General features: G+C 39.5%; 2 protein-coding genes and 1 non-coding gene across 3 annotated transcripts; 2 read left to right on the forward strand and 1 right to left on the reverse strand.

Moving 5' to 3' along the window:
- Positions 1-2,267: 2,267 nt before the first annotated feature.
- Positions 2,268-2,340, forward strand: Trnak-cuu (transfer RNA lysine (anticodon CUU)). The gene has a single exon. It is a non-coding gene; the product is annotated as a tRNA-Lys (tRNA).
- A 4,380-nt stretch (positions 2,341-6,720) lies between these two features.
- Positions 6,721-8,382, forward strand: LOC134220007 (uncharacterized). Its single transcript, XM_062698926.1, has one exon. It carries the CDS (start codon positions 6,854-6,856, stop codon positions 8,300-8,302), a length of 1,449 nt encoding a protein of 482 aa, XP_062554910.1. The 5' UTR covers positions 6,721-6,853; the 3' UTR covers positions 8,303-8,382.
- A 16,506-nt stretch (positions 8,383-24,888) lies between these two features.
- Positions 24,889-37,040, reverse strand: LOC134220199 (uncharacterized). Its single transcript, XM_062699181.1, has 2 exons — positions 36,776-37,040; positions 24,889-25,772 (listed from the first exon to the last, which is right to left on the reverse strand). The coding sequence occupies exons 1-2, from the start codon at positions 36,918-36,920 to the stop codon at positions 25,348-25,350; spliced, it is 570 nt and encodes a 189-aa protein (XP_062555165.1). The 5' UTR covers positions 36,921-37,040; the 3' UTR covers positions 24,889-25,347.
- Positions 37,041-59,300: the final 22,260 nt, after the last annotated feature.

A 59,300-nucleotide genomic window follows, 5' to 3' on the forward strand; every position in this document is an offset into this window, starting at 1 on the left:
AACTCCAATCCTAAAACGCAAAATCTCAAAAAATATCTCTCATCTTTATCTAAATTTACAAAAACAGTTTCAATTTGTTGAAAATGACCAACATAATCAGTGAATTCATCATTGTCACATTTCTCTTCGGTACAATCTGTATTGGTTTCAAATTCTGAAATTATTTGTTGGAATGTATCACAACTCAAATTTGGAGGAATTTCAGAACTTGGGAAAACCACCTCCTTCAATTTTCCCTTCTTTGGTTTTTTGCCTCACAAAATGGACATTCCTCGTAATGGAATTCCGGAAGTCCACATATGCAGCAAAATACATTGCGCCTCGAGAAACATTTCGTGAAATGATGACCAAATTTTCTGCAATTAAAACAAATTCGTCGATCTGGAATTTTGTAGTATCGCAAAATGTCTTCTAAGTTCAATTCCCTCCAGCCACGCTCTGGGCGAAATTCCTGTTGAATGTTTTGATTACTGTTGTAATTTGTGTCATTTCTTTGCCTGTCACTATGTGAATAAGGATTTCGATTCAAAATATGTGGGTTGTTTCGGTCGTTGTTTGAATTATTTCTAGTATTATTTTGATTAGATTGTTGCAATCTCTGTTGGTTTGTGCTTCTGCTGCTGTTCGGTGTAGGTCTGATATTGCAATTAGCGTTTGACCTTGGATTGTCATTAGCATTATTAATCTCATTAATCTTGAGATTATCGAAAGAAAGAGCGAATCTATTCATCATTGCCTCATTATTGTTATCAATTCTAGCACATAGTCGTTCCAATGAGTGCAAATCTGTGACGTCTACTAAGGCCAGTCGGTCTCGGTAGATGGGCCTCATTGTGTGCCACATTATATCGAATTTGTCTTGCTCAGACATTGGGTGGTTCGGCATAAAAAGAACTGCTCCATGCGCACCAAAAGTTGGAAAAAGTTCACTTTTCCCTGGAACATCGAGAACGATCGTACCTTTACGTAGTGATCGATGTTACTTGGCAAAAATTGGTGCCTCAATGCTTGAATAAAATAATCCCAATTCTTTTCACGCAAAATTGGCCATTTTGCAACGAACCAATCTTGAGCAGGCCCTACTAAAAGAAAGTGGGCTGATTCAAATAACTCTTCTTTCGACATCTTCTCAGAGTGAGCAAAAAATTCAACTCTTCGAAGGAAAAGATTCAGTCCAATCCCATTGTCATTGCCAGCGTACTTGATCGGCCACTGTGCAACTGGTAGTGACTTTCTCCTGCGCTCATGATCACCATTATAATCGAAGAACAAAGGGTTATTTGCAAATGCAGGATTTCGATCCCACGATTTAATATTGAAACCCGGAGCAAGCAACTGATTTGTATTTTTCTTCTCTCCTACAAGCACTACCTCAGGATTAAAATTCAAATCCAAATCAGGAGCACCCTTTTGCTCCTGAAACTCCGGCGTTCTATTCGACGGAATTTTGTGCTTAGCGCCCGTGTATTTCTCGAACGGTCTACCCTGTTCGCGGTCACTGTTCAAAGTCTCACCGATAGATTGCATGGGGTGTTCACGGAACATCACCGGCGGGGGAGGAATCATTTGCATCTCCTTATTACCGACCTTTCCGCGCGCTCTCGAATCACTTTCTTTCTCTACCGCCGTATTCGTTTCTTTCGCTTTCTTCTCATAAACATCATTCAATCTATCCCTGAAAGTGGGAGAGATTGTGAGTCTACGTATTTCACGCTGACTCATTTTCTTAACGCTCATTACCGGACTATCTTCACTATCTAAATCAATAAACTTCTTCGCGATATCTTCACCTTCTTTACCATACGCCATGAGTGTCCTTTCACTTTGATTATTCACTTTTCAATATCACAATTGCTTTTGAGATCGGCCAATCATTTCACTACCCTAAACTAATGAATGTAATAAAAAATGTGAGAAAATTCAATGAAAAGTTCAAATAATTTCAATTCAAATTCACGCGATTGCCTAAACTAAAAAAATAAGAGAAATAAAAAATCTATTTACAAATTTACAGGTTCTTGCTAAAATTCAGATAACGCAAGATTAATTCAAATTCACTATCACTAAAAAAAACAATTCAAAATAAAATTCAATACTAAAACTATTATGTACAGATTTACAATTACCATCCACCATTGCATATGAAAATTCAGAAACTGTTTTGTTCTTAGCGAATGACTCCGTAATAGAAAAACTTCGTCAAGATGGTTTTCCACTATACATAACATTTACGCTGGGCGCCATGACCCTGAGATTAAGAGTCTCATGCCCGGCTAGCTCAGTCGGTAGAGCATGAGACTCTTAATCTCAGGGTCGTGGGTTCGGGCCCCACGTTGGGCGCCATTTGTCACCTCCCCCTTGAGGGGGGGGGGCCGCATGAGACGGAGACAAAAGTTCGAAAGAGGCGAAGATGGCACTGGTCCCCATTGCCCACGTACCCAGAACCGCCAACAATAGGTTCAAACTGTATAGTGGACCCATTAACAAAAAAATAACACTATTCGGAATCACCGTATCGAAGTAAAAACATAAATTTTACATGCAATAAAAATGTATTTTAGTACTTACGCTTAATTTCCTTAACCTAAAGTTTAGTATGTGTGTGTGTGTCAGTGTAAAAATGTATCCCTCGGCGACTGCAAACCGTCATGTCTGTCCGGACAGACCCAAGATGATTGCTGGCCTCTGCCAGCGATCCAAGCCAGCCACTTCAATTCGCCGTCGTCTTGGGATGTTGCTCTCACAAGCCGCTACATAATTTTTGCAGCGAATGAAAGGTTGGCTTGGATCGCTGGCAGAGGCCAGCAATCATCTTGGGTCTGTCCGGACAGACATGACGGTTTGCAGTCGCCGAGGGATACATTTTTACACTGACACACACACACACATACTAAACTTTAAGTTAAGGAAATTAAGCGTAAGTACTAAAATACATTTTTATTGCATGTAAAATTTATGTTTTTACTTCGATACGGTGATTCCGAATAGTGTTATTTTTTTGTTAATGGGTCCACTATACAGTTTGAACCTATTGTTGGCGGTTCTGGGTACGTGGGCAATGGGGACCAGTGCCATCTTCGCCTCTTTCGAACTTTTGTCTCCGTCTCATGCGGCCCCCCCCTCAAGGGGGAGGTGACAAGTTTACGGGAAAAGATTGCGAAGAATAATAGAATCGATGGATGCGGAACACTGTGTTACATTTCTGAAGCAGGATTTGAGGGAGTTTAACCGAGACAAGCTGAGACAGCGTGTTATCCATGCTCAAATGATTCTATGAGATGAAGGGACTTACTCAAAAATGACTGATCGATTTGAAGCTTTAATCCAAATTCAAATTAAGTGAGGATGATTTTTTAGCGGTAGGTGAAATAATTCAAGTCTTTGAACAAAAGATATTTTAGTTTCTAGATAAAGATTGTCGCTTCGGTTCCCTTTGTTCTGCTGTCCGAAACATGTGTGGTACATACCTGTCAAATCGTATGGATTTTCCTTCTTTGACATTTAGCTCCCCTATCTTTGCCAGCAAAAGATGTTCCGGACAGCGACGACAGCGACAATCTTTATCTAGTAACTAAAATATCTTTTCTTTGAACCTTTTCAGTGGGACTACTCTGACGTGAGTTGTCCACTCTATATGCAGTTGACGTGGCGCTCCAATTTATTTGTAGCAATTATCAAATCAAGCCACAGAAATTGCTGCTAACTTATTCGATGCTCTCAAAGAACGAATCCAAGAGAAACTTTTTTGAATAATTCTGCTGAAAAGCAATCGATCAGAAACGTTTTTGGCACTTTCTTCAAGACATCCAGAGCCACTTTGATTAAGCAAACGGAGGATCTTGAAGCGTTGATTTCTTTGCTGATGCTACCGCCGAAACTGGGAAAACGACCACACCTGACGAACGGTACGAAATAGTTGTCTCGATGGATGATTTTTCATCCGTTAATATACAACTCGTGAAGAGACTGCTGCAGAGCAAAACACTTGCGTTGCCGGTGAAAACTACGTTGACGCCAGGATGCAAGCCAAGCACTTGACACTGATTTTCAACGCTGTTGAACCAATTTGTCCAGCTTCAGTTGAGCCAGAGAGGGCATTCTTATCAGCTACCAATATTGCCAACATAATCCGATGCGGAGTGGAAGATGAAACGCTCAGTACGACTCTTCCACAGTTATTACTTGCGAGGTTTCTAAGTCTAGTTACCATTATTGCATTAGTATATCATGAGGCTATCACGATGATACTTCTATGCTCAGAACAGCCGAGACCCAAAATATGTCATAGACCGGACCGGGATTCGAACCCAGCTACATTCAACATAGTATTATTTTGTAGCCGCGCATCTCACCGCACGACTAAGGAATACACATTGGCGTAACTACAAGGGGGCTAGGGGGGCTATAGCCCCACCTAGGACCAAATTAGCCCCCCCCTAGAATTGTGGTCACTTTGCATTTATATTGCTCTCTGGTCATATGAAGGCGTAACTGTAAGCAATGGATTTTCTCCATCATCTCTCTACGAGCTAGTTGAATCTATTTTATCAAGTGTTTAAACTTTGAACAATTGCTATGCTTTGCGCTAAAAATGCTGAAAACGAAAGATATTAGGCTCCCATGATTCTCCAGCACCAGAAATTATTACTTAAGGAAATATAAATAGGAACAGTTATTTGATGATAGAAATTTAAGGGAAATACTTAATCTTAATATTTATTTAGACTGCGTAATTTTTTTGGCAAATTGTCTTAGATTCAAAGAGACATAGGATGCTTAGATTACCGGAAATTTATTAGCAAACTCTGATTTTCAATGATTTTTTGCAGCAAATGATCAATCCTTTAATATTTTTAAGTTATTTTCAGAATTAATGCTTGGCGACTGTGGATACATAACGGAGCGTGTAGTTTTCGGCTGTTGCAGTCTTCTAACGCAGCAAAAATAAGTTTTTAAGGTTTTGGTAATTTATTTTACCTTTTTCAAAGATTAGATGCACAAAACATATCTTCCAATTCCGTCGGATTCTGAGTTTGCCGCGTTACAAAACTGCAACAGCCAAAAACTACACGTTTTTCAGAGTTTTGGGAGTATTTTTTACTAACCCGAACGTGTGATCTTTAGCTTTGTGACACGGTCCCAAAAAATGCATGGCCTTTCTAAAAAGATTATCAAGACATCCCAGAGATTTCAGGGAGAGGCAACTAAAATTTAAATGTGAAAGAACTTGTAATTCTTTCAGATGGATTTATTGCGTACTAAAGTTTTCGAGAGTCCTAAGACATCTCTAGATTTTTTTTAAGTCAGCGCTGAGCCTCGATGAACATTATTTGTAATGTTCAAGTAGTCAATGGATCTGTTAAAATAACTGTAAGCCAGTTTGCGAACAGTATACATGAGTTGGGTCGAGTGTGCGAGAACGATAACTTTTTTTTGTGTTTTGACTATAAAAATAGAAAAAAAAGTTACCCCCCCCTAGAATTTTTCGTTAGTTACGCCAATAGGAATACATTGATTAGTTTTAAATACAACCTATGATACTACTAATACTTTGATAATAGACTAATTTTATTAATGTCCGTAAAAATTTTCTCTTCGTCTAATAAGTGAACAAATAATCAAAATGAGCCCAAAAATTTTGCCGAGTCAGCAATGCAAATTTCAATAATGAAATGAATCCTGAATAAGTCTGTAGGTTTTATAACAGAAATGGGTCATTGCAGACACACCACTAGACAGCTCTTCTTTCAGTCGCCACAGATGTTATATAACTCGTCAAGGTCTAAGATTAATCCCTGTGAGTCCTCCTAATTAAAAAAAGTCCCTTCTCTTTTTGCAAACTCCAAAATGATGGGAAACTCCAACCGCAGAATATCAGGAACAAGCTTTGCAAAACTGCATATAGTCATTCACTCCAACAGCTGAAGGACATGCAACTTTTACTCTCGCATTGTTTCTGATTATGTGGCTACCTGAAAACAAGGGAACGCATCGGACAGGAGAAGTAACCTTCACTGGTGAATACTGTTGCAAATGTTGCTCTCACTCAAGAGCACTGGATCAGTGGACCACTGTGTAAGTGGGCTGCTGCGTTCGTGCGGCGATCCTCGACGTCATACAACATACCTCAAACCGGTCCTCCAAAGACTCCAAAAAACGATCATTGATTGATTAGCCGATCTTTCTCTCTTTCGTAATAAGCTCTTCGACGCGACGGTGTCGCGGTGAGAGATTACCTGCCGCGTTAGTAACTGTTCCATTCCAACATACTTCTGATCCCAACTCGGGTGATAATCAAAAGAGAATGAAAGTAGCCGAAAATTAGCGCATGCTTTTGGTCCCTGCAAGCGGCGAAATTGAGAGTTGTTGCACCGGTTTGGTGCTCTTGGGGGCTACAGCCTACCGCAGACCTCCAATCGGGCGTCAGAAACGGGGAAACACTGTGGTGTCATTGTCATCTACCCCATGGTTGTATGATTGTATGTACATTCGGACCACTACTGGCTGACTAAGGCAGAATCTGCGGAGAAGTGGTCCAAACATGTGTATCAGTTTAAAACTTATTCGAACCCTGCCCAACAACGAGGCTCTCTGTGTGACGATGAATTTTTTGGGTTTTGGTCACAGATTATGTAACCGTCGCCCGATTGTGTTTGTAGTGCCAGCAGCCCCGAAGAGTGGATTTACTCTACTCAATCAGAAACGTCGTTGACGGTAATGTCCTTCCTAATTCAAGTCTATAAAACTGGAGCACTTGGGCTATTCCTTGTTACTCGTGTTTTAAATTCGATTACGATACGTTCGCGATTGCGAAAAAGCGTGCAAGAATCAGAGTATTAAATAAAGGATAGATATGATACTAGTGATAGTGCTGAGTGCGGTAGTGGCAGTAATTGCTGCACCGGAAGGATACCATTATGATCCGCCATCCATTAGTAGTACTTTGTATTTCCCTTCGGTGCCCAGCTACACACCTGAAGTTGATGATTGTGAACCTGAAGCTCATGGACAAGTGCTGTTGAAACAAGAACTTCCAACTTATTCACAAGTGACACAAACTTCAAACGTGTTCCAAGTTCCTGTGAAGAGTACCATTGTACAACCGTTGAGAACACAAGTTACATACGAGAAGCAGCAGGCATCTTCCGGATTATGGAATTCCAAAGAACAGCAATCCTGGGGATGGGCTGGACAGGGATCTCTAAGCAATTCATATTCTTCAGGATCTGCTGTATTTGGTAGTGGAAGTCAGGCTCAAAACACCGTTTATGTGCAGCCCCAACCAGCGGTGGAAGAAGTTTACAAGCATGTTTACGTTCACGTCCCTCCAGAAGATAAGGAAGAATACGTCGCACCACGTGTCATCCAGCCTGTTTCACACAAGCAGAAGCACTATAAGATCATTTTCATCAAGGCACCAACCCCACCGGCCCCCAAGTCCGTTGTTGTCCCGCCGCAACCTTCATCTGAAGAGAAGACCATCGTCTACGTGCTGCACCAGAAACCAGAACAACAACAAGAAGTCATCGTTCAGAAGCCAGAACCTGCCAAGCAAAACAAACCTGAAGTCTATTTCATTAAATATAAGAACCGCAAGGAAGAGCTGAAGCAAGTAAAATATGTTGCTCCGATTGTTGCTCAAACTTCTAGTGCCAAATCAGTAAAAATTGTCGATAGTGGATTCTCTGGATATAGTTCAGGAAATTCTGAGTCCGGCTATTCGTATGTGAGCAGCACATCGGCTCCAATTTCTTACAACACCGCCAGTGCTAAGGACACTGGCGCCAGCTACTCCTACGTCAGCAGTACCCCCGCTCCAGCTGTTGAATATGTCGAATCATCTGGTTCCAGCGGTGGCAATGAATATCAATACACCAGCGCAGGAAACACCGGCTCCAGTTACAGCTCATTCACCAATGGTGCTGGTGCAGGATACGAAAGTTACGTCGATCTCGGAAACAGTGGATACTCCAGCTTTTCAAGTGGATCAAGCCTTGGAGTCATCAACGTTGGTTCCAACCAAGACTACCAATTTGTGCCAAGTACTACCGTAGCCCCATTAGTGAAAATTACTAACCCGGTTGCATCATATGTAAGCACTACTCCACAAAGCATCATTAGCAGCACCTTAGGTTCTGTCGGTGAAGTCTCAGTGAAAAATTCCGGCCTCAGTGGTTACTCTAACCTCGGCCAAGTCAGTACAACAACTGTTGCACCAGTGAAGAAGGTCTGTCGCCGATGCTCCAGCACTACCAGCTCTTCGCTCAAAGTACAAGATGCGTACGTTTCCAACGTTTATTAAGGAAGCATTTAGTAATCATTTTTCTAGTAAGTTGATTCGATAAATCGTCTAGGTAATAAAGAAGCCACGTAGTTACATAATTCTGAAGAGGTAATCAAATTTCATACGCGCGCAAACAGAATCCGAAATGCCTTGTCTAAACGGGCCTTCCATATGGTAAGATGAGCACCCATGATTAGTGGAAACTCGATAGCAATCCGGGAGAAGCAAAAGTGAACGTGACCAATGATCAGCAAACTCTTACCCGTACCATTTCGAACTTTTGTAACGAGACATGACACATGGGTAACCCGCGGATCCGTGTTCACTCAGCCTCCCTTCGCCCTTGCGGCAGATCCCATCAGCAATAAAAATCCATTAGCGAAGTGATTATGCGCTTCGCAATAATTTTGTTACCCCTCCTGTCTGCGTAGACTTTGGCGCCCATCGAACAAACGCATAACGAATCTACGCTCCAATGCGCATGTTTCTGCTTGTTTGTTTTCACCACATGGCTTAGTGGGACCTCCTCCCCTTCATCAACCGGCAGCACAGCTGTCGTTCATCGAGACCTACCTGCTTAGATCCGAGCGATGAATTTATGATTGCTATATTGGACAGTGACAGGTTCGTAAAGTGATAGTTTGGTAGGGTTCGACCAGAGAGCGTTGCAATTTTTCACTGTTTCGCAAGGTCGTTTGCCCTAGGGGTCAACCGTTGGACTACATTTGAGGCTGTTACAAGAGCAGGATTAATTTACTCTCTATTATGATATTTATATCATTGGGAATCGCACTGGCTGCGGCGGCGTGAATCGGCGTCGCTATATTTCATTATATTTGATTGCCTGATTTAATTTTTTTTCTAGATTTGATGATTTTATTTTCTGGTTTACCAAAGTTTTTCATGGAAATTCATCGTAATTTCTTGGACGAATTTTTCAAGAATTCCTCAAAAAATTCTTCGAAATCCTCTAGAGAAATTCTTTAAGAATTCCCTAGTAAAATATTGTCTCGATTTTTTTTTGATCTTTCACGGCAAATTCTTCGTTATTTCTTCGGAAACTTTTTCGCAATTCTCTCGGAAATTTATTGGTAGATCCTCAGCAAATTCTTAGAAATTTTCACGCGACATTCGGAAGTTTTTTTTTGCAAATTCTTTGGCAAATGTTTTGGGACTTTCTAGGAAAATTCTTCGGAACATCCTTGGTAAACTCTTCAGGACTTTATACACCCAACCGGTGTTTGTTAGATTTTCTACCAGGTATGTATTAGAACCAAAACTTTTATCAGAACTGGGCATATGCGGAAATGCTAGATTCTTATACAAACATTGTATGAGACTGTGTGGGTAAGGCAAAAGGGTCACTTTCCTTCAGCCTGTAATGTGTACTTTGACGAACTAACGTTCATTCCGTGTCGGTGTAATCTGGTGTAATGACATTTCGGGTTGATCTGTCGATGCATCATCATGGCTCTGCCTTTTTCGGCTATAGACCACTACACCAACAGGACGTAGGCATCGAACAGCTGCCGCTAGCTATCTCGTAAATTGGCGGGTGGCCATTTCCGGATCCCACATTTGGCTATCCGTGCCAGGATTTATTGTCACCCAGAAAATAAAGCAAGAAGGTGAAAGTTATATCAGCCATTGTAAAATAAATGCTCGAACACAGACCCGTTTTTTTCTGGGATGAGAAAAACGGCTTACTAGAAATCGCTCACAGAAAAAAATTAAGAAAAATAAACAGCGCGTAAAACTTGACATGCGGAAATTTACGCTGTTCTAAACTGAAATGGTTCACATTCTAACAAGATTGCTTACAACTTACATGCAATATGTGGGCTTCGTGGAGGTGCGGTTAGCGAGGTCAATCGTCTAGACTCATGTGCTGTGAAGTGTGTGTTCGATTCCCGCCCCGGTAAAGAGAAAACTTTTCGTAAAGCGAAAAGTTCTCCACTGGTCCACTGGGTATTGTGTGAATGTCCTGTCCTTTGTTTCATGCTAGATGTTAAGTGTTCAGTCTGTGCGACCACACTGGTTGAAGATGGTGATTCCGTCTTTTTTTAATAGTGGCCTTCCATTTATTGCATGATTTTTAGCGTAAACTTCAGTGGATTTTTCTATCTGTGCAGAAGTTAACGCGAAAGATTAAAAAAGTGTTCTTTTTTCAAGAGTGGTGCGTGCATCGGTGAATCACGCGGTCAAAAACGATATTTTGAAGTGATTTAGATTTTTAGATTTAGAGTTAGATCCTGAATGCCTATAGACAAGATTGAGTGAGGAGATTTTATGATCCTGAATGCCACTAGACGGGAGGTTGTATCAGACAGGACATCTGACGGAATATTAAAAGACGCAGATTGGTCAAATCTTCGAAATTTCCTAGGCAAAATCTTTGGAACTTCTTCAAGAAATTCTTCATAATTTTCTCGAAAAATTCTTCGGAACTTTCGCGGATTTTTTTTTCGTAATTGCATTTGAAAATTATTCAGGATTACCTCGGCAATTTACTCGGGATTACCTCGGGAAACCCTTCGAAATTTCCCAAAGAATTTTTTTTGGAATGACCTCGGGAAAATCTTTGTGATTTTCTCCGGGGCATCTTCAGAAAACTCTACAGCGTTTCCTTTGGAAATGCATAATTTCTTCAAAAAATTCTTCGGGTTTCTGTTTTCGGAAAATTCTATGAAATCGAAATTTCTACGGCAAAATTTTCCGATTTCATAGAATTTCTACCGTTTTTTTTTCTTTTTTCGCAGAAAACTCCATATTCAGCGTTGTTATATCCTGCGTGTTAACCGGTGTGCGAAAATATAAATCAGTGGCGTGACAATACATGAACAACGACGCGCCGATGTAAAAATGTCGTCAGCGGCGTTGCGTTGCCTTGGGTTGTAACGGAGTATTTCGTACACACTAAGTTTTTGTTTTTCAAGCTCGGCAAAATCGGGCACCGCTGTAGCTCAGTAAATTTAAAAACTGGATCTCGGCAGAAAATTTCGTGTATTACTGATTTTCAGCAAAATATTTACCATATCTCAGCAACCGAAACGTCACTTTTACTGAGATTTAGGCAAAAATCTTGTTTGCTGAAATTCGGCGGTGCCCACCTCGGGAAAATAAACAAAAAATGCTGAGATCTCGGCGGAAAAAATTAAGTGTGTAGATTGCAACTGCTTAAGGATTACTATTTGGGATATAATAGCAATCCAATTGGGGGTCCAAAACGATAAAGCATGGAAGCTACCATTGCTGGCCACACCCATCTTCTCCGTTACTAGGGAAAGGAAGGAAATGATGATATGACATCTACTTAAAGAGAGGCCAGCGACTCACCGACGCCCTCATAGATGTCAAAGAGTGGGATGGTGGGTATGGAATATTATTTAGGAATATCATCATGCTGAGAAATTTATGTCACTCCATTGTTGATTTTTCTGGGATGAGGCAAAGCTACTAAACTTTCCCTGGCAATTGCCTAGGCTTAAGCGCCATTGTTTGCTCTCTGAAACGAGAAAAAAAGAAGATTATATTACATGCCGCTACCCCCTATCTGTTTCCAAATGAAATTATTATTTTTAAGTTACGGAATCCTTCCAATAGTTTACCAATTACAAAATACCAGTATCATTTGTTCTGATCACAATCACAATCACAAATTGCAAAATTGATTCCGATATAATCCTCCTACATGTACTCCTGTTATATCAACAATTCTCGCTTAACTTTTCAAAAGGACCTAAGTAACATTTTTTTATTGATTTAATTTGAGTACTGCAATCGAAAGCTTTCATGTTTTTCTGTTGATTGCGCTATTCAAATTAATTCACGAAAAAAATGTTACTTAGGTCCTTTTGAAAAGTTAAGCGAGAATTCTTCCATCGTATCATCAGTTCCATTATTTTCTTTCCCTTACAAATACTTTTTCTTTCCTTTTTGTTCACATACACCTTCCAATTCCCAACTCTTTCCACAATCTTAATACTTCTCACTCCTTCTCTCCTTGATAACGCCAGCCCGCAATCCCTTTTACTACCGATCGTCTATCTAGCCGCTAAGCATATGCAGTATTTCGAACAATTTCGTTTCAGGTGGTTCGAAACGAAATTCCGCGATTTCTTCTGATTTGTTGATTTCGTTTCGTTTCGTAAAATTACAAAAAAAAAATCGTTAGAAAAAACTAGCTTTTAACGAAATTGAACGAAATTGCACGGAATTTCGAAACAAATTTATACTTACCATACTGTCTTGTACGGTAGTTTAAAATTTTTTTCGCCGCTGAACAAAATCATAAAGTTGTTTTCAAAACTTTATGCTACACAATTGTTTCTTTTAACTTAATCCCATTTTGAGTCGACAGATACGTATTTAGTATTTAGAAATGTCTTGCAGAAATCGAAAAGAATCTTTAACTATTCCATCTTTTTTTTCAAAAGTGATCCGACTCAATATTAAAGACGTCAGGCTCAGAGTATAAATGCAATCAGATATGAATCAGATCAGTATAACTTTGTCAAAGAGGCAAAGCTGTGGCGTGGATTCATAGAGCCCTTGTGAAGTCCTTTAGAGCGCTAGTTAAAGACTGATTTCTTCACCTTCGCTTAGGCCTCAAACCAGGTTTAAGCGCATGGGTAATCACCGCTAATAGCTAAGCAGGCCCTAAGAAAATTTTTTTTTCAGCTGCATTTTATGTTCAAAGAACAAATTGAATCTTACCTAAAAGTAAGAATAAAAATTCAGAGGTTTGAAGTCAATATTCGGCAGATCATCGAAATATACATACAGCCCCTAAGATTAAAATTAAAATTTTGCGATATTCTGTGATTGTGCAGTTACAATATCGATTGTGTTGCTGTTGGGAGGGGCAGCAGAGACTACAGGGGATGGACAAAATAATTAGGATAGGCAAATTTTGGGTAAAATCTTAGTTATCATCCGATTTTGACAATTCAGGCATGCTCGAACTAGAAAATTAATGCTGTTTGATGGTATGTCCATGGAACCGACTATGGCCACCGGATTCCGGAGATATTCCGGGTTTTTCAAAGGTAGGTTCAAAACCGTAAATTTGAGGTGGATATTAGGAGAAGTTGTGATTAAAAATTGAATAATATTAGTAACCACAAATGAAGTAGGGCTCTTGCTGATTGGAACCATATATTGAGATTTGGAATCGGACCAGAATCAAGTGAGATATGGCCATTTCTTTATAATCGGTTCCGATCGATACTTTTCCAAGGGGTCAGGCCACAACTTCATTTGAATCTCGCTTTTTGATAGATCGTCCACCATGATTTTATTCTAGAAAGCCTCTAATGTGTCAAGAATTAAAAACCAATTGAATAAACGGATCCTGGAGTCGCTGGGATGTCCCCGGGGAACCTGTGAATGGGGACACTTAAGTTTTATCACCAAAACCAGTCGTTCGACGGCTCTTTTTTCATGGTTTTCGATCAGGAAGCGAAGCATGAATAGAAAATGATCAATTTACGGTTCTGACCGCTTTCAGGACCTACGGATTGGCCCCGGGGAACCTGTGGAAGGGGACATTTTAGTTTTACCACCAAAACCAGTCGTTCGACGAAGCGAAGTACGAATATAAAATGGATCATTGACGGCTCTGACCGCTTCCAAGACCCAAGGATTGCTCCCGAAGAACCTGTGGAAGGGAACATATAAGTTTTAACACTAAAATCAGTTATTCGACGGTTCTTTTTATAGGTTTTCGATTAGGAAGCAAAGTATAAATATAAAAGGACCATTGACAGCTTTGACCGCTTCCAGGATCTACTGGTTGCCCCCGAGGAACCTGTGGAAGGGGACAATCATTCGACAGCTCTTCTTTAATACAAGCAAAGTATGAATATAAAATTGACCATTGATGACTCTGACCGCTCTCAGGACCTACAGATTCCCCCCGGAAAACCAGTGATAAGGAACGTTCCAGCACCAAAACCAATAACTCGACGGCTTTTTTTTCGTGATTTTTTATCAGAAAGCGAAGTATGAGTATAAATTGGACCATGAATGGATCTGGCCGCTTCCAGAACTTACGGATTGCCCCCGGGGAACTGTGGAAGGGGACATTTTAGTTTAAGCACAAAAGGATTTCAATCAGAATGTGAAGTATGAACAAGAAATGGACCATTGACGGCTCTGACCTTTTTCTGGACCTACGGATAGCTCACGGGGAAAGAGCCGTTGTATGACTAGTTTTGGTGCTAAAACTAAAATGTCCCCTTACACAGGTTTCCTGGGCCAATGGTCCCTTTTATATTTATTTCTCGATTCCTAATTGAAACCACTAGAAAAGAGCCTCAATGGTCATTTTTAATTCATATTTCGCTTCCTGGTCGAAATTCATGAAAAAGGTTTGGGTTTGATGCTAAAACTAAAATGTCCCCTTCCACAGGTTCGTCGGAGCCAATCCGTAGATCCCTGAAGCGGTCAGAGCCGTCAATGGACCATTTTATATTCATACTTCGCTTCCTGATGGAAAACCATGAAAAAAGAGCCATCGAATGACTGGTTTTGGTGGTAAAACTAAAATGTCCCCTTCCACAGGTTCCCCGGGGCCAATCCATAGGTCTTGAAAGCGGTCAGAGCCATCAATGGATTATTTTATATTCATGCTTCGCTTCCTGATCGAAAACTATGAAAAAGAGCCTTCGAATGACTGGTTTTGGTGCTAAAACTAAAATGTCCTCTTCCACAGGTTCCCCGGGGCCAATCCGTAGATCCTGGAAGCGGTCAGAACAGACAATGGACCATTTTATATTCATACTTCGCTTCCTGATCGAAAACCATGAAAAAAGAGCCGTCGAACGACTGTTTTTTTGGTTAAACTAAAATGTCCCCTTCCACAGGTTCCCCGGGGCCAATCCGTAGATCCTAGAAGCGGTCAGAGCCGTCAATGGACCATTTTATATTCATGCTCCGCTTCCTGATCGAAAACCACGAAAAAAGAGCCGTCGAATGACTGATTTTGGTGCTAAAACTTAAATGTCCCAATTCACAGGTTCCCCGGGGACATCCCAGTGACTCCAGGATCCGTTTATTTAATTGGTTTTTCATTCACACATTAGAGGCATTCTAGAATAAAATCATAGTGTACCATCTATCGAAAAGCGAGATTCAAATGAAGTTGTGGCCTGACCCCTTTGAAAAGTATCGATCGGAACCGATTTTAAAGAAATGGCCATATCTCACTTGATTCTGGTCCGATTCCAAATCTCAATATATGCTTCCAATCAGCAAGAGCCCTACTTCATTTGTGTTTACTAATATTATTCAATTTTTAATTACAACTTCTCCTAATATCCACCTCAAATTTACGGTTTTGAACCTACCTCCGAAAAACCCGGAATATCTCCGGAATCCGGTGGCCATAGTCGGTTCCATGGACATACCGTCAAACTGCATTAATTTTCTAGTTCAGGCATGCCTGAATTGTCAAAATCGGATGATAACTAAGGTAGTTTCAACACATCTAATTTTACCCAAAATTTGCCTATCCTAATTATTTTGTCCATCCCCTGTATGTCCCAGGGCTTGACGACCCCTCTCCATGGTCCCATGGTCACTTTGAGCGATTGATTGTTTATTCTCGCGAAGGATGAACAATTGAACAAATTCAGGTAATGCTAATATCGTTGTGTAAAAATTGCATAGGTCAAGAGTATTATTTACAATTCAGTTTTGCCCTACCCAAATGTTCCAGGCGCTCCAAATTGTTTTGGAGTTTATATCGTTGTTAGTCAACTACATCTGGTTAAACCGTTAGCATCTCATCATGCCGATGTGTTTTAAAGATATGATTTACGTTACAAATATGCCCAAAAATGTTCTAGATCAGTTGTCCCCAGCAGGTATACCATCAAGGGCCGCACAGCAGTTTTAAACTGTTGAAGCGAGATTACTTGTCATAAGATGAGTTAATTGGGATAGTAATTAATTCCATCACATGATTGTAACTTTACAGATCCGTATATTAACCGCAAAAGAGGCCGACTTAAATGCCACGTACATGCTTCTACTTGGCTTATTAGGGACCCCAAACTTTGATTAATTTGCATCTTGAAGCACAAGTTAGTGAAGTAATTAATTAGAAATGTTCGATACCGATCAACATCTTCTAGACCGACCATTTCCAGAACTACATACAAACTTTGATTTTGGATTAAAAAGCTGCATTGGAACAGAGTTTGTATGGTGTCCTAGTAGATGTTTGTTCCAGAAGAAATTGGTCAGTTAAGAAAAATCTTCATTTTACTTTCATGGCTCGCGCATCAAGATGCAACCAAAAATTCACTGTAGTTCGGGATCCCTTATGATCGATAGTGAAGAAATTTTTGAAAAAATTGGAACGCGGCTTTGAAATCCAAAACGAAAGTTTGTTTGGAGTCCTGTAGATTAATTGCATTTTATTCGGCAACTCGGCCGTACGAAAACCATTTTTTGTTAAATATCTTGGCTGTACATATGTTTGTACAGCACATGTTTCGAAATGGACAAATTGATATGAAATTCGCGAAAAAGAATCCACGTGTCTTGGAGGGACTCGATACTCGAACCCTCAACCTCCTACTCTCTAGATAGGCGTGATAACCCCTACACAACAAGACCACTTAAAGGTCACGTTTGCGGAAAAGCCATCAGAATCCGAGTACCAACCTACACCGCGGTTGGCTCATTTTTGCAAATTCAGGGTGGCCACTGAAATTCGATTTTCAAATTCCCGGTTTTTTCCCGCTTTTCCCGATAAATTTTGTCAAATTTTCCCGGTTTTTATTTTACTTGAAAAAAAAGTTTTTGAACTTTAATTAGGTGTTTTATTTTCTGACCAAACCGGGGGTCAGTTTTATATCGAAGCAACTGATAAGATTTGTAACGAACCTTTGAAATAAATTCATTAAATTATCAACAATGTGTTATGCGAAATGCTTTGATCAACAGTCACACTGAATTGTGTGCTTGGTTTATATGTAATGTAGTTAGTGTCAACTGGCCCTTAATCAATGTACTAATACCACATTAGCACCTAATTACAATTTATTTTTTTCTCAGTTACAAAACATTCGTACTTTTTTTTCTTGATTGAAATTCTGACAGATCCAATGGACATTTCAAGGTAGTCTAGTGTGGTTCTGTTTTCTTTGAGCATAATGTTCACAAAAAGCATTGAAATTTGAATTCATGATACCTATTTAGATGGCAACTTTTCGTTTCAATTTTTTTTTTTATTATTTTTCTTTAGAAAATCAAAAATCCAAAGTAGCCCGGAGTCAAAACAAACGACGGTATCTTAAAGTATAGTCGAAATATTTTTAATGTTCAGCTCTCGGTTTGATCTTATTCAGACTATTTAAAAACATATATTTCTGGATAACTGATGTGGCTTTTCAAATTATCGCACAATTATGTGAGCAAATACGGTTGCGCATAATCATGCGCGTCAATTTGAACATTATTTAAAAGATAAAATCATTTGTAACTTGAGCAATCCTAAGTATACTACGATACTGCTTTATGATAGCGTGCATTAACTAGACAGAACAAGAAATGAATTGCGATAATGAGGAGGTGCATGCATTGCAGAAAATGTATATTTATTACATTCTGTCACCTAATTAGTGAGTAGTATTGTATTTATTTTATTTGTTTGTATAATACCTAAATCTTTATTTTAAAGCTTTGTAGCTGACCCTCAGGCAAATATGTGTCTCATTGTGTCTGGTGTAAGAATCGGGTCTATCGGCACCTTCCGCAATCGCAACAAAGACATAATTCTTTCTTATAAAATAAATAAAATTAAATCGATGTTTTTAACTTAGAGAACTTAGAAATGAAAAAGTAAAGCAGTGTATAACTTCATCGAAGTTAGTAAATCACACAATTATGAAACAACTTATTTGAACACAGGTTTCACTCGAAGACTTGTTTGTGATCTACATACCTAATTATTTTGTTTTCTAAACAAAAATTAAGCACATTTCGAGCAATCAGAACATACGATTAGTAATTGATTCAATTTTACATGTTAGATTTCTAGGATATTATTTTCTTTTTTTCAGTGTTCTATCCATTAAAATAAAATATTGAATTTATTATTGAAAAGTTTGAAAGTTTCCCCATTTTCAAAGTATTGGATCATATGTAACAAGTCAAAATGAATCTTAAAGTATATCTTTCACCATCATAAACTTTTATTACATTAGGTTGGTTGTGGAAAACAACTAAAATAAAGATATTTTACTCTTCGAAGTATTACAAGCGAAACCACGAAGTATAAAAAAAATAATTTGTAGAATAATATAATTTTAAACAACTTTTGATATATGTCACTCTAAATTGATATCAAAATGATCTAGTGACAACACAAACTGGATTTGGGAAAAGATCTACTTAATTTTCTGTACCTTTCACACGCCATGTGCTTAAATCATATAATTCAGATGGAGTGCGACTGAGTAATTATTATTGAATAGTTAATCTTTTTGTTATCCCAACTTCATTAAAAACTTTGAAGAGTTTTGAATGTAACTTAACGAAAATTTATTTTTTCCCGGTACATGTCCTGAATTCCCGGTTTTTCCCGCTTTTTTTCCCGGTGACTTCAATTTCCCGTCTTTTTCCCGCTTTTCCCGTTTTTCCCGGTTCGGTGGCCACCCTGCAAATTGAATATCTTTCGGATGCTTGATTTGTCCAATCTCACATGTGCTTTACTGTTGTATATTATTGTCCCCTTTCCCAAAAATACAGCACCAATTTCGTTGCTTCTCTTTGCTAACATGCGTGCTTACTGCTGAAATAAATCATAACAAAAAGAAACAAGATAAGAAGCAGTAATAGAGGAAATAGAGGATGTAATGCTAATGCGTCAACGATAAATTATTCAATGTTTTGGCTCTAAACTCCGAATCTAAGTCAAGTTTAATAATATAATTTCTCAGAAATCGAAAACCAAAGTATAAAATATTGTTTATTTAAATATTCTTCTGGAACCTAATTATTTTTGCGGACTTTTTTAAAACATTTATATGTAATACGGCGATATTGAAAGTGAATGAAAGTAATTATTTTTAATCAAATTTTTATTTTCATCACCGCAGTTGATTTTTTTTTACTGGGGAATGAAAACTGCTATAGTGTAATTATGTTTTTGTACGTGTTGTTTAGTACCAAGCACAACTTAACATATAGTCAGTCATATGCCATGACTCGTACCCAATAGACTTATGCAGGAGTTCATCGAATTCACTCACCCGACGAATTTTGACATTTGAGCGGGTCGTTTTCTCGAACAAAAGTTCATTTGCGTTCATTATGCGACCCGCTCAAACGTCATAATTTCTTGGGGGAGTTCATTTTGCGTTAGTCTATGAGGGTAGATGGAAGATAAGGAAGAAGACCAAATGCAACTGTATTAGTGGATGTTGGAAAACGTAAACAAAAAATGGTGACGTACATATTTGCACGGCTTCTTATGCAACGTACACACCAGTCAAGCAGTTTGACGAACATTGACTCCGCCCCCAAGAAAACGCTTCGGTTGCTGCTTTGTTTGAACGTGTGTGAAGTTGTTCGAACAACAATTTGACAGTTGGCGGCTTGGTTGGAAAAATTAAAACGGTTTGATTTTGGTTTGAGTTGTCGGGGGTGGAGTCAAGGTTCGCCGAACATGTTTGAGCATTTGTAGTGAAGTTGCACAAACCCCCATATATTTTCTGATGGTTGGTGCTCAAGTTGGCGCTTCGGTCGTTCGTGTGTGATATTGTTGGTCGAATAAATTGATTGTTCGTGACGGTGTTGGTAAAACTTGATGGATGTTTGAATAAACGAGAGGTGGAGTCAATGTTGGTCAAACTGCTTGACCGTGTGTACGTTCCATTATTGGAGCTCCTTCGAATGTAGTAGTGAAAGCTTCTTCGTCGTACACGAAAGGCGCGCACACAAAATATAGATTTCCATACCTTAGTATCTTTTTTCATTGACTTGTACCCATCCCGGTATCATGTGGATTATGAAACCAATCACTTTTCGTAGATGAGCAGACCAAATCTCTTTGGGCTTATTTTATTCTTCTTCATCCACCACCGCTGCCACCACCACCATCATCGGCCTCTAGCCGTGAACTCCGAGTAATGCGATGGGCAATTGCATCCATCGCAACCGATACCACTGCATCCGACCATCATCAAGCACAAAACGACAAAAGAATGCGTCCTCTTCTTTCATACATATTTGCAGACTCACTGGCAGCTCTCCCGCTGGCGACAGCATGCTGAGTAGGTAAATACAGCGAAGGAACAAATGAAACGAAAAATGCGCGAGCAAAAATCACGTCAGCACGCGCTGCTGTCCCAAATTGTAATGACTCGCACACGGCAGACACTGCTTATTTTATACACAAAGAAAATCTTGTGGTGGACTAGAAGGCCCGTTAGCCACAGCATTCTGATGTCCGTGTTAGGAATCCACGGGAATGATTACATATGATTTTTTTGCTGTCTTTGACAAAAATTGAAATTTTCAATAGCTTATCGTTAATAATCTTAAGTTTCAATGTAATTGACAAATTGCTGGCGAGTGTCCGAGTCGATTGATATATAAATCATTGAAATCCATCGTCATAAAAAAGCGCTAGTAACGTTTGAAATCTTCCCTTTCAGCGTAACGCTGGAATCTAAATGACACCCAGTATAGTAAAGAAAGACGTAAGTCCTACGTCAAAAAGTGGAGGGTTGTATCAAATATACGACCGCAAATTGAACGTAGAATTACGTATAGTGCGATAGTGGATGCAAAATTTGATCATCAACATTTTATGCATGTTCATGCCGGATGGCTAATAGCCGAAATGTAGGCACTGTTAAAGTGCAATTTCAACATTGGCTGGCGAAATTGAATTTTTCAATAGTTAAATGTATTGATCAATTGCCTACAATAGTTGTAAAGAATCTTAGAGAGTTTACTCATACCAAACCAAAATCTACAGAATCCATTATGTAACGGCTGTGTTATTGGCTCGTACTTCCTGACCTCTTTTCATGACGGTCCCAAATCTGAAACTTGGAATGACCCCCCTATTTTACCGAAGGACGTAATTCTACGTCAAAAAAATGTGCGTCAACAGCAATTAGCTGTTCGAATTCCGAATTTCAAAATTTTATTTTTTAAAGTTTTTCAGAAAAAAGGAACGAAAAACCAAACAGGGAATGACTGTTGAATGTTATGAAACTATATTTGACGAAAAAACGACAATATTTTCGAAACCTTGAAAAACATCCAATAAGGATCGAAACGTTGGAACAAGAAAACATATATAGTTGTTTTTTTTTCATTCAAAAACCAGACTGAAACGCCAAATAAATCACCGAAAAGTACATCGAAAACAGTCGACATCATCAGAACATGAATCTTTCAAAGAAAATTGCTTCATGATGGCTGAACCCAGAACACCTCATTCCAGTAATCAAGACGTCGATTTTATCAGCTGCAACTCATCAAAGGTACCTAACCGCGGAGTATCCTGTATATTCAATGAAATGACTTACTTTCACATATTTCATTATGTATCTGTTCCTTGCATTGCTCATGATCTTTTCGAAAGTTGGATCAACAGTGATTTGTTTTTGATCCTCAAAAAGCTGGTTAAAGCGAAAACTGTACCCGCCAACTACCTGCAGGCCAAAATCAATGCTATTTTCCGTCAACTTAAGCCCTAGAACGATTATCGTTTTACTCTGCCCGACGATAATCGTTTAATGGTTTTAAAGACTGAGATAGCCAAAATTTCTACATAAAAACTATTTCCAGTCGTTTCCAATACCATACTTAAGCCCTAGATTTTTCTTGAAAGAGTAAAACAATCAAAGCCAAAGCTTGCGACATTTGGCACATCGTTCAAATAATTCCATTTATATTTACCAAAACTACAGTAGATTACAATAGCCCAGAACTATCGATACTATTTTTCATTAAACAGATAGCTGACAATGTAACGTCTTCTATTATTTCAAAAGAACAAATACAACTACTTGCATTCCTTATGAGAGAATATTTACAGATTAGAACAGAAGAGTATGAAGTACCATTGAAGCCAAAGCATCATTTCACATTACATTATCCTCGCCTGATTTTATGGCTAGGTCCATTGATCAACTACGGCACATTGTTCTGCGAACGAAAACATTTCTTCTTTAAAAGACTACACTAAACTTCAAGAATGTGTGAAGTTTTGCAGTGAGAAACATCAGTTATACCAGAGTTTACATAACACGAAAAAATAAAGATTTGGCAAAAAAGTATCTCGATTAGTAACTGTCCTTTTTTTTTGCCCAACTCAATAACAGATCGGTTGAAAGAAGCCTAGGCCTATTGAGTGTTCGGAATCTATTTGGATTTGCTGAAGAAGCTCGATTAAATCATTTGGTTTTGCCTTAGTGTGATACACATTATAAATAATTGCCTACATAACGGCTTTTGCAAACGCTGTATAGCGAATAAACCAACCAAGCTAATATGGTTCAAACAACAATTTTCTTCATAACTTTTGAACACAATGACCGATCGTGATTATATTCAATAGTGATGCACTAAGGCTTGCCCCCCGTCGAATGCAACTTGTTGCGTGAAAATCGGTTAAGAATTACTCCATGAAAAAGGTGGCTAAAGTTGTTCGGTTTTTGTACACATACACACACACACATTGCTCAGTTCGACGAGCTGAGTTTATTAGTACAGAGGTTCCCAAACTGTGGGTCGCGACCCCCAGGGGGATTATTAAAGAACAACAAACCTGACGAGGTCAACGGCCTTTTTTTGTTATACGATATTTGGGCAAGTAGAAAGAAGTCCTATACAATCCAAATGTAAGCCCCGAACCCTATCCAAAACCAATCCTAATCCAATTCGAATCCAAATCTATTTAAAATCCAATCCAATCCAAATCTAATTCAAATCCAATCCAAATTCAATCCTAATCAAATCGAAATCCAATTCAAATCTAATCTGAATAAATTTTAAATCCAATCCAAATCCAACCCAAATTCAATTCAAATTCCATTCAAATCCAATCCACATTCAATCCAAAAAATTGATGAAGTTTACAGTGATCAATTTATTATAATTTGTCCAATCTAATGCGAGTTCAACTCAATGGACGCAGTGGTTCTACGCCCCAACAAAAAAAAAACTCGAACTCATTTTTATCTAATTTCACAAAATCAATGCATTTGGTACCTGGTGAGTAATATGGGATTCTGCTAGGTGGGTCGCATATCCGAATGTTTGGGAACCTCTGTATTATTATATAATATCATGGATCTCCGAGCATTCTATAAAAAGATTTTAGAGTGAAATGATAGCCTTTCGGCACAACTTGTACGAGAAAGGCAAACATTACAATTTATATTCCTAAGTCATGACGAATAGGCGAAAAGTTTTTTGCCACCATTTATGCATTTGTATGTCATGTGGCTATACCAGATATTTATTAGATATTTAAGTGTAATATTTGCTAACACGATAATATTAATCTGATATTGAGAAAATTTTCAAGGCCGGACAGCATTTTGTATCCAGTCACATCCAGCAAGTTCTTGCTTTAGACCTCGCATCCCGCCGCAAGATTAATGATGGCCTTGTATCTACATTAAACGTAACATTTAGTGGAGAACTAGTATAAAATTGAAATTAACGACAAAGATCTAAGAAATATTATAACATTCAAATACAATTGATATGAGTGCTACAATATTCTTAATCATAGTTTTATGATATGGTTGAATGAGACCCCTTATCCTTCTAACACAAACTGTAAAAGTAGGTATTATGATTAGGCAATGGAAAACAACAACTTAAGAATCTCCAATGCAACATCCTTTCACAAAATAGAAATTAAATTATTCCATCGCCTTTTCCAGCATCTTTTAAAATAACTCTCACCTCGAAGTGTGCTGAAATTTGATTTTAATGATAGACCTTTATGAACATTAATCACTTTCTACATACACCACGTGCAGAAGTTCTTGCCAAAAGCACTCGTACCAACAATCGTACATTCATATTGCCTCGCATGGGTCTGCGAAAGGTATGTATTTATGAACAGCAAAACGATGATAGCTCAGCATTTTAATAACCAACAATCGTGGTGAAAATTATTCAATCATCATTTGAGCAACCAACCTGAATTCAACCAAACCATCAGATCAATCGATCACCCGGTCGGATCGGGGCGGCGTGTCCGATTGATAAACTGGACAACAACGCCACAATTATTTGAAGCTTTGTGAGGGTAATTTCAATTGGCAACCATGCCAATCACAATTTACTAACAATGGTTACTAATTGATTTTCCATTAAAGGAAATCAGAATGAGGTCTCGCGAGCCAAAAAAAATCTGATGTTACATTAGGCGCCGAGATGTTTCAACTGGAGCAGTTGAAATAATGTGAATGTTCGGACTCCGGCCGAATAGACGACTCTCGGCAAGGCCAAGGCTACTGATGCGGTTAGTCATTAGAGTAATTGCGAGTACATGAGGTGGCTAATGGATCGGATCAAGGATTTCGGCAATGTTGACTCTTGACGGAGAGTAGTAATGACAAAGCATTTTTTTTCTTAAATTTGTCACCGTTTGTTTTTTTACTTCAACTAGATATGCTTGTTTGTATGCAATAACGTAATAAATAACATAATAATGATTGATTCGACTATGGCTCGCTAATAACAGATGTTTGCATAGGAATTACTACGATCCTATATACACGTAAAAAGCGCAAAACTGCGACACGGTTTTGTTGAAACCAAAACGTCCGCAGTTTGGAATAATCATAATCTTAAATGCTAGGAACAAAAATGTTAAAATGGGATTTACGTTCGCTCTCTCGCTCGCACATTCGCACCAGTTGGTCAGCATGTTTTGCGTTGGTAGTTCAGCAGCATCAGTATCATTAGAATCGATAACAGTATCCGTTGTCGAGGGCGGCCGCTTCCGTTGTGGTTGTTGTCCAGGTCCGCGTTTCGGTCCGGGTCCAGCTGTTTCTCTCGTTGGAGAGCATTTAGTACGGGCCACCGGCTCCTCCCGATGGGGCTCCGTATTCCTGCTTGGGTGGGCCGTATTCGGGCTTCTTCTCCTTCTGGGTCTTGTACTTGATGAAGTAGACTTCCGGTTTGCTTGGCTTGGTTGGTGGTGGCGTTGGCAGGATGATCTCCTCCGGTTCCTCGGGCTTCTTGTGCAGAACGTAGACCAGGGTCTTTTCCTCGTTCTGGATTGGTGGTGGGATGACTGGGGGCTTTGGGTTGGGTGGGGTCGGGGCCTTGATGAAGATGATTTTGTAGTGCTTCTGGGGAGTGCCGGACTGAATCACCCGGGGATAGCTGACTTCTTCCTTCTCCGGGGGTGGCACGTGAACGTAGATGTGCTTCTGGACGACCTGGGTGGCTGGTTGGTAGTTGTAACCACCGCCGCCGCCGCCACCGCCACCTATAAATAAAAAATGGTTGATGGGTGAGAAAATGCTTTTTATAGAGTAACATTTTTACACTGGCAATGCCCATTTATAAATAAAGTCTTGGTCGATCGCACTGTAATCATGTCATGAATAGTGTTTAGATTGGGTTTCGACCTGTGACGCTGACGGCAAAGACAATATTTCTTTGTAGTCTATAACCTCTTGTAATGAACTATAAATATGCTGTTTTACCAAACGTCCATTACGCCTAACGTATCTGAGGTTGCGAAACCGGATAAATACTACGAGAGCTTTATCTAACAATGGAGAAAAATCAATTTTAATCTGAAAAATAGTCAAAATGTATGACAGTTTTAGCACAAATTCAATCGGTACAGCGAACAATATGATAGCTGAAGCACAGACAAACAGACATAACACATTGAACATTCACCCATCAAATTCATCGTCATTTAAACACTAACGACATCTGTTGATTTCAGTTAGTTGGGCAAATCACGAACCAGATGGCGGTAGTGAGCAACTGTCAAACTCGAGCAAATCCGATGCGCACGCCACAAGTGACCGATCGACCAACTAATGATTATTTGAATTGATCAGTAAATCAGTGAACGATGGAAATTTGACGAGTGTTATGTCTGTTTGTCTGTGGCTGAAGTTTGCCAATTTCCCAAAATGTCAAACTGCATGGCCCAGCGTAATCGACTATAGAGCTGTAGTTGAAGTTGCTTTTGGAGAATTTAAACCCAAAACACTTAAAACATGTACCGTTTTGACTCAAACTCCGAACATACGCTTTTATATGGTCATTTTGGCTTTATTCGTGTAATTCTTTCCATAGGATCTTGAATTCATTTGTAATCTTGACCCTCAGAACTAAAAACCGATGGAAATTTTAGTCTAAGGGAGCTAAAATGCCTGTGTTTGGAATATGAGTCATGTTCGGGATTTGAGTCAAAACGGTATGTCATGAAAAACCCTGAATCTTTCGTTAAAAAATAGCAGACCGGAAAGCGAAAGTTCCTACGTACAATATTCGGTGGGAAATTAGGGGCCGTACACATATTACGTAAGCACTTATGGGGGGAGGGGGGTTCAGTATTTTCTTACGCACCATATAAATAAAAAATAATTTGTATGAAAAAAATCTTACATGGGGGGAGGGGGGTCGAAAAACTCAGAAAAAATGCTTACGTAATATGTGTACAACCCCTTAGAGAACAGTGACGAAGACGCATGAATCACGAGATGTATCAAACGTACAAAACAGAAAATATTGTGAATTGTATAAAATACAGCGTACTTATTAATGCAAATGTCGGAAGACAAAGTTATAAATATCTGAAGACATAATTTTGAACGTTTGAAGACAGAATTTAGAAAAAAATATTCAACCGAGAACCGGATTAGTCCGGTGACTTCGTGAAAGGCCACGAACACGATGCGATGGCAGGTCACGGTGGAATCAGATCTGAACCGGGGATCATAAATGTTCGGGAAAGATTGCGGAATTCTACAATATGCCAGGCATGGCTAAAAAAAGTATGAGCTAGGGATGTGGAGAAATCCAATAAACCTCTAAATACCATCTCTTTAGTAATCCTCCGTCAATGTTTCTTACAATTTGTTGAAAGCTATTTGTGTATATAAACAAATTTGATTTTTTTGTGTTATCATGAGCATTTTAAATATTGATCAACATATTTTTGAAGCCGGGAATTTTCTAAACAATACTAAATATATTGTTGAATACAATACACTGCATTTTTCCGTAATTATTGCGTTAAGAAAGTTCTCGCCCTGTTTGTGGCATAATAAAATTTGGTGTGCCTGCTAAACTCTTTCGGGACGGATGGGTTATATATACCCAACGCTTAGGATTGGCTGGGAATAGAGAACACAGAAGACAGCTAGACCTCTCCCAATTTCTTCAACAAAATTGTTCATCAGGATGTCGGCTTCACAGGAAAAATATCGGAGGCCAAGTTTGACAATACCCTGAACACCCGGATATCCGAAATCAGTCCGCATCATCGACATATACCCAAACCAGTACAGTATGCATATGCGTCTCATATAAATCCAATTTTCTTGACTACAAGATGTTCAAAGTAAACATTCTCGTGTTTAGTTCAAAGTGTCCATTGATAAAGTAAAAAAAAGCTGAAGACATTTTGTTTATGGACATATTTTCTGGTACATTCTAGGGTATGTACTCTAGATTACTTTGGACGTTCTGTGACATGAAAAAAAAAACAGTTGAACGCCTTTTTAGTTCTTCTTATACTAGTTTTTTTGGGGCCCTCCTTAGCCGTGCGGTAAGACGCGCGGCTACAAAGCAAGACCATGCTGAGGGTGGCTGGGTTCGATTCCCGGTGCCGGTGCCAATTTTCGGATTTGAAATTATCTCGACTTCCCTGGGCATAGAAGTATCATCGTGTTAGCCTCATGATATACGAGTGCAAAAATGGTAACTTGGCTTAGAAACCTCGCAGTTAATAACTGTGGAAGTGCTTAATGAACACTAAGCTGCGGGGCGGCTCTGTCCCAGTGTCGGGATGTAATGCCAATAAGAAGAAGAAGAAGAAGAAGAAGAAGATACTTGTTTTGGCAGGATCCAAAAAAAACTCAAATGTGTACGTTAAATCTGCGAAAAAAAGTCGTCATGAAAAGGTTAAAATCGGTAAATACTGGAATTGGTTCTAAAATGGAGCAAAATGTGTTCGGAATCTTCCCGAATAGCGACAAACAATCAAAAGACGCAGCCTTAGGACCAAATTTGACGAAATTGGTTGCGTATAGCACCAATATGCAGCACACGAATACCTATTTAATTTTGTGGTTTTATGCGATTTCTTCAACATAAATATTTAACATAAATATTGGATAAATGGAGACACTGGGACACTGAGACACTGTGGGCTTCGTGGCCGTGCGGTTAGCGAGGTCAACCGTCTAAACAAACGCATGTGCTATGGAGTGTGGGTTCGATTCCCGCCCTGGTAAGGAGGAAACTTTTCGTGATCGAAAAATTCTCCGCTGGTCCACTGGGTGTTATGTGTCCTGTCCGTTGTCTCATACTAGGTGTTAAGTGTTCAGTCTGTACGAACTCTGGTCGAAGACGGTGTTCCTGTCTTTTTATAATAGATGGAGACACGTCACTTTTCCACATTACAGCAGTAAGCAATAGTGTCGGATTATGACGACGTCTAAAATGAATCGCATATACAGGGTGTCGGCAAATTATCTGCAAAGAAAACAGTTTCACAATAATAGTTTTGAACAAATTAAAAATTTATTATAATGAGACTCCATGAACCAAGCTTCATTTGTTCATTTCATCATCAAATTGAATAGTCTTTAACCCATTATTTGAACGTGGTTTTGAAGTGGAGTGATTTGTTGACGTATCATTAGTACAACTAATACACTTTTATGGAACGTATATTCATATCACTCGCGCACATACATTTGCGGTATTAAAGGAAATAAACGATCAAACGACATTTACACTTTAGACATTCGTTTAGCTGCAGTATAAAAAAAATCTTTGGAATTCCAGTGTTATTTTGGGAATTTTTGAAACTTTGTTTCGTGGTTTTCTTTTTTGAAAGGTAATGAAAAGGTGCGCATTTTTTATATTACTTTATTAGAGTGATTTTTAAGTTTTAACTAAGTTCATCACTTAAAAGGTGCGCATTTTTAATTCTTGATTTGATATACGATCTGTGAACACGTTACAAAAATGGCGAAAGGAATCCATTTGATGGAAAAGAAAGGGCGAATCAATGACGAAGAGTACTCAAACCAATCAATTGCCAAAAAATTGTGTTAAATTTAATCTAGAATTAAAAAAAAACATAAATAAAAATGAAAATAAAAATGCCAAAACAAAATAATCGTTCCGTAAAAGTAATTCAAAACTTGTTTTAAAAAGGTGATAATTATGGCGTAAAATACCCCACAAAATGGCGAAGCAAGGTGTCTCTGTGGCTTAAAGGGCAGATAAGACACAAAGCAGGCGGCGTACGATTCAGTGAAACGGAATGAATTATGGCAAATTAAGCTTGAACATGGTTTTCCGGCGAAACTAATACGGCTGATTCGGATAACGTTGGACGGATCGAAATCAAGTGTAAGTGTTGCGGATGAAATATCGACATCAACGGTAACCTTAGATGGATTAAAGCAGGGTGAGGCACTCTCGAACATACTGTTCAATATAGCGCTGAAAAATTTGAAGTGGTAGAAGAATTTGTGTATCTTGGAACATTAGTGACGTGCGATAATGATGTTACCCGCGAGGTGAAAAGGCGCATTGCAGCTGCAAATATTTAGGGCTTATTACGGACTACGCAACCAGGTTAAGTCCCGTAGTCTGCAAACGAAAACAAAACTCGCGCTGTATACTACCATGATTCTTCCGGTGGCTTTTTAAAGTCCATGAAACAGGTTGATCGGAGAACTTTCGGAGTGTTTGAGCGTAAGGTGCTGCGGACAATACTCGGCGGTAAACAGGAGAGCGGTATCTGATGGCGTCGCATGAACCACGAATTATACCAGGTGTATAAAGGGCTGGATATTATTAAGCTTATACAACACGGCAGACTACGGTGGGCTGGTCACGTTGTTCGTATGCCGGAAGAACGTCAAGCGAAGATAATATTTAGTAGAGAACCCGGAAGAGGCCGCAGGCTTCGTGGAAGGCCGCGTACACGATGGCTTTTTGCAGTTGAAGAGGACCTGAGAGCGCTCAATGTTCAGGGCAACTGGAAACGATTGGCCCAGGATCGAGTCCAGTGGAGAAGGATACTCCATTCGACGTAGGTTCATCGAAGAGCTGTAGTCCATCAAGTATCAAGTAAGTAAGGCACGAAGCAACCAAAAACTCACAGATTTGGAAAAAGTTGGATGCTCCAGCAACGCCCAGACTCGCATTTTGGACGAATTAGTGAACATAAAATGGGCGAAACTGGAGGGCAAGCCGAAATTGACGAAGACACATAAAGAGAACCGCCGTAAATTTGCGAGAAAAGACATGGAATGAAAAGCCGGGTAGCGAAACTCTGTTTTTTTTTTCAAATGAACAAAAATTAATCAAGATACCCCCAGCGTGGACAATTGCTCAAACAAATTTTCAAAAATTTGTATGAACCGTGGACATTCGCCATAACCCCCCTCCAGCCTAAACTGTCCACGTGATATATGGACCCGACAGCCCCCAATATGTTTTATACCTACAAGAATGAACTCCGGAATTTATATGGATCTGCTGGAGGATGTTTTGGTTGGAGAACGAGGCATCTTCATAATAATATTTTATTCCAAAATTTCAATGTTTCGGCCAGCCTTTTTTGTTTTTATTTGATTATATGAACTTAATAATAAGAATATATAAGTTGTATCCTAAATCAACAAAAGTAAGCAAAAAAATTGCCTATTTTTGAAACTACAATGAAATTTTTGGGTACGACTAAACGAATGTATAGCACTGTATATTCGGTGTTTTGCAGGCTGTGGTTTTCAAGATGGACCATACTGAATTTAAATTTAATCCAATTTAAATCCTGTGAGTTGGAAGGCTATTCCCTTTGTTAAAAAAAAACGGAGAAAAAGCATTCACAAAGACTAAAAGTCGTTTTTGTACATAAGATGACTCCCAGTATTCTCGGAATCTACATCTGTTATAGCGGCAACAAAGTAAGATAATGGTGAAGAAAATTTTCAGGATGGAATCTCCCGAATTCCCTGGGCATGAAAGCGTCATCGTGTTGGGCTTATGATATACGCAAATGGTAAGCTGACAAAGAAACCTCGCTGTTAATAACTGTGGCAAAGCTGCATGAACGCTAAGCTGCGAGACATCCCAGTAGAGCAGCGGTTCCCATCCTGGAGAATATGTACCCCTAGGCGTACCTTCGCTGGTCTAAGGGGGTACCTGTGTCAGAATTGCGCAATGGCGGATGTTGTATTTGTGAAAACGAATGATTTGTTTATCGTCTTTATCGGTCATTTCTACTCAAAGTATGAGGGAGTAGATAATCGAAAGATAATTGAAAATCATAAGATTGAAAGCCGTTCGCTAGGGCGCGAACAAGTTTGAAGCGATAGAGGGTGAAAGGGAGAAAGGAAGACCATCTATTGAACAAACGAACTCCCATGTAAATGTGACCATGGGTATTGTATCCTCCAGATATTTCTTATGCAACGTGGTGGAATTAAATGTAAATTTAGTACTTAACAGTTGTACAGTTGAACAGTTGTAGTACTTAAAAAGTTGAAGACATTCCACTAAAAGAGCTTAAATATTTTTTCTGGTATTCCCAATAAAAGTTTCTTCGGTTCTGCATAAAATTCCTCCAGAAAATCCTACAGAAATTACTCCAATTCCTCCCGGGAACTTCGCCAGGAATTCTTCTGTTTCTTTTCGGAAATTCTTTCTGAAATTCCTCAACGAAATCATCTGGAAAATATTGCAGCATTTCTCAGACTTAATAGATGTAAGATCCTTCAGAGGCCGAACATTGACTCAGATTACTATCTTGTAGTTGCAAAAATTTGGGTGTCCCGAATTCACGATACGTTTCAATATTCAACATTTTTTTGTAGTTGAAACAGTTTTTGACAGTTAGACAATTAGAAACTGGACGAGAGGATAGGAGATGCCAACAGATCTGGTGAGGTCAACAGTTTGTGGAAGAAAATCCATGAAACAATGACTACAACAGCGCAGGAAGTGTTAGGCACTGCACAGCGACGCTAACAAAATGGTTGGTTTGATGAGGAGTGCTAAGGGGCCGTACACTAATTACGTAAGCAACCTCTACCCCATGTAAGATTTTTCCCATGCAAATAATTTTTTATTCTTATGGGGCGTAAGAAAATGGCAAACCCTCCCTCCCCCCATAAGTGCTTACGTTATTAGTGTACGACCCCTAAGCAAGCGACGAACGAGAAAAATGTTGCCAGGAGTCGAATGCTGGTGGCTTGTACCCAAAGACATTCCACCGCAGAAAGAAAAGGCGGAACACAAAAAGTGTCATAGCTAAGGTGCAGGAGAACATATGCGAAGGATTTACGCGACTGTCAGTGGCGCGCAGCATAAAACTGAACAGAATACTGAACAGAATACTGGCGAAACTGAATAATTTGTGCAACGCTTGATGGCTCCATTCAAGTATTCGGATCGCAGACGAAGTGGTTTTGCTTAAGCTTGATGACCGTACAATTCGTAGTTGCTACTCCGTGTCAATTACGGCACCGGCCACGTCCTTACGGTCATTAGGGAGGATAAGGAAATGATGATGCAGCCAGTCGCCCACTGCAAGCCGAGTATATCTCTGCACTTGCCACGAGTTCATGCGGAATTGTTTTGTAATTCGAGGGTTAGCTTCTATGGCATAGGTTCGTCTTGGCTAACGGATTGCCAATGTGATAGGAATGGATTGATTATTTATAGGCAACGAGATTTCCGTTCATTTCCAATTCTAACAGAATGTTAGAATAGTTAGTTGACGGTATAAGTAGAAGAAGGAAACGATACGGACTCCAATCCCAGTTTAGGCAATTGCTAGTACATGAGAGGTTATTGAACCCATGGCCTCCTGCGTATAAAACAGAAGCAGTATCCAAATGACCACCAAGCCCGTTACGTTCAGGGAAACTGGAGGAACATCGCCCAACACCGACGATTATGGAGATCTACAATACGCCTGGATTAGGTGTATGGACGCTGTCGCCAACCAGGTTGGTAGGTCTTCATTAAATCAAAACACGCATAGTCATAAATCTGACTATAGTGTGTTACTGCTTAGTCTCTCATCATGGTGCACCGCATAGCTGTTAACAGTCGGATGAAAAGCACATTTTAATCACTGTAACTTCTCTGAAGAAATTGACATTTATCACATGCAAGAAATAAGAAAAATGGATTAACGCTTCAAGCATACTCGACTTTCCATTGAGGTTAGTTCTATTCATAACTTTCTCGATTGCGTAAAATATGTAATGTTTTCAAGCTATTATCACAAACTTATAGGAATTCGAACCTTTAGAAATCTTCAGAAATATGGCTACGATCTACCAGTGAAGCTTATGATCGTCCAAGAATCTTTCAGGGTGTTCAGTACTAGTAGTAGTACAGTAGTATTAATGAGTTTTCAGAAATCGTAATAATTTTAAACTTCTTTCTTTCTAACTTCTAAGATTTCATGGTAGGTATATTTATGATTCCTACAGATTTCAATAAACTCTAAGAAGCTATCAGAGTTCATTTTTTCATAGGTTTCCGGATGTGCTACAATTATCAAAAACTACTTCATTTTTGCATATTTCTCAATTTTTGGAAACGAGCGCGGCAGTCTAGTGACATGAGGTCTGACATGAGGTCTGACAAAGACTGCAATCTCATAATGTGGCGATGCACACTTCTGTTTATCTACCCTGCATATTAAACGCAATTTACTTTTCGTAGCATTGCGGGGAAGCAGAGGTTTTCTTGGTCTGTAGTAGCAACAATGACTACACACTAACATTCCTTCCCTTTCCCAACTGACTGGCGCCGTTATTGGTCTATATTTGAGTGCTGCTGAAACGTGTACATCCAGAATAGGTGATTAATGCCAACCTTTATTCAGTTGGATCGTATCGCAATTTACACCAATTCTGATCAGTCAACCATGAACAAGTACAGTCAAGCTAAGTTAAGTTAATCTAAGTTATATCCTTGTTTAGATATTCAACTTTTGTTCAATTTGCCTGCTGGTCTGTGTATTCTCATGAAATTTCAGAAATTCTCTGAGCCTGATCTAGCAGATATAATTACGTACTTCCAGTAAATTTTCTTCAATTTTATGGAAGAGCAAAAACTATAAGAAACTTCAAGACTTCTTGAAAAATCTCAATACATCATTGAGCCATTTTTGGAATAGAAAAAATCCTCAGAGAGTCTGAAGAACTTTTGAGAATAGATTTCTCTTTTGCAATCCCGGAGACCTCCACGATTGTCAGTTTAATCTTTGATAAACTTTCAAACCTCTGATTGACTTTGAAACGTTTAAACAATATTTTTTTAGATCAAGAAATTGAAACAGTATTAGATCTTTTAGTTATCCATATGGTATGTTCTTACCATAATCATGGGTAGGACAATGCTTCGACTGTCCTACCCAGGTGTTTTCATGCGTAGAGCATGTCCTACTGGTCCCATCCACTGCCGGCGCCACTACTGTATGAACGTGTTACTTATAGTGCGAATTGGGGATCCTACATTCAAAGATATGCGAAAGTGGCCATCTTGAGCCAATCGAGCATTAAAAACTGTCAACTTCTGAGCCAAATGGACATCGTTATTGTTGCAGATCGAGAGATATTGCGATTATGGTGAAAAAGATTTATAAAAAGTTTTATCAAATAAACTATTTATTTTATTTTCGCAAGTATTGTATTATTTTCATTCGTATTGCTCTTTCATTTAAGTAAAAATGCACTAGAGGAGAAACAAAGTAATCGAAAATTGTCATCAAATGGAAAGTCATGTACAAACTTCAATATTTTCGGCTGCGGCAAGTGCGGTTTACGAAAGTAACAGCGTTGCTAAATCATCTGGAAAAGTATTCGCCCATCTCTTAAAATAGGATCCCTAGTGCGAATGTTGTGAAAAAAAATTGAGAAGCAATAATCAACAAAGAACCGGGCAGCTCTGCGTCGTCACGGGAGACTGCATGTAGAGAAAGCGAACTTGGGCACCCTGACTGAAGTATATCGCATACAATTTGCAGTCAAATTTTCAAAAATAAAAGCTACAAATTGAAAAAGGTAAATTTTGCGTGACTTACTGTATGAATTTTTCACAATGAATGAGAGGCATTTGCTCTACATTGAAGAAGAAATTAATTATTAATTATGAATTAATTATTAAATGAGATACAAATAAACGAAATAAAATTTAACTAGGCGAACGGTTCGGCACTTCTCATAGCTCCCATTTCCATCCCAATTTTGGAATTTGATTTGGTTTTTTATTTTTATGATTTTTTCTCAGCAGTGAGCACGCATGTTAGCAAAAAGAAGCATCAAGATTGGTGCTCCATTTCTCTGTTTTGCAATTAGATGAATATATGTTCAGTGAGATGGAAAATGGAACAGTTTCCCTACCACTTGTAAACGTGAATGTCAGTTCGTTTTGAACACACCATACACAGCCAGATTTATTTTGTAATTTGACGTTTATATTGGTGCACAAATTCGTTGTATGAGAATAAACGCAAAATTAAATCAGGATTTTTTTTAAATGCTTCATTTAAGTGATTTTTTCAATTTTAATTTCACCACCGACTAAATCAGGCATTATTCAAAATTATACGATTAAAAATAATTTAGGTGAAATTTAAATACAAATATATTTTTAATTAGAATTGTAACGCAAATTTGTTTAGATTATTTCCACATATAGGGTCGTTCAAACACGATGTCACAGGTTTTAGCGAGGAGAGGGTCTACGATATTGTGACAGTACATATAATAGGTATACAAAAAAGAGTGACAGAGGGGGAGGTTCAGAAACCTCAAAAAGTAGTGGAAGTCATATTTGAATAGCCCCAAAGTTACAATTGTACCCAAAATTTAATTTTGGTTCATTTTCTCAGTTATCACGTTTGTGGAATTTATGTAGATATTATTTATTTTAATGATTTAATAATGTTTATCAATTTGATCCTTTACCACCGTATGAGGGACACAACATTCCATCCATCAAAATGCATGTGGCTCAAATGCACTTTCAATGCTATTTGTTATTAGTGCTCTTGAGTTTTTCACGTGGTTGCCTGACACTACTCAATAAATTGAGAAAACTCTCGAACAAGATATTTTTCGCAAAACACAGATAATATTCAAGTATCCAATGCTTCAGAACAGTCCAAATTTCAAAATCACTGTTTGCATAACTCCTGATTCTGATCACTATGCTTTACATAACGAAATCACACTCGTAAAGAATCCTTTAGAAACGCACCTTGACCGCCTGAAGCATACGGCCCCAGATCACCGGCCGAGCTGAAGGATGGCGCCGAGTAAGACGGATAACCGCCATTCACCGGAGGTTCTGGACGCGCCGAAGCAGCCACCAACAGCACACTTAACACTACAAACACTTTCATGGTTGGCGATCTGGTGAAGTCCACGACAAGAACGGATTCAATGGTTCTTGTAAGAACGATTCTTCTGCTGCTACTGTTGCTTCTGTTATGCTGTACTGGATTGGAACAATGCACAATTAAGACTGTTGCTCATTTTTAGATTGCAAATGATATTTATACACCGTTCAAATGATCATCGCTGACGACGCCACCGCCGAAGAACACGACGACATAACGACGCAGGGTGCTCTGGGGTACACGGATTTGGGGTTCATCCCCGTTGTAGCCAGCCGGAGAATGTACCCGCTGACTATGCTATGCAGTACAGCTGGACAACATCTTCTCCCCTAAGCCTTTGCTACCGCAGACATGCTACCAACAACCGCGACGAAGACGCCAGCAAAAAAAAACAACCCCAACTGATGCTGCCACTGCCCCCAAATACCGTCACCGCTCACCGTAGTATGAGTAATTGGAAGAAGAAGCCCCCAAAGCCAGAGACAAAACCAGCGTGGCACGGTGGGTCTCTATTTTGCTGCGCCGCGTCGTCGTAGAACATTAGCGCACTGTAATCATCATCAACCGATCATCGTCATCGTGGTAAAGTCTTGAGCGGGTGATCGACACCGACGACGACCATACAGCAAGCGCGAAAACTATCAAGCAAAAAAAAAAAACGCCACCCACCGACTTTTCGCGCCGTCTGATGATGGTGGCTCAGAGCAGTTAATCCACATCACATCGCATCGTACCGTGGATCAGGTGGGTAAACAAATTTAAAATTAATTTGGAGCTTTTACTATCACTTGCACTGCATTGGCGGACACGAGGGAGGTCACATAAGAAGGGGCATGGTTCATTATATCAATTTAGGCAGATTATGACAACATGCAGATATTCGCTCACTGAAACTGGTCACAGCGAAACGGAATTCCCAGCAAAACCTTGTGAGATCGAAATCATTTTGTAGATTTTTGTTTGGCGGTTGTGTGAAAGGTAAGCAGTTGAAGTTTTGCAAATTTTGAAAATGGAAACTCATAAAGCTGTGAGTGATGAAACTCAATCATAGATTTTTGGTACGGTTTTCGTCCAATATCTATCGTCTAATATTACTCATTTATTCTCTTCTGTGGAAGAGTTGTCATGACCAAAAGATTTAAAATGTAGAAATTTCATGATTTGTAACTCCTAAAGCTCGCCTATGGACTCTGACTATCAAAAACATAAAGTGAACAGGCACCATCAAAGCTCTGAGGAAAAGGCATGACTAGTAACCGTCTGCATCAGCAAGAGAAACATTTTCTTCACCGGCTGCCATATCAACAAAATACTACATGTATGTATATAAAATGCGGAGAAAGATTAAACCTGTTTTGTTGGCGAACTTTGTTGTTTCCTAATAATAAGTGACATGTGTACAATATGAGATCTACAAAAGTTTATAATACAACTTTAAATACACATACAGAATTATAAAAAATCCGCTCTAAATAACACTATGTACCAATTACGTACTTCGGTTTCTACTTTTCAGTGCTTTACTATCGAGTAGTAGACAAGCCTATCGTCGAATGGCGCACTACCGGCGATGAGTTGTTTTATTTTTTGTTTTTCATTTAAGCCATAATTTCCATATTAGCATTAGAGAGCTGCGGTTACTTTTAGAATACTATCTATTGATTATATAATCCCCTTAGCGGAAAAATGCACTGAAGAAGTTTTCAAGTAGGAAACGAAATACGTATCTTTTAATACAAAAATGTTATATAGTGGAATGGAACAATATTGTAAAAATTTAATAATTAATCTAATACGTTACAACTAAGCGACAAAATGTTTGTAGCACCGACGTTTCGCAACACTCTGTAAACTTTTCCCTCGCTTCACAAAAGCAATCGCATCTTTTGCTACCGACATAACATAGTCAATCGTGAGAAAGGTGATTTGTTAGTAACCAGCAAGATTATTTCTTCTGGACAGTTTAAATTTTTCGGTCGATCAAGGAGATGACGTCTCATGCATCGGAAATACTTTCATATTCAGTCCATCGAACAAGACATTGTCAAAAGCTTTCAACTTTTTAAAAGGTCGAGTAATGCCGTGGAATGGACTTGCTCATGAGAATGTTAATAATAATTCATTAAATGATAAAATGTTTTCATTAAGGGCCTACTTACAAATTACATAACGCTTAAGAGGGTTTTTTTCAAGTTCGTTTATTTGGTAGGATCAGGCATGTATAACACTTTACGGAGCCATGGTTCTTTGTGATATATACAATCAATATCATTTTATCATACAGTTAGTAAGAAAGGGGTAGAAGCCAGCGTACTCGTGGTGACTCGAGGTTAGTTTACAATGTTTAAGGATGGACGGGGCTTTGGATTTGGGATCAGGAAATTTCAGCTTCTTATCCGGGCATTTGGCGTCAGGGACGATGTGGCGTGTCGTCGTGCTCGAGAAATGGTTCGACTCGCTTAAGAGGTTGTAGGACCGTAACGGCTGATACAAATTTTAGTCCCCTTCCATACATAAAACATTACGAGCGAATGAGTGAAGGGTTCTCTAAGTTGTGTTTTGAAGGATATGGAATAAATTAGAATAAATTGGAACAAATTTGTAAAACGAAGTTGAAAAATGCAGCGTCCTGCGAAACGGCTACATTACACTTGAACCTAGGCTCATATGTACCCTGATAGACAAAAAAAAATCGTCATGTTTTCATAGTAATACTTTTGTCCATCAGTGTATAAGTCAGGGCACTAGACTAAAAATTCCCAAAGAGTGAAATTTAATCATCTTAGCTAAATCATTCCCAACGATTCAACAAACCATCACCTAATAATGAAAATGTAGCGGTTGGTAAAAGATGTCCTCATCAAACTCTATAGAACAACTATTCTCTCTGTTTTAGAGTGGCTCTTTCTGCTTCCCCTGATTGCAGCAGCAGCTGATTGCCACCTGATCAAATTGGAACGAATTCAGTATCGTTGTTTGCGTATTGCCCTTGGCTGTATGCATTCAACGCATAACATGAGCCTGGAGGTGCCTGCTGGAGTCACTCCTTTAAAGCACCGTTACTGGGAGCTCTCACTTAGAATACTCATCAAATGTGGAACAAGTAAAACACTTGTCTTAGATAACTTCGATAAAATGCTTGACTGACTTGTCGTTCAAGATTGCTTAGAGTCTATTTCAACTACATCTCTTCAGATCTTTGTCTTCCGTGTTATAATCCACCTCGAGTTCACTTCACCAACGACAGTTAGTCAATTGAATACGATCTGTCCATGAAACACGCTATTCTAATATCTGTTCCTTCTGTTTTTTACGAAAAATATGAACATGTCAATTGCAATAGCAGGTATTTCACTGATGGTTCTCGCATAAACGAATCCACTGGCTTCGGTGTTTTCAATGTAACTTCAACCACCTTCAGAAAACTTCAGGAACCGTGTTCGGTTTATGTTGCTGAGCTGGCAGCAATTAACTTCGCTTTGGGGACAATTTCGAATCAGCCCGTAGACCATTATTTCATCTTCTCGGATAGTCTTAGTTCTATCGAGGCACTCCGGTCGATGAAACCTGTTAGGCACGCATCTTACTTTCTTACAAACATAAGAGAGCAGATGCGTGTTTTGGTTGAAAGATCATTCAAGATTACTTTGTTTGGGTCCCATTTCACTGCTCAATCTACGGCAACGAGAAGGCAGACTCGCTGGGAAAGGTGGGCGCACCGGAAGGTGAAGTTTATGATAGACAACTCTCGAGCAACGAGTTTTTCCCATCAGTCCGTGAAAGTACTCTTCAAAGTTGGCAAAGGAATTGGACACACAATGAACTCGGACGGTGGCTATTTTCCATAGTTCTAAAAGTTTCTGGGCGAGCGTGGTTCAGAGGTGAGGACTTAAGTCGAGGCTTCATTCGCGTGATGTCGAGACTTATGTTCAATCACTATTCACTAAACGCACATCTGTACAGAATAAACCTTGTCGATAGCAACTTATGTAGGTGCGGAGCCGGTTACGATGACATCGATCACGTAGTTTGGTTCTGCTCGGAAAATGACGCCTCCAGAGAGCGACTATTGGATACGCTAGTGGCCCTAGGTAAACAACCCCTCAGGGAAATTCGAGGTGTTTTGGGGGATTATAGTTTCATTTGTGATTCTGACATCAAAATCTAATTCTTGTTTATTTTTTTTTCTGTCAAAGTTTTTTTTGTACTGTCTTTGTCTCTATGTTCCGTAGACCTCCGTTACTCAGGCCATCCGCTCCCAGTCGAACCAATCCTCGAGCACGACGACACGCCACATCGTCCCGTCCACATCGACACGCCAAATGCCCGGATGAGCAGCCGAAATTCCTTGAACTCCTAAGCTCCGTCCATCCTTAAATATTGTAAACTAACCTCGAGTCACCACGAGTACGCTGGCTCCTATCCCTCTCTTACTAACTGAAAAAAATGACATTGATTGTACATAATATGTATTATCACAAAAAAACATGGCTCCGTAAAGTGTTATACACGCCTGAGCCTACCAAATAAACGAACTTGGAAAAAAAAAAGTTGTCCTCGTTTTATGGCTTAATTGTGAAATCAAGTTAAGAATTGATGGTTGGCCTGGCTGCTTTTATATTTGAACTACATTGATGTATGATGTGCTTCAAACATAAATACTGACAAGGAAAGGGATAGATGCACCTAGTTGAATCTATCACTTTCCAGGATTCTTTCATGAACTTGCTGTGCATGTGTATACTAGACTAGACTAGACTTCTTTATGAGAATGTTGGAACTGTTGTTGAACGACCACTTGTATTCAATGTATTCCTCAAGCAAGATGTCATTTTGATCGGTAGAAACATGTAACCGATGCACAATGGGAAAAAAATTGTCCATAACGTAAATAAATTCAATATCTCGGTTCAGTATGGGCGGTTTGCTCTGAAATTTTGACTCAATTCGTAGATCTTTCTAGGGAGTCGCGCAAAGGTGGTTAAGTTCACAGCACGAAACTGCAAGATCTCGTTTTACCCTAATGCCCATTTTTTGTTATGTAATTCGTCAAGTTCGGAGTTACAAATAATCGACAAAACATAACACATTTGGCGTCAAATTTTGCCGAAAATGTGAGCTCCGTCTAATGCACGATGTTGGGAATTCAGATCTAGCTGATTTTACCCCACGTTCTCATTTTTCTCAAATTGCTTACTAATAACCTCACATTACTATTCTGATTAATTTTTTTCCAGGGAATCGAGTGGAGTTATTTTGGTCCAACACACGACTAAAACAGAAAGCTAAAATATTGCTCATTTTACCACCACGTTCTATTATTTTCTCACTATTACTCAAAAGACCAAGGTCTTCCGGAAAGCATAAAAGGGCATTAGGATAAAAAGAGGTCTTGCAGCTTTGTGCAGTAAGCTGAAGGTGAAAGTGGACTGAGCACCTAAAACAAAACTTTGAAAGTATTGGTACAATAAAAAATGTCATATACTGTAGTAGTATTGATAACGTAAATATTTATGAAAATAGGGTAGGGTGTTTCAAAAAACGTCCCATGAGCACAAGGAGTTGCAAGCACACAAGCATAATGAATGAGAACAACCTGTGCACGGTAAGCCAATGTTCAAATCAGCCCAAACCATCGGATGGCTCCCAAAACAAATAACATAATCGACTGAGCGTGGGGGAGCAAACCCAATTTTTTAAACCATCCTAATTATGAGTTTGCTGCTACCGGTGCCGGTGTTTACATTCGCTCCGCGATCAGTTTTATTTTTTTTTGTGTCAAACAAATGACTTATTTTAAAAAGTGAGGACTGTTTTGCATTCGAATAAAATTCCTGGCTATTCTTGTGCGGATAAGTATGAGAAAATTTGTTTTTTCATTGCCCTTTTAGACAAAGTGATGAACCCACCAAACCCACCAAGGCTATTAAATTGAGCCGAAGTACGTAGGACTCCCTGAAGAATTATATTCATTATCACGGGAAGTAATTCAATATACGGTGCACAGGTTAATAATTTGAATATTAAACTTTTGTTTGACGCTATTAGATGCTTACGAATGTTTTTGGGAGAGGGGTAGGGGAGGTATGGGCTTTGACCCGTTTAGGTTCTAATGCCATTTTGGCTGCCATCGTGGCACTCTTCCAACTATGCCCTTAACCACCTTTGAACAATTACCCAGAAAGTTCCACGATTTGTATCAAAACTTCAGCACAATCCGCTCATACCGAACCGAGACGTTGCCAATAGCTTGGATAAACCTATTGAGACGGTATTGTGGGGTTTGAGTTTTTTTTAGATGTTTTTTTCTGTGTTGGATATTATTATCACTGTGACCAGTTTTGCCTTACTCGTACTACAAAGTCGTTCCGAAAGGCTACACTGCCGTCATACGCATATTTGTCATGTTTGCTGGGATCCGGAGACGAGCCAGCCTCGGGCTGAAAGTCTCCTTAATAAAGACACAAAAAAAAAAAAAAAAAAAATGTTTGCTGGGATTTCCTATGTACATGGGACAGTTATGCGTATAAAGAAAGTACAGAATTACTCCAAATAACAACTAGAGACTCATAGTATTATATACCGATCGACTCAGTTCGACGAACCGAGGTGATGTCTGTATGTCGGTATATATGTGTGTCTGTATGTGTACAAATTTTAAAGACACACTTTTTGGAACTTAGCATTACCAGATTCGATTCACTCGCATACGATGGAAAATGTGGTCCCATTGTTTGGTATTGAAAATTAGCCCGATCGGACATTGCATTTCGGAATTATTAAAAAATCATTGTTTTTTCCCAAGGATCCCCCCATGGGAAAAAAATTCAAAAACGAAAAGTAATGGTGGCGATGCGTATCAATTAATGCAAAAACATGCAAAAACATGGCTCGGACAATGACCTGTTATTAAGCCCGCATATGTTCTAACATCTTTTTTGGAAAGCTATAAGATTTAACGGATTACAGAAATATTAGGTTTGATGAACCTTTTGGGCTGCCTCTCGCTAGGGGTGTGTTTCCTATTTGTTTCTAATTTCGAAGTTATCGAAGAGCAGTTGCCAGATTTCACAAAGGTATTCGGTTTGCGACGTCAATCGTCTAGACGCATGTGCTGTGTGCTGTGGAATGTGGGTTCGATTCCCGCCCCGTAAGAAGATTTTTTTCGTAAAGCGAAAAGTTTTCCACTGGTCCACTGGGTGTTGTGTAAATGTCCTTTGTCTCATGCTAGATGTTGAGTGTTCAGTCTGGTCGAAGACGGTGATTGTCTTGTTATTACGCTCTTGGAGATAACGATTTAATCTTCAAGCGAAAATTAAACCACAATAAGTATATCAATGATGTAAGGAAGGGCTAACAATTGTGTACATGAAGCTTACCAGTTGTTCTTCTTATTGGCATTACATCCCCACACTGGGACAGAGCCGCCTCGCAGCTTAGTGTTCATTAAGCACTTCCACAGTTATTAACTGCGAGGTTTCTAAGCCAAGTTACCATTTTTACATTCGTATATCATGAGGCTAACACAATGATACTTTTATGCCCAGGGAAGTCGAGACAATTTCCAAACCGAAAATTGCCTAGACCGGCACCGGGAATCGAACCCAGCCACCCTCAGCATGGTCTTGCTTTGTAGCCGCGCATCTTACCGCACGGCTAAGGAGGGCCCCAAGAACTATAAAGTTAGTGACCTCTATATCATTGTTTTTGGATAAAAACAAGATGTTTAGGCAAGTTTGTTTTGGTGTTCAATTTTCAAAGGAAATAATCGGGTTATCAAATGCTACACATAGAGGTGTGCGCCTCCGCGCCACGCCACCGCAGCTGACAATTTTTGGCGCGCCGCCGTTTAAAATTTGTCACGCCGGTGGGCTATAATTTTCCAAGCCTATTCAAAATTGATAAAGTCTGCTAAACTTTCCGTAGAAATACCAATGAATAATGATTTCCTTAAACATTCCATACAATTCCCCTTTAAAATCTCGAATGATTTCCCGTTGAAATCCCAAAAAAAATCTAGTTGGAATGGAATTTTTTAACGCAGAAGAGTCGTTTGGCAGAAAGCCTTTTTCCTAATGCCACAACGCCCAACAAACATTAGAGGAGAGTAATGCGCTTATATGACCAGCATTAGTATTCTATAGCTTATATAGTTAACATTGTTTGTTGGTAAGGTCGAAAGTTGTTTGGCCTAATATGTCGTTCGACCAAACAAATCATTTTGCTATAGCCCATCTAGTCTAAAATTATTTTGCCGAAAATGTTAACAGTTCCTTTGGCTGAAAAAAAAGTTGTGTGGATAGCTCAATTGGCTCAATGGGAATTCGGCCGAAAGTGTCGTTTGGCTAAATTGGCAAAATTTGACAAAAAAGTCGTTTAGCTGAATAGGCCATTTGGCAGAAAATGCCGTTTGGAAGAAATATTTGTTTTGCAGAAAGGAAATTTTCGAGCCAAATGGCTCTTTCTGCCAAACGTCAAATTTTTTTTTTGGCCAAACGACCATTTCGGCTAAATGTCATTTTCAGCCAAATAAACTGTCAGGGCAAACAACTTTTTCGGTAAAGATTACCAATTCAGCCGATTGAGCCTTTTGGCTGTTTGCCGCTTCCGCCAAATATAATTTTCGGTCAAATCATTTTCGACCTAATACCGTTCCGAACAAACGTTTAATTCTGCCTAATGGAATTTGGCTACATGACTTTTTGTCTAACCTGTTATTCATATAAATTGCTTTTCGTCGAATGATTTTCAACCAAACGACAGATAGAACCATTCGACCGATAGACACTAGGCCGAAAGGCATTTGGCCGAATAAATCATTAGGCCGAAACCTACTTGGCCGAAAATTATATTTGGCCAGAAGGATGGATATTTTTGACCATATTACCCGTTCAGTAATCAACATTTGGCTGTTGGACCAAATGACATTTTCTGTCGAATGGCCATTTCTGTCAAACAACCATTTTGGCTGAACAACATATTCGACCAAGCGTCCATTTCAGCCAAACGAGGTGTTGAAGAGTACTTTTTCCGTCAAATTACCAATTCGGCCGTTGTTTTCCGTTGCGTAACCGTTTTGCCTGTCCAACCTATTCAAGCCACGGGCAAATTTTCAGTATTAACCTGCTTAACTAAATCTCGCTTAACTTTTCGAAAGAACTTAAATAACATTTTTTTCATGAATTAATTTGAGTTATGCAAGCAAAAGATTTCATATTGGCCTGTTGATTGCAATATTCAAATTAATTCAAGAGTAAAATGTAACTTGGGTCTTTTTGAAAGGTTAAGCGAAAAATATTCGGTACATATTTTTACACATTTAAAGATAACAAGCATTTATTTTTCTAGAATGGCTAAGAATTCTTTAGCGAAAAACTAAACACGATATTGTTGAGATTAAACTTTTTTTCATATTTCTATTTCTTTCGAGAACTTTATTAGAAACTTAGAATTCTAGGGAATTTTTCATACAGTCGTAAGTGATTTTGACTTTGGTTTCTGGAACGGTGATTCAAACTATTGTGCCCAACATAAAGTATTGATTCCAATCTATCTGGTAGTTATGCCATTTTGGTTTCACAATCGGTGGCCATATTTCGCAAGCAGGGTTCACAGTTTTCTCCATATAATGAAGATCGATGTTCCTTTATGAAACACTAGCAGAGAGGAAATGGAAACTTCGTGTTCAAGAAAATCAGCGAATAGGTTTGACATTTTTGCCTTTCTTGTATACAAAGTAAGCAACAAGTTGTGTTCGACGGGAATACTTATCCCATTGTTTCCTATTGAAAATTGGCGGACTATGGGCTTAGAAGTTATGGCCCGCGGGGCGTACGTTGGGCCGCCCTGGCCTAAACGTTCATTTCGGTCAAATACAATTCGACTTGATGATTTTCGACTTAACGTATTATGTGGGCAAATGGCTTCCCGCCAAATGAATTTCAGTCAAACGACCGTTCCTTTTTTAAATTTCCATTGAATTTCCGTTGAATTTCTTATGGACAATACAATCAACTCTGTGTAGTGTGCGACCCAATTCCGCCGAACGAGGTTTGATCGCATGTGTGCTGTCTTATTGAGCGTGTGACACCTTTCGTTGCCCGACGGGGAAAGAGGCAATATATCTCACCCTCACATGTAGAAATCCAAAGATTTGTTTTCAAAATTCCGATATACTTCGTTAAAATATCAAACAGTTTCCCGTAAAAGTTCTGAGCAATTTTGGTTAAAATATCGTAAAATTTACAGTGGAAATTCTTAAGAATTTTTTATAGAATATTTAAAAAACGTGCAAATTCCGATGAATTTCCTATGAATATTTTAAACAATTTGCCGTTCGTATATTTCGAAGTACTAAACAGGAATTTTCCGTAGATTTTCCGAACTTCTCCTGTAGAAACATGAAACAATTTTCCTTGGAAATTCTAAAGTGCTTCCTTTGAAATTTCAAAGAATTCTAAAAACTTCAAAGATGTTGCCATAAATAATTCGAAAATAATTTTCAAATGAATATTTTTTAGAAGCTCAGCTTTTCCGACGAAAGTCAAATAATACTCTCGTTGATGTCTTGAAAACATCATGGAAAAATGCAAAAAAAATCTTCAAGAAACGAACGTAAAAAATAGAGGCCTGAATAAGAGAAACGCGGATAGAAAATATGACTCTGCCAACACTGCATTCATTCTTCTTCATCAAAGAACAACACATGAAAAGGAAGAAATGGTTTATGTAGATAAAGTCTCACAATCCGCTATTTAATGTGTCCACATAATTAAACAATAGAATCCAATAAACAATGCAATTTCATTTCATAATCTATAAATAACTTGCATATATTATTGCGAACTTATGTAAAATTTGTTTATTTAAAAATGGCATAAAATCGAATTTAGCCGTTTTCAGTATTTGAGCCAACATTTTGGCTGCTTGACAGGTCTCCTGCTCGATTGGCTGCTGTTTTTTGACGGTTCGATTGGCGGCACATACTTATCCGCGTTTCTCTTATTCAGGCCTCTAGTAAAAAATCTCCACGCCGGTTCCCCGATCAAGAATGCATAACAAAATTATAACAAGGGGAGTTATTTATTTCAGAAAAATATTGTAACAAAATGTGTTATAAATTTTGCTGGTTCTTCTTCTTCTTATTGGCATCCCGACTAGAAGGTAATATCAAAATTATATCATCCTATGTTATTATGTTATACTAAATTTGTATAACAAAATGTGTTAGAAACATGGTGCAGGATGTTGTTAAAATATCTAAATTTCTATCAAAAACTGCACGACTGGAAACAAAAAACTATCAAATTTTGTTACAATTTTATCATAAAAATAACATATTTTGTTAGAAATTTATAACAGAATCAGATACAAAATATATTGTTTCTGTGCAGTTGGAATTTTTACAGGTCGTGATAGGGCTACAGATTGTGATCAACAATCATAATTTTTTGTTTTTGTCTGAACATGAATATTTTTCGAGAACATGAAATTACCAACATTACAAATAAGGCAACCTTCTCAAATTATATCAGCGTTGTGATATCTATGGCTGGGAGACTTTGCTACATCTATTTTAATTGCCTACTGTTGGGCAATTCGGTGTTAAGCATTTTTCAAATCATATTATGATATAATCCTGTTACAACATTTGAAAGATAATGGCTACTGAGAACTAAATTGTATCAAAATAAGTTATAAATATCACAAAATATTAAAATTGTGTTAAATTTTTGTTATGCTCTTCTAGTCGGGATTACATCCCCACACTGGGACAGAGCCGCCTCGCAGCTTAGTGTTCATTAAGCACTTCCACAGTTATTAACTGCGAGGTTTCTAAGCCAAGTTACCATTTTTGCATTCGTATATCACGAGGCTAACACGATGATACTTCTATGCCCAGGGAAGTCGAGACAATTTCCAATCCGAAAATTGCCTAGACCGGCAACGGGAATCGAACCCAGCCACCCTCAGCATGGTCTTGCTTTGTAGCCGCGCGTCTTACCGCACGGCTAAGGAGGGCTTCTGTAAATTTTGCTGGTTAGTTGTTAAAATAACAAAAATTATATCAAAAATTCCTCTAGCCGTAACACGATTATAAACCTCTGTTATACCTTCATATCAACATTATAACAAACGTTGATATAATTTATCTGAACAAAAATCGACTTTCAAGGTAATTGCATACATCACGGATAGAAATCTGGTACAGCTACCACCACGGACTTCGATCCATAATGTAGGCAATTAGCTTTGATCCAGCTATGTATTAATATCGAGCGGGCTCAAGTTATACTGAAGGTGACTACCTCTAGTTTTTTCCCAATATCTATCTACAAAAAATGTGGGCAATTATTTCGCAAGAATATACATAACTAATGTTGTTATAATTTTGATATGAAATAAAACTGGAAACGAAGACATATTTTTATCGAATTATTTAATTATAACACACGTAGTTTTAAATAACAATCATTGCAAGAATTGAGTTATAATTTTGTTATGCATTCCTGATCGGGTCAGCAGCCGCCGCCGCCGGCTAAAATGGCTTTCGGCGTGACGCCGAAAACGCCGCCGCTGCCACCGATTTCTGGACCGGCGCACACCTCTAGCTGCAAATGGTTAGAATTGCATTTTTTTTTTTATTAAAGAAGGGGAACATGGGGTTTGAGTAAGATACTTCGAGCGAGTGATACACACCTCAACGTGTCAACCGGTGAGCAGCAAGCCATGACTCGGCCTATCTTCTTGTCAGCTCTCCGTGGCGTCCACACGTATCTAGGGAGAACCGCTGCCACATTATTTTGTTCCGACCATACAGGTTTGAATTTCAATATGTCGTCTTAGGAATAATCATTTGTGCCACTGCCTTATCGTGTTAAGGTCACTCCTCACGGAATCCAAGTTTTAAAATGCTCGTGTTTTCGGGGGCACACCACTCGATACGGAAGCAACGCACAACTGTCATTTTTATATTTTCATGTATGCTGCGACGCAGCAAAGCTAAATCAATATTGCCTGATTTTCTCAAAATTGCACGCGGCGAACCATTCATGAAAGGTACCGCCGCGCTTTCTGCACCCCGTTTACTTGATTCTTATGAGTGAATAGCATTGCGGTGTATCGTTTGGCGCGGCCGTACCTTTCGACAGCCATTCGCCGCGTGAAGTTTTGTGCAAGTACCCATTTGGGAACATTACAAACGCCACGCAGTGTATCATATCCAGAAAATCTGACAATAAAAATGACAGTTGTGTGCCGCCTCCGTATTGAGTGGTGTGCTTCCGAAAACGCGAGCACTTTGAAACTTGGATTCCGTGAGGAGTGCCCTTAAAGTAGCTCACCGTCTCCTGGGTGCTTCTTTTGCTCCAGCACCATTAACAAGATGATGGGTGGGTGGTGAAGAGGAGACCAGGAGGGTCACTGCACAGTAAGTCACTACGTTGCTTTGATAAAGATCTAAACCACGGATCGAAACGTTGGCAATGATTTAAAATTTTCAACATTTTCATGTGACTGAAAGCCGAAAGACCTGATTATTGGCAAACTTATCCAGTCAAAATTCCTAAATATCTATATATTATTCTAATAAATAAATGCATGAAAATTATATGAGTTGGGTACTCAGAGTAAGGTGTATGCTTATCATCAATCACTAAGGAAGTATGAAACAAAAGTTATATGACAAAAGTTTTAACAAGTTTCTCCAGATCAGAATCCACACAATTTTTGCTACGTCCTATTTGTTTTTTTTTTAAACGGAAAGACCGCACAATTTCAGATTTGTATAATTTTTGGGTAAATTATAAACAGAAGGTTGGTTACTCTACTGACCCAACGTGGAAAAGTACACACAATCAACTGAATGTCCTCTATTGCCATGTCAAGTTGAAGGGTTATAGCACGTTATAACTTCCATGTTGTACCATGAGCAATAATTTCGGACTACCATCAATTGTGGAAAAATGGAGTGGAATCGGATCATATGGAAAATAATATTCATAATTGTGCTACAGCTGAAAATATTCCTTCTATGAAGCAGCACTTCGATTCAAATAATTAATTTCCGCAATAAAGTTCGAAGCAACATTCAAAATGGACTTTGGAACAAGGCGAGCAGTTCATTGCTGTACAGCAAGTGCCACACTTGTGGTAGCGACCCAGGAGTGGCGAATTCGCATATGGTTTTATTTATTTTTTATATTTTCGGTACATGGAGGTAATTAGTTCTCTAAATGTCACTCCGTATCACATAATCTTTAGTGCGTCATTATCAAACACGGTAACACATGTAGATTGTTCCAAGGTTATGTAGTCAGTGTCGGAGTTGTCTAAGTAACAAAGTTAAAATAAAAACAATAAAAGTCAACGCTGGTTAACTCAGTACCTATACTGATCTATCGAACATTAATAACTAATTAATTAATGAAAATGCAAGCTTCCAGTTTTTTTGTGATTTGATTATCACAAAAATATTTGTGTACATGCATAAAATACATTGCTCCGCTATAATTCCAATTTTACTTGAATATAATTGTTCTAATTTCCCTAAACAGTTATTTTTTAACTTTTCTAGTGTATTTGCAATAATCTAAGTTTTCCATTTCCATATTGCTGTTTTATTGTTCTTATTGGCTAAATACCATTTCAAGACGGCGAAGCTTTATAGCAGGTGATGTAGTTAATCCTCTTTTTTAAGCAAAGGATGTGTATCGAAATGGTTCTTTTTGAAAACTGATATGACACTGATGCTCATCTTTGCCTATAAATACTCTTATATATGAGACTCAAAGATACTGAAATATGTCTCGTATTACCAACGGCAGGAGACCTTCACATAGGGTGCAGATCACTTATAGAAGGGCCCCGATCCACGGTCTCCACATCTATTATTCAGACGTCTTCCTACCAAAACACCAAAATTTTAGGTTAGGGATCTCCTCCCCATCTAACACTACTATGGAGAACTTGATATGTATAAAGTTGAACTCAACCGTTTCGGATGCTAAACATCAAACATCATCTAAACATAGTAAGGAATGAGCGTGCAAGTGAACGGATCATTACCGTAGATGAGTCAAGGAATTGTGCACGCTTGTTACATTAATATCATCTCTTCATCGTTGTGATGACCCAATGATGGGCTCCGCTTAATGGTCCCTCGACGCAGCACGGTGAGCCAAACAGACAGTAACACCGTATGCCCTCCCAAGCACTTTGGAGCCTGATGTGCTGAAATACGAGAGCAATAAGCTGTCGATTTGCTTGCAGTCACCAGACTAGCGACTGGATTGTGGCAACACAACGGTCCCTTCGCATTACAAATGACTCGAGGTCGCTGGACCGTCTCTCGGCTCTCAAGCTGGAGCCGAACGCAAAACTGAAAGCGAAAAAAATGTCATCTAATTAATTTGATGAACTGCAACTGGATTTCTCAAGACAAAAAAAAAACTGCGAGTTGAATGGCAAATGGCGAGACGATGTGGACAGAGCGTCTTGGCTAATAATTGCAATGTTCTGACTGTTAATGCTTTGGCCTCCTCGGTCTTCCTAAACACGATCCATAAAGATAAAATGACGTACGCACATCTGGTTGTGTACATCTAAATAAGCTATAGTTACCTGAAAGGCATTTCAATAGATAACTTTTTTTGTGTGCAGGATGGCAACGCGATACTTACCGATTCAAGTTCAATATGCCACTTAACATCTAGCATTAGACAACGGACAGGACATTTACTTTACACCCTTGGGGACAATTTTCCCCTTTATGAAAAGTTTTCTCCTTACCAAGGTGGGAATCGAACCGAACTGACGTCGCTAACCGCATGGCCACAAGGCCGAATTACCATTTTGCATTCGTAATGGGGCTAACACAATGATACTTTTATGCCCAGGGAAGTAGAGACAATATCCAACCCGAAAATCTCCTAGACCGGACCGGGAATCGAACCCAGCCATCCTCAGTAGGGTCTTGCTTTGTTGTCATGTGCTGAGGGAGGTCCTTGTTTTTTTTATTCTTTATTAAGGTGTTTTTTTAAACTACAGATTTAAGTTCAACACCGTGGTCCTTGTTTAAATGCGTCCTATAATTGTTTACCGAAAATAAACTTTGACCGACAATATAGGGAGAAGGACAACATTACTGCTCCCCTCCACATTAGGATTGAACTTTCTTAAAGTGGCACTTAGCGGGAACACAATAATCACCGCATCGGACGTCTCCCAATCCTATAACTGAGGATATCCAACAACAAATGGTCGGGGTTCTGCCAAATTGCACCAAGTGCCAATAAAAAAATATTTATTCTCTTGCACAAATTTTCGTGTACCCGATCCAATTGCTCATAAATCGTATCGGATATCCTTCCATGCTATAACTCCAACAACAAATGTACGAATGAATTGATTTAAATTCATTTCCTTTTTCCTTCTAGGAGCAAAATGACGATATAGGTAGAGGTGTGCGCCGCCGCCACCGACATTTTTGCATCGGCGCGACGCCATTTAAAATTTGTCACGCCGCTGATCTATAGTTCTCCACGCCGATTCAAATTTGAAGAGGTCTGCAGAATTTTCAGTGGAAATTCCGAAGATTCAGTGGAATTACCGTAGAATTTTCTGATTCGAAAATTTGCACAGAAAATTATTCATAATTGTATGAGCTTATGACTGATAGAAGGGATGCTTCCATGTTGACTTTCTCAATCAAGATTAATTAAGACGACTAGACTAGAGCCAACGTTAAAAACAGAAATCCACGGGAGACTCTTTGGAATTTTCACGACGAAAAATTCTTCAAACTTTCAGCGGAAGATTGTTCAAAATGTAGATTTCAATAAAAAAATCTTTGGTTTTTAACGGAAAAATGCTTGAAATTTTAAAGTTTTTTTTTTGTTTTTACAGGAAATTCTTTATATTGTCCATAAGAAATTCTTGGGAAATTCCATTGGCCGAAAACGACAGATGGCCGAGCTGGTAATTTGTCAAAGACATTTGCCTGGTCGAATCGATCGTTCAGCGAAAGAAGTCATTAGGCCAAAAATGCCGTTTGGCCAAAAATGCCGTTTGGCTGGCGTTACTGAACGAAGCATATTGTCATAACATAACTGGCCACTCTTTTGTTTAAATGGCCTTTTCGACAAATAACTATTAAACAAAATTCCTTAGCCTCTACTTTTTAAGTCCATACTGGTCTTTAAGCCAAAATACCATTTAGCCGAGCCGAAATATGTGTTTATCTGAAAATATTATCAGTTCAACAATGGTTTTTCTGAAAATGTAGTTTGGCCAAAAGCGACATACAGCCAAAAGGAAGATTCGGGCGAACTGAAAAACAACGGCCAAATGGCATTTTAAGCGAAAAGTGCCGTTCGGCTGAATTTATCATTTGGTCAAAAAGTCGTTTAGCCGATTAGGTCATTAGCATTAGCATTGAGCAATTCGCACAATTTCGTAGGTGGTACAAGCCAAAACTATTGTATGAGAGTAGAAGCACTTTCATCCGTTACCACAGATATTGATTTGGGACTAATCACTATCTCTTAGATGGAAGCAATGCACTCTCCAATAGTCGAGATCTGTCCTGGCCACGTCCTTGCGAATGCTGAGGAAGGGGAAGGATGGTTTGTTGGACACCTACTTAAGAAAGATGCAGAGAACTCTACGACCTCTCATAGGTGCCACGGGAGGTTTTGGGATTGTGTGGAAGGTTATAACAGTAGGAATCGTTTTGGTAGAACGTGAAACACAGAAAGAACCAAGATAGAAATACAAAGTAGGAAAGGGACGAGCCTGGAATTGAACCCACGACCTCCTGCTTATAAGGCAGAAGCGGTAGCCACTAGACCACCGAGCTCGTCTCTCGTTTAGCCGATTAGGTCATGTGGTAAAAATGTCGTTTGGCCGATTGGGTTGTTTTGCAGAAAGGACATTTTCGGGTAACAGTAGAGAGGTTACAAAATTTCGATAAATGGTCATTTGACAAAAAGGCTATTTTGCCGTTAATGTCATTCGGTCAATCGAGTGAACATTTTTGACCATATTATCCGTTCAGTAATTGACATTTGGCTGTATGACCCGTTGAGCCAAACGACATTTTCGGCCAAATAGACCATTCTGTCAAACAAACATTTTGGTCAAACGGTATTTTCAGGCTGATGACATAATCGACCAAACGACCTGTTAGGGAAAACGACTTTTTCGGCCAAATTACAAGTTTAGCCATATTTTGCTTTTAGCCAATGGAATTTCCCAAGAATTTCTTATGGACAATACACTAGTCGTTAGATAACTGCAACATGTTTACGTTTCAGTTAGCGAATACCGTTCGATAACTGCAACGCATTCTAGACGTCAAACGGTTGTCAGTCGACGTCAGATGCAATAGAAGTGTAATTGAATTGCAGTTAAATTACTTGCAGTTATCGAACGTCTACTGCACCAAGATTTTCACGTAGAAATCTAAAGAAATTCCTAAAAAAAATCTGAGCTGTTTTCCATTGAAAACTACATTTTGAACAATCTCTCTCGGGAATTCTAAACAATTTGCCGTTGAAATTCCGAAGATTTTTCTCGTGAAAATTCCAGAGAACTTTCCTTGAAAATTCCTCCCCTCTATGCTATGGTATGCCAAACTATCCGTCCTAGACTGAGCAAACCAACATTAAAACACCCATTCTATCAGCCGCACTCTTCTACATTTATGAAGAGTTTTCTTTGTAAATTTCAACAAATACTCAACAGGAACAATTCAGAAGAATTCTCGAAACATCAAAGTAAAGTTCTCGTGGAAAAGTCGAAAATAATTTGGAAAACTTGAAGAATTTTTTTCGAGAAGTTCATCAGATTTTCAAGCGAAATTCTAAAGATTCTTCCGTGAATGTCTTGAAAACATCCCGAAAAAAGCAAAAGGAAAACTTAAAGAAACGTAGTAAAAAAATATCGCCACGCCGATTCACGCCGCCGCCGGCTAAAATGGCTTTTGGCGTGACGCCGAAAACGCCGCCGCCACCGACCAAAATTTTGACAAACGCCGCCGCCGCCAAATTTCTGACCGGCGCACAGCTCTAGATATAAGTCCCCAACTTTCATAAAGCAGATATGAGGTCGGTGATACCGGCGTCTACAAGAGCGTCTCTGATGCTTGTGGATATCCCATACGTCTCCCTGAGGGTTTGGTATTTGGGGCACTGGCAGAGGCAATGTTCTACTGAGTTAAATGCATCGCAAAGTTCACAAACTTCAAGTTAGGGAGGTTTGTCCAGACAGAGGTGGTGCCTTTCACTTTGCGGGGTTGCGTGTTGGTAGATGATCTCCAACTGCGGTCCCAGTCTTCTGACAATACCTTTTTTATCCAGGTTTTGATATCCCTCAGAGGAACGTATATCGAGAACCGTTGACCTTGTTGTCCAATTCCCGCAAATCGATCGGCGGTAGTGTTGCCAGGTATTCTGCAGTACCCTGGGATCCAGGCAAACGTTGCTCGGGCGCCTGTCGGCAAGGATGCAAATGTCCGAGACGCTGTCCAAGACTGCCAGGTTTGTCCCTGTGACCCCGATCCCGACTCCACGGTGCTAAACCGACCCATCTATAAACCTATGTTCTTGGCTCCTATACTCCTACGTCTCTGAGTTATCCCCTCTGCGGAAGTTTCTAGCTGTGGAGCTGTTTATTGTGGCTGTAGAAGAGTACCAACTCCACGCTCCATGCCAGTAGACTAAAAAAGCGAGTCACGATGTTCAGTGCTGCTAGGACACGCAGCTGGGTATACCCCGTTAGGCATAAGCACGTTAGGCATAAAGACGTTAGGCATAACGGACGTTAGGCCCAACGGACGATAAGCATAACGTACGTTAGCCATAATGGACGTTAGTCATAAAATGACCCAAAGAACAGCCTATGACATAAAGAAGGCAGAATTATGCCAAGCGTCCATTATGCCTAACGTACATTATGCCTATCGTTCGTTATGCCTAACGTCCTTTATGCCTAACGTACTTATGCTTAACGTCCTTATGCCTAACGTACTTATTCCTAACATCGCGGACCCCACGCAGCTAACCTCGAGGGTGCGTTGTACACTGGCCCCCCTTTGAAGCATTACTTTCTGGTTGTACCGAAGGGACCATGGGCTTGGCGGCAATGGAAACGGTTTAGCGGGTCGGGGATGTAGTCCTGCCTCCCTCTTTTGCTGATGGAGGTGGTCCCTAACCCCGCACTTCTTGGACGTCCAACCCAGGATGTCTGTTGAGCAGATTCCCCTCCATTGCATAGGATAAAAAAAATGCCAGTGGACTCATTCCCCCGAGGAGGAGACCGATGCCGGCCGTCGTGTGCAGAATCCTGTACCCTTACAGCAGCGGTTCTCAACCTTTTTCTTGAGAGGTACCCCTTCGAACTTTTGCATTAATTGAGGTACCCCCATATGTTTTTTGCTGTAAATGAAAATAATCGTAACCTTTAAGATATATGAAAAATGAATCTGAAAACTAATAGAATCTTGGCTCTCCATAAACTTTTCCAAAATTTTTATTTTGTTTGAAACTTTCCAATTCAAATTAAGTTCATACATCGAGTATCTTACAGAGCATCTTGAAAAGACGCATCTGAGCTGCTTTAGAGTATGCTTCCAAGCCTCTTGGAAATAGAATTCCAAGCCTCTTGAAGTGAGGGTTCCAAGCCTCTTGAAAGAAGGCTTCTAAAGCTCTTCAAAGTAGTAGGCATTCGAACATCTTAAAAGGAGGCTTTCAAGCCTCTTGAAATGAAGCTTTCGGGCCTCTTGAAAGAGGCTTCCGACCCTCTTGAAAGAAGGCTTCCGAGCCTCTTGAAAGGAGGTTTCCGAGCCTCTTGAATGGAGGCTTCCGAGCCTCTTGAAAGGAGGCTTCCGAGCCTCTTGAAAGGAGGCTTCCGAGCCTCTTGAATGGAGGCTTCCGAGCCTCTTGAAAGGAGGCTTCCGAGCCTCTTGAAAGGAGGCTTCCGAGCCTCTTGAAAGGAGGCTTCTGAGCCGCTTGAAAGGAGGCTTCTGAGCCTCTTGAAAGGAGGCTTCCGAGCCTCTTGAAAGGAGGCTTCCGAGCCTCTTGAAAGGAGGCTTCCGAGCCTCTTGAAAGGAGGCTTCCTGAGCCTCTTGAAAGGAGGCTTCTGAGCCTCTTGAAAGGAGGCTTCCTGAGCCTCTTGAAAGGAGGCTTCTGAGCCTCTTGAAAGGAGGCTTCTGAGCCTCTTGAAAGGAGGCTTCCGAGCCTCTTGAAAGGAGGCTTCCGAGCCTCTTGAAAGGAGGCTTCCGAGCCTCTTGAAAGGAGGCTTCCGAGCCTCTTGAAAGGAGGCTTCCGAGCCTCTTGAAAGGAGGCTTCCGAGCCTCTTGAAAGGAGGCTTCCTTCTTCTTCTTCTTCTTCTTCTTCTTATTGGCATTACATCCCCACACTAGGACAGAGCCGCCTCGCAGCTTAGTGTTCATTAAGCACTTCCACAGTTATTAACTGCGAGGTTTCTAAGCCAGGTTGCCATTTTTGCATTCGTATATCCTGAGGCTAACTCGATGATACTTTTATGCCCAGGGAAGTCGAGACAATTTCCAATCCGAAAATAGCCTACACCGGCACCGGGAATCGAACCCAGCCACCCTCAGCATGGTCTTGCTTTGTAACCGCACGTCTTACCGCACGGCCAAGGAGGGCCCCTAACAAAAGGAGGCTTCCGAGCCTCTTGAAATACCTTACGAGCTATTTTATGGAAGTCTTCCGAGCCACTTGAAAGGAGGCTTCCGAATTCCAAGCATCTCGATGGGAGGTTTTCGAGCTCTTGGAAGGAGGTTACCAAGCTTCTTGAAAAGAGTCTTCCGATTCAGAGTATCTTGAAGCACTTTTGAGCCTTCCGAGCCTTTTGAATGCCGGCTTTTTAGCCACGTAAAAGGAGGCATAGGAGTATCTTGAATAGACGCTTAACAGCCGCTTGAAGAAAAAAACCGAACCTCCTAAAAAGAGGCTTCAAGCCTTTTGAAAAGAGGCTTCCGAACCACTCGAAAGAAGGCTTCCGAGACTCTTGAAATGAGCCTTACGAGCTTGTTTAAAAGAGTCTTCCGAGCTATTTAAAAGAAGGCTTCCAAGCATGTTAAAATGAGGCTTTCGAGTCTCTTAAAAGGAGGCTTCGGAGTATTTTGAATGGACTCCTCCAAGCCTTTTGGAAAAAGAATTCCGAGCCTCTTAATGGAAGGCTTCGAGCCGTTTGAAAAAGTCTTCCGAACCACTCGAAAGGAGGCTTCCGAGCCTCTTGGAAGAAGCATTCCGAGTTTCTTATGAGAGCATTCCGAGCCTTTTGGATGAAAGGATGCGAAACACTTTAAGGTTTCTGAGCCTCTTGAAAGAAAGCTTTTGAGCCACTTAAAATGAG

The sequence above is a fragment of the Armigeres subalbatus genome, chromosome 3 (genome assembly GCF_024139115.2).
Source record: "Armigeres subalbatus isolate Guangzhou_Male chromosome 3, GZ_Asu_2, whole genome shotgun sequence".
Taxonomy (NCBI): Eukaryota; Metazoa; Arthropoda; class Insecta; order Diptera; family Culicidae; genus Armigeres; species Armigeres subalbatus.

Coding starts and splice junctions, on each gene's coding strand:
- LOC134220199 (XM_062699181.1), bottom strand. CDS start 36,920: ATGAAAGTGTTTGTAGTGTTAAGTGTGCTGTTGGTGGCTGCTTCGGCG. Junction 25,773..36,775: donor GTATGCTTCAGGCGGTCAAG/GTGCGTTTCTAA, acceptor TTTTATTTATAG/GTGGCGGTGGCGGCGGCGGC.
- LOC134220007 (XM_062698926.1), top strand. CDS start 6,854: ATGATACTAGTGATAGTGCTGAGTGCGGTAGTGGCAGTAATTGCTGCA.